The sequence below is a fragment of the Hyaloscypha bicolor genome (assembly GCF_002865645.1).
Source record: "Hyaloscypha bicolor E unplaced genomic scaffold K444scaffold_10, whole genome shotgun sequence".
Classification (NCBI taxonomy): Eukaryota; Fungi; Ascomycota; class Leotiomycetes; order Helotiales; family Hyaloscyphaceae; genus Hyaloscypha; species Hyaloscypha bicolor.
In genome coordinates this window covers 723,800-795,888 of record NW_020194512.1, presented here as the reverse complement: position 1 = coordinate 795,888, position 72,089 = coordinate 723,800, and the positions used below count along the sequence as shown (strand labels likewise).

The following is a 72,089-nucleotide window of genomic DNA, read 5'->3' as shown; positions in this document are numbered from 1 at the left end:
AATAAATATATTAATAATATAAAGTATCCGGGTTTACCTTTGGTAATACCTTACCTAATATCTCCTTTATATTATTTCAATTCAAGCTACTCCTATATATGACTAAGAACTCGAGTTATAACTATAAATCTTGTCGTAGCCTTTGCTCTTCTAATCTCTGTAAATGCCTATCTATACTATAGAGAGGTTAATAAGATACTCGTCCCAGAATTCGGGGTCGTCAGAGGATCTGACCCCAATATCCTCCAAATAGGCAGTTATAGTAGATTTAACAGGCAGTTTGTCCCAATTCCCTGCATCTGTCTACCTGACCGTAACCTGTTCATTAATGCGCTAAATAATGCTCTTGAAGTGGGTAACGTCGAAGGAGAGCCAATTACGTTTAGCAATAACGCTAGTGACCAGTCCGGGGCCACAAATAAACAGCGAGCTACTGCTTGTGTAATTATTCTGCAAAGTTTCAATGGCGAGAAAGGGAATGGATATCCAGTTGCTTCCGCGCCTAACTTCAAGACCCAACAAGACACAGGCATCTGGAGCGATAAGATAATTATAGAGTAATCGTGAAGCTAAATGCATGATATTGATGAAGGAAAGTCAGGTGGATAATCTTTATAAACAATTATAGATAGCTTAACGTGCTTCCCTCTGTGCCGAGACGCACGGTGTCACGAGACGAAAAATAAGAGTTTCTATTTTATGCTCTCCCTTATCAGTTTGCCGTTGCATATATGATGTCCCATGATTCTCCAGCCCTTGGTCCACAGCATACTCACACAGTGAGCGAAACCGGAAGGTCTTGGTCACTGTCGCAGTCGATTTGCTTATCGCACAATCTGATGTCCAAGATTCACCCCCTGCTACATCGTCGATGTCGCCAGCGATTCGAATTTCGGAGGCCTGATGGTGAAGCGCAACACCAGATAAGACCTGCACCAGGCATTCAGGGCGATCAGCCTTGTGTGACTGGAATGAGCGAATTCCGCCGAGCGGGAAAGGGTCGCGTCTCCTCGCGTCTCATGCGCACCTTAGGGCCTCTCCTATAGCGGCATCTACACTATGCCACATCGAGCTAGCGGAGGGCAAGCTATGTACCATCTATACAATAGTAATCACTACCTCTGTCTCACCGTCCAAAAGCTCAGGGAAGTCAACATTTTCGACCAGACTATCCCAAAATTTTGCCCATCCGATCCGTTCGTAGTTTCCACTGCCGTCTGCCACAAGTCGGATGATCATATAGCTTATGAAGCATCGTGACGCTCCGAATATTTCTATTGTCGTCGGTTGGGTATCAGTGTTTCGAAACATTCGAAGCTTGAATAGACGGCCAGTTATACTTTTCAAGTCACAGCCAATGGGAGTATCAGGCAAAAAGGGAAAGTGCCGGCCGGTAGCCGACAAAACGCTGCTGGTGGGAATCTCTACCTGGCATGGTTTATGCCTAGCATGCCCTTTATCTTGTAGAATTACTTGATCATCACTTTTACAGATGCGAGATAACCAATTGCTTCTTCTACTTCTGGACGGCTCGTGCTTATGCTCGAGGAAGTATATCCTGTTATGAGATTAGCAGAGTAATATCGTCCCTTGAAATAAAGCGGTTTAATAGGAGAAAAATTGCTTGGACGGGTGGCCGGCTGTGTTGCCTCCCTGGTAGAATTCACGGAGTAATTGTGAAGCTTCACTGCTCAGGTTTTGTTTACAAGTATTGATGGAAAAGAATAAAACCCTGCTCGTACTGACCTAGCTGGACTAAGCTTCCCTCGTATGGTAAGGAAGCCAGACTGAACTCCACCCGTCCGATCTTCACCAATCTGAACGGTCTCGCAAGCAATAACATCAACATCGGCGGCATAGGTCCCGTCATTAATGAAGATGCCTTGCGGACTGAGGCTCGTTTCATCCCATGTGATATGGCCATTAACTGCTGCCCAGCTCCAGGACGGCGCCCGCCATTCTCGTGGCCGGCCTTCGCAGCTGGAAGCCCGCCAGCACAGATCATCGACCAACGTCTGCGACCACAATCCAGCGAGATAATCGTCCTTCCTCAAGTTTTGTACCCTTTGAGCAAGGCCAGACAAAGCTGGCAACTTGTCTTTCTCCAGGGTCATATTCAGGTCAGAGTAGGTCTCGACGATTTGACGCCAGATTCGTGGATGTGCCATGTACTCATATAATCTAGGTTTTTCCAGCAACATCATACGTGTCCCATAATGATTGCTTATGTTACCACACACGCAGTCATGTTTATTCCTACATTCCCACCAGAGTTCCCTCTTGGTAAAGTGTAGCATTCTCGAAGAAAGCAGCCTTTCCTGGTAGCACCAAGCTCGTCGAAGAAGCGGTTGAGATTCTGGCAGCATGTCCTCAGGGAGTGCTACTCGCTGCACATACAATTCCTGCAATGTGCCTTCTCTTGTTTTGACTTGAAGCTTCAGGTGCGTATCAAACCGGGAGAGGAACCCATCGTCGTCGCTTCCGGCCGATGTAGCTCCGATCGTAAAGAAGGAATTCTCGTAAGTGCTTGCCATCTGCGCTGCTTCGTGCGACCAGTCCTCAATGCTATCTTGCACTATACAAAGGCTATCGATCCAGAGATAGCGAATGCCAAACTTTCGTGTAACTGTTATCGCATCCTGCATAGTTCGAGGTAGTTGATCAAGTGGAATCGACGCCCTGTTGGCTTTCAAGTTTGCCATCGTCGTAAGATGCTTGTTGCGGCTCTTGCCCCAGCAATGGCTCAAGCAAACGTATCGACTGGATATCCCTTTTGTGTCAGCCAGCTTGATGCCATTGTGCGGGAGCCCAGTCTCCAGGTCTAAGACGCGAGTAGGTAGTCTAGCTGCCTTGTTGGTGGCAGAACACGTCGTGTGTTCCTGATTGCAGCGATCAATCCATTCCTTCGCCCAGCATATTGCTTCTTCAGAAAAGTTCCCAACTAGTGTATTACGTATACGTAGATGCTGTTGTCTGGACTTGGGCCCAACAAAAGGCTTCCGGTTAATAGACAGGGAGAGAGACTGGTCGCCTGTGCAAGTCAGCGCTACCGTATTATGTCTAGCTACAAAGACATGTTGTAATCGTAGCTTCATACCAAAATAGAGCTTACTGACCATATTTAGTGAGAAATTCTAGGTGATCATTGGACGCCGGATGCCGGGTGATAACGAGACCGTCATGGACCCTCCAGCTGAAGGAGTCCTTATTGAATTTGCTCGGTTGCCAAAAGAATCTCATCGTCTCAATTATCATGCCACATGCTGGGCAATTCCTTCGCCTCGACGCAGAGGCCTTTTGGTAAGCCATAGTATACGCGCCATCTAACGTGGAATGCCTTGTAACCTTTTTTAGCCACGATTCTAGCTTAGCTACCGGCAGATCAACAGCTAGAAGATTAACGGGACAACTCCGCCGATGTTCGATATGGAAGCTAGTGCGGTAAATTGTCGCAATGGAGTAGCGTCGGTAACTTGCGTCGATGTCTGTGTCGTCCTCATCCAAAAGGGATGGCACAAATTGGCCAATGTCAGCGTGGCCTTCAGCCCAGCTGGCTGCCATGACTCGGTCAAGATTTGTGCAGATGTCTTCAAGGCGGTACAGAACACAATAGGAGCGGAATACGCACTCCTCCTATAATAAATAGACCCGTCTTGTGGAATTACTGGTCAATAGTTGATGGAAGGGACAGGGCAAGTGTGAGGCTTGTTCTAGCGCGAAGGCATTTCGCACTCAGAAGACAGAGGCGGGGGATCTGACACTAGCCTAATAACGTATAGTGCATACGCCGCTTTTGCTGGAGGTACCTACCAGCATGGCAATGTTGCATGTATCAGCGTGCCAAGGCTGCGTCAAGGCTGACAATGACTTCTCAGCATTGCAGTGGGGTTCTAAGGCTCAGATAAGAGTTGCTTATGAGTTTGGACCATTGCACAAGTTTAATGTTAGGGCTATGGTGAAGGAGCTTTGTTGCGCTATGAAAAGGATACTCTCCGCAAATCAGGCGCTCACGCGACGATGCAACGGCAATCTTCGCGGTAGCCAGATTCAGGAGGCTTAGAAATGGCCACAGTAGACGACGAATGCAAAATTAAGGAAGCTTTCGATGTATACAAGGAATTCCAACTGCTTAAGTTCAAAGTACCTATGGTTTGTCTCGTGACAGGGTGCGTCTCTCGACGCAGGGACGGACGTTATTAGATTATATATTTCACATTCAACCCTTTCAAAGTCACGCTCTCAGACGTGTTAAGAAAAACTTCATATAAACATATTGAAATATTCATTCTCTATAAAACACTAGCAATGGATTATTATAATCTTGCGAATACCAGTGCCCACTGACCAATCTTCCCTGCCTTTGGCATAGAATACCCTTCTCCTTCAAACGTGTCTTTGAAAATAGACTTTACCCTGAGCTCGGCAAAACGGTCAATATCGTAGTCATTCAAGCCAAACCTCAAGGGTCCGTTAAGGCTTCCCAGGCAGCGTAATAAGGGAGTACGAAATTCCCAGGCCCGAGATCTAACCCTATAGAATTCTGCTTCTTTGCATTATTCCACTCTCTTATCCTGAACAAAGACTGGTACTGCCATCCTTGCAGCCTGGTGAGCTGGAAGGTACTTGAATGGCTATTCTAGTATCTACTCTAATATCTTGGGGATATAATATAATAAAGATATATGAACTACCCTATACGTACCTGAATGGATATATTAAAGCAAAACGTTCGTAACTAGATCCGCTGGAATCTCATTAAGGATCAGGCTCGGCAAAAATACCAATATCAATAATATTAATACTTGCCCCATATTTTAATTATTATTTAATTATTCTTATTTACTATTATATTATATAACTTAAAAATGAAAGATTTGTAAGCATTAAGAATGCTAATAATTTGGTTTAAATAAATATACAAAATAACTAAGTCTTTAATTAAAATATTAAAATATATTAAAATAGTGACTTTTTGAGTTTTGCGATCCCGATAAGCTTATCGCTAATTGTTTAGCGTGCAGTCCCTAAATTTTAGGCAGTTTATCGCTAAATTTATAGGCTAGAGGCCCCTAAATTTTCGCCCAAATTTAGTAATAAGGTATTAATACTAAAATTTCTGGTATTTTTGCCGAGCCTATTAAGGATATTACTACCATAATCTGGTATATATCAGATGCTTTTTCCTTCTATTAGCTATATTAAGCGGGAATAGAATATAGAGATAGGGCATAACCCCTGCGGGCCATATATCTTATAGGGCTGAGTAATAGCAGGTCCGATACTAGTAGGTTATAAGAGTAGAATTAGCAGGTCGGGAAACCGTACCATTATTAGCTATTTTATTAGCTGTTTTGAGTATATATAGACCCAAGGGAAGCATTACAGATGCTTTATTATACTAGTTTATAAAATCTCCTCGAGCTTTCCCTCCGTATTATCCGAGTTAGGTCTGGGAATAAAAGAATAAGCAGGATTTAAATACGAAATAATAAAAGAAAATAACGAAATATCTTGATTTAAAAATAAAAGAGAAGTTAATTTATATTATATAATTATTCTAATTATTTTTTGAAATTATACTCCTATATACTACTACTTTCTTTATTAATCTATCCTAACTTTATCTTTCCAGGAGTTAGCCTTCTAATATATCTAAGCTAGTCTTTATATAATAGTATTAAACTACTATATTTCTAATTTTTAATAAAAGTTTACTATAATAGTAATTATTACCTATTATAAAAGTAAGTTATAGAATTTCAGGTATCCGGTCTATAAGGGAATATTAATAAGAAGTTATAAGATCTCTATTTTAATTATTAGAGTTACTTATTAATATAGAACTCGTATTATATATAAATAGATCTACTAGTTTAGCTGCTTTCTAGTAAATTATAAGAGTATTTTATCTAGTATAGCCCGATTCTTTCTAATATTAAAAGATTTCAAATCTTTAAACTTATTAGGGTATTAAATATAGAAAGTATTTATTATAGTTATTTTTAAGACCTTATACTTCCTTAATAATATAATTTCTCCTAATTATAGATTAGCTAAAATAAGATTAGATTAAAAGAATTAAATATATTCTTTTTAGTAACAAGAATTAGTATAAATTTCAATTTATTAAATTTCTTCTCTTAAAGAAGTATTATAGCTATTCTAATAGTAGTAATAGTAAAGAAGTTAGAAAGAAACTCAACTTTTAATCTTTCGAAAAATCTAGAAATCTAAAGGCTAGCGGCTATAATAGTCTCTTTCTTTACTATAATACTATAATTGCCTACTTTAACTCTATAATATATTCCTCTATTAGTAACTAGCCTTATAATATCTTTCTTTTCTTTTCTTATACCTAGTATTAATACTTCTTTAGCTACTATTTCTATAGCTAAGTCAAAATTAATATAACTAATATTCTTATTAAACCGTAATTTCTTACTAGCCTTAAGCTTTAGTTTATTCTGGGACCCTATTATCTGTTTTATCTCCTTAACTAATATTATTTTATTATTTGGGTCCTTTATTATATTTAAGTAATTACTTTTACTAATTACTGTGGTACGGCAGGCCGTACTCGTCAAAAATCATGTTGTTTTGGCGGTTTTGAGGTTTAGGTCACATGGCAAAGGCTGCGGCCTTTTGCACGTGACTTGCGGAAATCACATAAGAAAGCTGGTTTTTCTGTAGACTTAGAGAATAATCCTTCATGAGTATGTAATTAATTAAGCTTTTGTATACTATATACTATTTATGCTTTACTATTTACGCTTTTGATTTGTTATTTTGCTATCAAGTCACGTTTTGCGCTCTGGTATACTTTATATGGGTTTTTGTCTTATTATAGTTTCCCTCCCACATTACTTAAATTTATCTTATCTAGTAATAGTACTTTCTATAAAGAAGATCTATTTACTAGATTTATAATACTTTCTTAATAAAGGTAATATAATTATTATTTTTATAAGCTATATAGATAATCTTACTTTTATTTTATAAAGTCATATATATATAAATATCCTTAAACTAAATAATTCATATATCTAGCTATTCTTATATTAAAGTAAGAATAATTAAAATACTAAAGCATTTTCCCCTAATAATTATATAATTAAAGTAGTTCTTATTACAAACTATAGCTACTATAGTATATAATAAATTTTTGAAAGTTTAGTAATAAGAGATTATTTCCTTATATTATTAATTAATAATATAATATGGCTTAATTATATAATTTAGAACTTCCTCTTATAATAAAATCTACCTAATTAAATAAGATATTAGCTAATTATATCTATTATAAAATATCTTTTAATAATATATATTACAGGATATAATACTATCTAATCTTTAATTATTATAAATCTATTTACTAATATCTCAAATAAAGAATTAGAATACTAAGAATTCTTATATAAGGCCAATTTTTATTACTATTAGATAACTTGAAATTTATAGTATATAATTATTAATTATATATATAACTATATTTTTATTTTCTAAGTAAACTATAATAATATTTAGTAGAGTAATTTTACTATATCTTTAGTTATATAATAAAATATTAGAATTATTAGGAAACCAGAAATAGCCCTGCCTAAAAGTCTTCTAATACTTGAGATTAAGGCTTTTAGCTATTTAATAGGTTATAATTTCAGTAAAGAATTTATAATATATAATAAAAAAAATATTCTAATATTTCTTTTTCCTATATTCTTTCTTTTCTTTTAATTAAATTATCTTATTCTTATATAAAAAGTTGGCTAATTTTATTACTATTTATTATATTTCAAGTTTGTAGTATAATAGCTATTAATTATATAAAAGACTATATATTATTTCCTAATTAGTCGAATCTCTAATTTCTGAGATATAATAATATTTATATAAGGAGGTTATATTATTTAGATAAAAGTAATTAGAGCTAATTTTCTTTTATATATTATTAAATATACTAATTATATTATCTTATATTAGGATAATATATACCGAGCTATAATAATAATTTACTACTAATAATTATATAAAACTATTACTACTATTATAAAAATAAAAATCAATTAAAATATATTAATAATATTTAATAGAAATTTCGCCTGTTTAGCTCCTAGAATTCTTTTTAAAGAAGCTAGCTAGTATAATCTATATATAGCTTTAATAAGTCTAGAAAATAAATAATTACTTACTAGTATTACTTAAGAAAGAAATTTGTTTTATATATTAATCTATATACTACTAGCCGGCTTTATATGGCCCCAAACTATACTTAAAAAGTTTTATATATAATATATAATATAGTATTTATACTTACTCATATTTCTATATATTTTTTTTAGATTATAAATTAGATTAGTATTAGCTATATAAGTTTACCTATAATAGAAGTACTTTATATTACTTAATAAGAGCAGAAGTATATTATATATACTAGTTTAGGGCTTAAATTATATGGCTTTATAAGGGCTTAGTAACTAATTTATTATTTTCTATAGGCTCCAAGTCTATTATCTTAAGATTTCATATTAAGATTCTTTATTTTACTAGATCTAAGGCAAACTCTAGTCTAATTTATCTCTTTACTTTTATAATAGATTAATAAGTTAGTAAGGACATATAATTCTAGTTAGAGTATTATACTTTAGAGAAATTACTTACTAATAATAAAGTAACTTTGCCTAGCTTTTTAGGAGAACTTTATAAGCTAATTATATATAGTATATTAAGAAATATTAATAGTATTTCCAAAGGCTATTTGAGAGGCATAATAATAGTACTAAAATTATAGCCTTATAAGAAAATATATTATTTAATAATAAGAATTCAGGATCCGAGCCTAATTTACTATTCCGGAATAAGAATTTATTATTTAAGAATAGAAATTCCCGAATATCTAAACTCGATTTCTTATAATTAATTAAACTCAAAGATATTAGTATTTCTGAGAGTATTATAGAGGTATTTAAATAAAACTATTATAGTTTTTTACGAATTTAGTTTCTAGTAAATTATTATAAATATATATATAATATAGAAATATATTATAAACTTAATAGTATCTTATAGAGATTCCTAATAACTCTATACTATAATCTTATTTTAGAGCTTAAGGCTATAAAGTAGTAATATTCCTGGGCTAAAAGTAGTATTATTACTATTATTATTATTATAATTTGTGAATTAGATATATATAACTCTAATATTATTTGGAAAAAAAGTAATAAACTAAATAAGAATTAGTTAAAGATATTACGGATTTATAGAGGCCTTATATTCTAGATATATAATTCTTTTTTCTAAGAAACCTAGTAATCTTATATAAGTTCTATTATTTATTATTAGGAAAATATCTAAATCTTTAGAAAGCTAGAAATAATATATATTAGTTAAAGGAAACATATTTACTAAAGTAATCCGGTTTCTTTATGACTTTAGTATTATTAATAAATATAAGAAAGAAGGCTAGAATAATTTAAGTAATAAAATTCTATAAATTTTTTATATATATTTTCGAAGTTTTATTTCTTTTTAACCTGGCTAATAATCCTAAATCAGATTAGCTACTAATTTCTTACTTATACTAGTTACTAGTAATACTAATATATATAGACCTGAATAATTAATACTTAGTTATAAGTAAGTAAATAATATATTATTAAGTAAAATTCTTAATCTAAAAATACTATTAAGGCTAGCTATAAATAGTCTAATTAAAATAAAATAGCTAGATATAGTCTAAGTATAATATTTCGGAAACTATATCTAAAATATATTTTTTGACTTCTATAAGTAAATGCTTTTACTTTAGACCAGGGCTAATAAGTTCTAGACCTGAATTCCCTTTATAATAATTAAATAGTTCTTAAATATAATATATATTTTAATAACTTCCTATAGATTTTATATAGTAATAGCTATATAATTAACTTATTTCTTAGTTTTTCTGCTTCTTACTATAAAGAATACTTTCCTGAGGGAAGTATTAAGAGGAAGTAAATAGAATATACTAAATATAAAAGAAGTCTAATATATAATTATAAAAAGAGATATAGGCCTTTTTACTACTATTATTATAGTATTTCTTCTTTATTAAATAATTCTTAATCTGTTATTATATTCTTACTATTAGATAAAATACCTCTATCTAATATAAGACCTAGCTATAATAGATATTAAAGCGAACTTAGCTATAATAAGTATTATTATATTAGTAATAATAGCTCTTTTATTAAATAAGAAATATATTTTCTAATATTTTAATTATAGTTAGATATAATTAGATAAGATAAAGTAATTAACTAAAGTAAATAGTATTTTGGAACTATTACGAATAATACTTTACTTTATTTACTTAATTATAAAAGAAGCAAAGATATATATCCTAAAGCAAGAAACTATTAACTAATATCTTAAGTACCCTAATATACAAAATACTAAATTACTTCTATAATAAATTAAGGAATTCCCGTAATAAGTAAACTAAATAGAAAGTAATATACTAATACTTATTATATTAAATATTATAGAAATATATAGATTAGCTATATAAGTATATTACCTTATTTGGCTTTTTAAATATAATTCCCTTATTATTCTAATTCTTTTTAGAGACTTATTATCTAATAATTTAAAGCTATAATCCAGGGTATCTTATTATTAAATAAGCTTATACTTTACTTATCTCTAAGCTTTATAAATTACTAATAGAAGATTTAGAATATAATAGTATTTACCTAGCCTAGTACTTTTTTATTATTTATATTTATATATAAAAAGTAGAGAATTATACTAAACTTATTAATATCCTGAATTATATTATAGGAAAAAACAAGTCTATAAGTTTTTACTTAAATAATAGTTTAGTTACTACTAATATATTTGAGAATATTAATAATCTATATACTCTTATTAAATAAATACGGGATTAGTAGGCTAAGAAATAGGAGAGTCTAAATATATAGAATTAAGAACTTTAATAATAAGAAAGAATAATAGAATATATTAATCTAAAAATAAAAGTTATAATATGTTTTATTTAATTTTATAGAACTTATACTTAAACTTTCGGTAATATCTTATTATAAATAGATGTTTTTTTTATAGTTTTATTCTAGTTCTATCTTTTTAATACTTTGCTTTATATATCCTAAAAATAAGCTATTATAATATTTCTAAATATAGGCAAAAACTTAAATAAATAATATAAACTACTTATAATAAAATATAGCCTTTAAACTTCTAATATCTAATCTAGAAAAGGATATTATTTAGGAATTAGAAGTTTTCTAATAAATATAAGTATTTTATTATAATTATAATATACTATTACTTATAAATAAAATAAGTAATTTAATAGCCTCTCTTTTATCTCTAGTATTATCTTCTCTAGTATAGTATAATTTATTTTAATTTTCTTAGTAGAAGCCATGAATTTAAGCTTATTAAAGTAAGTAATAGTAAAGGTACCTGTATTAGTAATCCAAAGTATTTTTTACTAAATAGCTAAAGATATTACTTTTCCTATAATATATTAGATATTTAAATTAGATTAATGACTTTAAATATACTCTATTCTATAACTAAAATTGGTATTAACTTAAATCTTTCATATTTATTTTTATTAAAAAAAAGAGTTATAATACTAATAATAGTAATACTAAAGAAACTATCCCAAAAATCATATAAAAATTGAATTCTCGAGCTTTTAAGAAGTACTAAAATCCAAAAACCTATAGCTATAATTATTATTTTCACTATAATATTTATTTTACTAATATATTTAATATTATAATAAATACTATTTATAATAAGAAACTTAGAGATATCTTTTTATTAGTATATTATATCTTAGTTTACTACTTCTATAACTACTACTTCTAAGATAAGAGCCGAGTTAGCTATTCTAATATCTTCTATAAGCTATAATTCCTCTTTAGTATCTAATTAAAATAGATCCTATAAACGAATTATATCTATTAGATTCTTTACCTTAATTAACTACTTTTTGAGATACTTAAAAAAAGGTTTATAATTATTTCTATAAACTATTTAGATTCATTTAGTCTTATAATAAAAATTATAATAAGGGAATTTAGTCTCCTATTTTTCCTTTACCTCTTTAGCTAATAATATGTATTTTTTATTTATATAAGAAATATAAATAATTTTACTAGTATTTTTTAATACTATCTTTATCTTAGAGTTTTTAAAGAGAATAATTTTTGTATTTAACTACTTTTTTTATAATATAAGAATAATTAAGATACTTATATAACCTTTACTAATAATAATATAATTAAACTAATTCTATATATTAAATTTCATTAATATAATAATAGATTATAAAGGTCTTAAATTATATTTAAACTTTACTAGGGATTATAATATACTAGCTTATAGTATAATATAGTAGTCTATAATATAATATAATATATAATAGAACTTTATTTAATAAGCTATTATAGTAAAATAATATAAAGTAATATAATTATAGTTTCTATAATATATAATAAAAGTTTAAAAGATTAATAAAATATAGATTTCCTTATATTTATCTTTAATAAGAATAATAGGAAATAATATAATAAAACTTAGAGATTAATTATATAATTTAATTCCGCTTAGTAATAATACTAAAGTAGTCTAATAAATCCTCTAAAGCCAAAAGTATATTTTATATAATAGTACTATACTTAAGGTTAGAGTATTAATAGGTATAGTAATTATTTAATTTATTATATTATATTGAATTCCCTTTTTACTTACCTATAAAGTATAATAATTAGTTTTTTTATAGATAAGTACTAATTATATTATATATATTATATAGCTATCTAAATACTAACCTATATTATCTTAAATAAGATAATAATATATATTAAATAATAATAAATACGGAATAAATTAATTACTAATAGCCTTCCTAAAGCTATATATTTTTGGCTCTAGGTAATATATATAACTAGTATACTTTTAGCTCTTATTAGGTAATATAAAGGCTTTATCTTATAAGTAATCTTATATAACTAGTACTAACTCAATTTATAATCTAAGAGAAATATAATAGTATTTCCTTCCTAATATAGTATATAATATTTACTTATCTAATATACTTATTAGCTATAAAAATAGTAGTTTTTTATAACCTAAGCTACCTTTTTATATATCTTATTTCGTAAATTACTATTAATAATTAAAAGTATTAAATATTATAGCTATTTTTATACTAATTTAGCTTATTAACTCATAGAATTATTTTTATAAGTATAATGACTTTTCTAGTACTATAACCTATATAGGGCAAGTAAGTAATAAGAAAAGAAAAACTAAGATATATAGGAAATATAAGAATACTACTTAGAAAAGTTATATAAGTTATAAGTACTATATTTATAAATAGAACTATTAACTAATTTCTTATATTACTTTAGAAGTTCTTTATTATTCTATAATTCTATAAGATCTTTAATAGTTTTTATATATTTTAAATAAGAATATACTAGTTATTAGATAATAAACCTTATATAATAAAATATTAGAGCTTATGAAATAGCTTTAGGCTCTATTTATTCTATAAATAATAAATAGTAATATCTTTATTTATTTTATATTTCTTTTATTTATATATGGGCTTCTGAAATATTTATTAAATCTATAAGATAATATTTAATCTAATATATATATCCTTAATATAATATAATTCCAAGTATAGATTCTATTATATTTATATTTCTTGTTTTTAAGAATTAGCTTTTTTATATTTCCATAATCTCAGAGAAATCCTCTTATAATAGTTAAAGCTAAACTCGCTATTTCTAATTCTTATTCTCTATATTATTATCTGGGAAATTTAAATTCATACTCTAATAAATATAAAACTTTATCCTAATTTATTTCTCAGGAATAAATCCGGTTATTTCCTAATTAATAAGTCTAACTTTATAATCTTTTTTCAGATTAATAATAGTATTCTTTAGTTCTATATTATAATAATATAATATAAAAGTATTATATTTCATTTTTAGTTCTTTATAATACTAAAGTAATATTTTATATAAATATTTATTAAATACTTAAAGAGGTTTTATCTAATTCTCTAATAGGCTATCCCTATTAATATTATATATTTTATTATTTCTTCTTTATACTAATTCTTTATAAATTTTTATAACTTATCTAATATATACTTGCTTTATTACCTCGTTTATATTTAGTTAAGCCTTTTCTAAAGTATTTCCTGGTATTTGACTTATAAAGAAATAGTATTAATTATTATATTCTTTATAGTATAGGATATAGAGAATTAGAAATATTAGGGCAGGGCTATTTGCGGAATTATATAAATAGTTTAATATAATATATTTGGGTATTTTACTTAGGGTATTTAAGACTTATACTTTTAGGAATATCTTACTAAATTACTATATTATATAATAGTTACTAGTATTATAAACCAACTATACTAGGCTAGTAGAAAAAAGTAGGCGAGTTTAGTATTTTAAGTAATCTGGCTCGAATAAAATATAGAATATATTTCTATTATTATTTCAAAAATAACTAGATAATAGCCTAATAATTATATAAGAAAGAAAAAGTATATTTCTAATAATTTATAAATTATTATTAATTTCGTAAACCGACTATTAAACTAGTCTCGGTTTAGGTATATTAGTAATAATATAAAAGAAAGATTCCAGACCAAAATAAAAGATTTAAAAGTAAGATTAGCTCTTATTCTTATAGCTTTTTAACTATAAATATAGCTTAGTATTTAGTACGAATTAAGCTATATCTAATAATAGAACCTTTATCTAATAACTTTAGGTAATATTATTCTTAAAATAGTATTTTAGCTTACTAGAATACTTATATCTAATATAGTATACTAATTTATTATTTAAGAATACTAAAACTCTAAATAATATATTTAAGCTAATACTAGAATAAGTATATTAGAATATATTACGGTCGGATTCTAATATAAAGTTTACTATAAGAATAAGCTTAATTAGCTTTATAATTTTATTAAATAAAGTCTTATTTTTAATTAAGTATATATATTTTTATAAGTCGGAATCTAACCTAATAGCGAATTAGTAATAAATTAGTAATATATTTACTAATAATTTAGTAATTAATAAATATTAGATAATACTAGTTAGGGAATATTATAATATTTCTGTTATTTATAAAGAGTTTCGGACTATTATATAATAGTTCCTAACTATATAAATATTAGTAGAATTCTAGTATTTATTTTTTATTTTTTAATTACTAGTTCTATAGCCTTAGATATAATAAGATATACTAGGGAATACTAAAATTCAAGGCTTTCTTTATTAGCGGAATAAGAGCTCTATATTACTTTAGTAGAGCTATTAACTAAAGTATATGGCTTATTAAATAATAAACCATAACTATTTAAAAAGTAACTAATTAATTAAGATAATACTTTATAGTAAACTAATTAAGATTTCTTACCTAATAGGCAAGTAAATTAAATAAGTATTATAAGCTCCGGATATAATTAGTACCAAGTAGTAATTACTACTATATTAACTAGTAAAGATATACTAGTTATAAACTAATCTTTATTTAGTATAGTATTAAATAATATTTTATACTATAGCCTTATATTATAATTCCTAACTTTTCTTCTTATAACCTATATTCCTGATACTAACTTTAATTCTATATTCTTAATAGCTAATCTCAGATAATTTATAGGAAAAAGATACTAGTTTACGAATTTTTAATCTAAAATACTAGTATATTATTACTTACTATACTATATCCTACTTATATCTTCTAACTCTTTTATTTATTTCTATTTATTAATCTGGTAGTAATATAAACCCACTTTTTATTCCCCTCTCTTTCTAGTTAATATAGCCCTATATTAAGTAAACCAAAATATCTAAAAAAAATTAGATAATAAGACTTAGTATAAAAAAACGAAAGTAAGTAAGTTATTTATATTATTATATATTTTAACTAATTATTAATAGGGATATGGCTATAAGGTATTAAGAAAGAATAACTATAACTTTCTTATAGAAGTATATATCTATAATCTGGCTAGGAATAAACTATATCCAAGAATATAAATATTAAACCTAAGCTCCTATTTCCTTTCCTAACTAGTAATATTTCTAGTAAAGAGATATGGCTCTCTCTTTCTGGTTTGCTATAAAACTAACTTAAGTTAATTTTCTATAGGCTAGGGAATAAAAACGAAAATAACTATAAGAACCTAAAGATCTATCTAGTCTTGCTTTATTCGAGTGCCCTTAAAAGTAATAATAGATATTTCCTATAATTAAGAATATATCTAACTAGAAAGTAATAAGTAGTATTAATAATAATAAAACTAATTTAATTAATTATTAAAATATAGAGAAATACTAGCCTAAGGAATATTTTATTTAAGATAATTAGACTAGGAAAAATCTCGAAAAATATAACGGGATATTCTAGGTAATAGAGATAGGATTAAATTACTTATTTATAAAAAGGAAGTTATTATTTATTTTTTATAATAAATAATCGAATACTGGCTTTATTAGATCCAGTTTTATAATAGCTAGTAATAAGAAGTAAAAAGAAGCTAAAAGTACTTCTTATAAGTATATAAGCTATAAGACTATACTTAGTATTAAGAATAGCTTTATAAACGAATTTAATAAGGATATTAAAAAGGCAAGTAGTAATCTTTATTAAACCTTATTCTATTTAAAGTAAATATATCCTTAGAACTTATTATTTTATAATAATCTATTTAAAATAACTTACTAAAAGATTTATAATAGAAATAAGTCTATAGTTATTTGAGATATCTTATAGCTAATTATTTCTTCTATTCAAATTCTAGTAATATATAGTATTACTAATCTTAATTATTTAATTAAAAGTATTAATAAGGACTAAAATAGTACTAAATCTTTCTATAGTTCTTGCCTATAGCCTAATTATTCTATAGGGTTCAAATAATCTATATTTACGGAAAATTAGCTAGAAAAGCTTAAGCCTTTTATTAATAAGGTTTCAGATACTTTTATATCCTATTTCATAGCTATCTAGTAAATATATTTCCTGTTCCTAACCTATAAAATTAAATATAATACTATAGTACTTAATATTATAGACTAATAAAATATCTATAATATAACTCTAATAGTAAAGGATATTATTAGGCTTTTTAAACTTATAAAGTATAAAAAAGAACTTTACTAAAAGATCCTTATCTTTTCTATCTTATATAATTATTAAATAGTAAGAATCTATAGCTACTATCCTATAATTAATAGAGACAAAACTACCTTCTATTACTATCCTATTAAGACATTTGATTTTATAAATAAAGGTAATAAGAATAAGTAGGCCTCTTATAGATTTACTAAAAATATCTATAATAAATAAATACCGATTTACTTAAAAAGAATCTATTTAGTTATTAATAAGTTATAGCCTGATCTGAATATTATATCCTTATAGTAATCCGAGCTAGAGAAATCCGGACTTTTATAGAAATTAGAAAGCTATAATCTTATAAAGCTTTCAAATCAGGATGCCTTACCTCTATTAGAAGAAGCTAATAATTAATTAAGTTATATTAAAGATATTACCTTAAAGACTTCTATTTCTAAAAGAATTAAAGAAAAAATATTTAAAAAACCAAAAAAAAGAAGCCAGACTATTAAATTATATTAGTAAATAGTCTTACTAACTATAAGTTAGTATTCGAGGTATATTATTTACTATAATATATTTTAGAAAGCTATATAATATAATAAAACTATTAAAATAAATAATTATATGAGTTTTTAAATAATCTACTAGTTAATATTATATTTATAATAAAAGAAAAGCCTATTAACCTTAGTAATTACTAGTCTCATATCTGCTTCTAAGTTTCTTTTATAGTATTCCGCCTAATAAATCTTTCCCTAATCTCCTGCTATTCTCTTTTTAAAGCCGCTTCTCGTCTGTATCTATTACTATATTTGAGTTTTAAATCTATTTATTAATTTCTTTATACTAGCTAGTTCAGATTAAGCCTCTATATATAACTTATAGATCTTTTCCCCGAGCTAATAAACTAGTTAGTAGCTTTAAGTAATATATAAAAAACTACTACTCTTAAAAATACTTAAAATATATCTAATTATTATTAGCTTTAATAGAGAAATAAGTTCTTAAAAATATAAGATACTAGAATATAAGTTAAACTCTTATAATATAATATGAGCTAAAAGTATTATAACCCGTAATAGGTACTAATAAACCTCTCCTAGTATATAATATAATCTAAAGAAGCCATAATCTAAGGAAACCCTAAGCTAAGTTCTTATATACTTACTTTTTTATTTACTACTTTTTTATAAGTATTACTATAGCCCTTTCTCCGAGATATCTTCTTATTTAGATAGATTATTATTATACTTAAAGAAATCTAGCTAAATACTGGTATAATTAAGTACCTTAATTTACCTTAAGCCTGTCTCTTATAGACTAACTAACTAATTTAGAGGAATTAACTAGGCTAGTAGGATACTCAGATATATATTAGTAACTAGTATTTATTACTAGTATAGCCGGGTAATTAAGAGAATCCGTTTTTACTAGAAGCTAAAAGTTTTATATAAATAAAATAAAGCAAAACCACTTTAGTAATAAAGTTATATTAATTAAATAGACTTAGAATAGCTAGTATATTTACTAATTATAATTAAGTTTATATAATAGTAATATTATATTAAGAAAGAGATTATACTAAGGCTTAGCTTATTCCTTACTTAATATAAGAAAAGGGAAATTAAGTATAGGCAGAGCCCTACTATCTGAGATATCCTAAACCTTTATATAAATAAGATTAGTTATAGAAATTATACTAGAAACCTTATATTTCCTTTATTAGTAAATTATATTATTATAGTAATTCTGCCTTACTTTCCTAGTACTACTAGCCCTTAGTATAATTCCTTCTAGATATAGTATTATTATTATATAAATCTCTATCTTTATTTAACTTATATCTAGCTAATCCTATATTCTTTTATTATTAAACTATACTACTAGTATAATTCTATCTTATTAGGATTTATATAAATCTTTTAATACTACTAGCCCTTAATATAACTTCTAGAATATAGTATTAATATTATATAAATCTTTACCTCTACTTAATATCTAATAGCTAACTCTTTCTTTTCTCTCTTTTATTAGTAAAGCTCTAGTACTAATATAATTCTAGACTATTAGGATTTATATAAATCTCCTAGTATTACTAGATACTAGTATAACTATTCCCTAATATAATATTACTACTACTAGTATATAATATTATTATTAGTAGGCCTGGCTACTAGTAATTTTTCCTTTCTTAGTTCTACTAATATAATTATCCCTTATATAATATATATAATCTCTCTCCTAAGCTTTAGTATAACCTTTTAGTAAGACAATCTTATAGCTATATAAATCTTATAATAATTAACTAGTAAACTAGTTATCTCAATTATTTACCGAAATAGAACTAGATAAGCCTCTTTCTGAAATAATATTATATATATATAAATAGTACAGGAATTAAACTCGCTATTAGATATCTTGGCTCTTTATTCTCTATAAGCAAAATAAAAACTAAGAGAAAAAGAAAGAGAAAAGAGATATATAAGGAAAATATAGTATTAAAATATAGTATTAAAATATATAAAAGTAAAGAGAAATAAATTAAATACTACCGAAATTCGTATTATATAAAATTACTATAGATATAGTTAGTCCGATCCAAAAGTAACAAAAAAAAACTACTATAATACTAATTAATATAAATCGTATTAATTAAAACTATACTATATATTCTAGGAATTAATTCTATATTCTCAAAATTATAATATCTTTATTATTAAGGAAGTTATAATATATGTAATTAAGCGAGGAAATATATTTATATTTTATATAGTTGTTTTTTTACTTTAATTATTACGTAACTGCTTCCCTAAGTTAACCGCTTTTCTATAATTATATTAATATCTTAATAACTATAAACCCAATTAAGTGCCCTTTTTGAATACTTCTAATAGCTACCTCTATAAGCCTTCAGAAGCGCAAGCAAGCTAATTTAACTCTTGATTCAATTATAGTTCTTACCCTAGCTAAAGAAGCTATAATCCAAGTAACTATTAATAAAAGGTATAGGAAACCCTCTAATATAGAGAATAATTCTAATGATTTAGATATTAAACCAAGTAATAAAGTAGAGCTTAAAGATTCGATACTCTTTTGGGTTTAGTAGAAGCTTTTTATTAGTAGTAATAAGACGATTATTTTAGAGAAGCTTATAGTTATATAGTAAGATTAGAGACTTATAAAATAAACTAGTAAGTTTCTTATCTTATTTTCTTATTTTTATATTATAATATAAGTATACTAAGACTATTTCTAGCTTCCAGAGGCTCGTATAACTCCAAATTAATAAAGGAATTAGTAAAGCTATTAAGAACTTAATAATAATATATATATAATTAGAGAGTAAAAGATATTCAAGTTATAGAATAATCTAGTAGGCTTAAGATCCCTATAATTATACTATCTTTTAAATAAAAGAGGCTATAATTCGATATTATTAGGGGGCTAATTAATATTTCTAGGGATATATAATTAAGGGAAAAGTAAAGGCTTAAAGATAAAAACAATAGAACTAATAAGCTACTTTTGGATACCTTTATTAGAAACGCTTATAGAGATAACGAAGCTCTAGATATACGAATAACTTATTAAGAAGTCCTTAATAATATGAATATTAAGCTAGCTTAAACCAAAGAACTATATACTTTATATATAATTACTAATTTATATTTATTCCAGTAATATACCTAATAGCTTCTAAAGCTAGGGTAATATTGACTTGGAAGAGTTAATATATTACTCTTAGTAGCTTCTAGTAATTATTATTTTAATAATGGAAAGATACTAGCTCAGTAAATTAGGGGGCTATTTAATTATTATTAATAGTAGTATAGCATTCCGCAGGAAACTAGAGATAGTAAAAGAGATAGTACCTCTTATCTAGATAATAAGAATATTTTTCTAGCCTGCCGGACTTGGTTAATTAATTAAGAGCTTGGAATAATATTACTAAACGATTTCCTAAATACTATTAATTAGGAGATTTTACCTCAATTATTATTAATAATAGAAAAGCCTATTACTCGTAGTATAGCCTATTTATAGCTCCCTAGGCTCGGCTTTTATTACTATAAGACTAAGAAAGGGCTTTATATAGATAGATACGAATAACCTAATATGATTTAGTATTATTAAGAGGTATTTTTACTATTAATAAAGGAGCTTTTATTATATATAGTTCAATATAAGAAGGATAAAGCTAGTATATAGTATATGATTTAACTTCTACTTCTAATTAGAATTCAGGTATATATAATATATTTCTATAATAAGAGCTATTTCTATGGATTTGACTATAAAAAGAGCCTCTAACTAGTAGATAATTAGTAAAAAATGCCGGGAAAGAGTAAAGGGAGGCTAATTCACGATTCTGAATTTATAGGGCCTAAAGGGCATATTAGGGTACTAAATAATAAAGGCATTTTTATCCCGGACGACCCTAATTTGGATACCTATTAAATTATATATCCAGGCTCAAATAGGGACCCCTGGTGAGATATAAAACAGCTACTAGTATAGATTACTAGAATACTCGATATATTTGAATAGAAGCATCCAAACTATATAGCCATTCTAATATTTAATTAGTCTTCTATATATGCTTTATATAGTAAAGGTATACTAAATGCCTTTGGTATAAATAAATTACTAGGGGGGGTTAAAAAGGGTAATATTAAGGCCTATAGAAGGAATATGTACTTTTTACTAGAGTATATAATTCCGGGGTTATAAGGTACTATTCAAGTCCTTTAGTAACTTAATCCGAATAGAGAAAGAGAGCCTAAGGGTATAGAATAGATTCTTATTAAGCGAGGTTATAATATACCTGGCTTAAGATTTAAGTATTCAAAGGATACTAAGTATACTATATCCCTTAAATACCCTCCTGCTATTAAACAAATATACTATTTAGCTCGTATACTATCAAATTACTAAGATTTCTTTAAAGAGAAGTCCCAAGTTAAAGAGTTTATTACAGATCGGGAATATAAGGCTATATTTTTACCAAAGTTCCACTGCGAAATCAACCCAATTAAGATATACTGGGGATATAGCAAAACTCGATATCATTAAGTAAAGAAGGCTAGCTTCCCAGATACCAAGATTAAGGTAGTAGAGGTACTTAAAGCTTATTTAATTAAGACTATACGGAGGTTTTATAACCGTATATTCCGCTAGATAGATATATATCGGAAGGGATTAAGTATTAAATAAGCTACTTAGTATATACGGAAGCAAAAATGCTATAGAACGATATCTAAAAAGGTAATAGACAAATGGGATAATATGTAAAAGTAAGGGAAAGAAAGTAGCTAAGTAATAAGTAAGGTTTATGGATTTAGTTCGGCCAAAAGTTAGCTTGAAACCTATATAATTAGGGCCCTACTATATATATAATATATATAGTACCAGAAAAAGCCATATTTAGTATTTAGGAAGGTTTACTTAAGCTTATAGGGCTTAGTTATTATTATTATATTAATAATAAGGCTGGTGAGATACTGCGATCTCTCCCTAAAGTTCGGGATCACGTGACCTTAGCGAGCAAATATATTCGCATTTTATATAGGGGAAAATCAAAAAAGTAAAAAGGGTCCGTATACTTTAAGCCTCGATTATTAATGAATTACAAATTATATTAAAAATCTAATTAATAGGTATTTTTCGCCTGCTTCTATTCTATAATCGCATTACTTAGTATAAATTAATTAGGGTTATAGTTAAAAAGTTATTATAGGCGTAAAAGAGCGACCGTTTTGTCGCTTTTGGATCGGACCGACTGTATTAATAAGATATTATAGAATAATAAGGCTAACCTAATTATTATATATATATAAGCAAATATAGATCTAAAAATAGCTCTGGGGGAACCTCGGTTATAAGAGAGCCAAAATAGGATCTGTACTTGGAGACAAAATAAGGAAAGTATAACCGAGTATCAAGGGAGCCGGAACGGGTCCCTTGGGGAGCTAAAATGGCCTCTTAGCGCATGCTCAGGCTGACTCTGCCGTGGTGCTCAGGGTGCTCAGGTTACTCAGGCCGAGCTCAGGATGTGCTCAGGACGTGCTCAGGCATGCTCAGGAATGCTCACCCTCGGCTCAGGTTAGGGCGGCAGCTGCTCACGTCCAAATACTAAAACAGAACCAGCGAAAAAAAAAGTTGAGTCTGACTTAAGTGGTAGTAGAACACATGAAATCGAAGCGTACGAGGAGTGAAGGCCGAGCTCGTGTTCGCGCATGAGCCAATGCCACATTCGAAATTGCCATGGTCGTCATCGCAATAGGAAAGTAACTCCGCTTCGGTCAAAAATGGTGCAAAATTCGGTGCTGATCTACCACAATGGCGATATTCGCACTTCAGGGCCCCGTGGCCCTTCGTCCGCAGATGCTCATTCAACTTATCCTTGCGGGAAAAGCCCTTAATATAGAAGATGTAATTCCTACGAGGGCATTTCCAACTTCGTTCCTTCTTGTGAATAGAAGCGATATGACGGTCTAAGTCTCCCTTTCTCCCGAAAGGCGCAGTATGTCTGCAACCGCCGAAGGCACATCGAAGAGGTTCAATGTGAATGTTGACAACATGAGTTTCAAGCTTCTTGCTTGTGTCAAGTTTGGATTTTATGCAGCCTGGCCATGTGCAAGAACCCGACGTGTTTTGGAGGACATCTAGAATATGGGTGGCAGATACGTGCTGTGATCGAGCAATTTGGTTTGAGAACAGCTTGGTTGAAGTGCAGCCCGGCCAATCGCAAGAGAAAAGAGGTCCACCTGTTGGTTGAGTGGACCAGAAGGTATGAGGCGGGTGATCCGGGTACATTTCTGAAGTGCTGAATTGTGCGGGGTATGAGATGGAGGCGGAATTGAATATACCCTGTGGTTTTTCGAAGATATGTCTGGACGAAATACGACGGGCAAATTAGCGTTATGGCCGAAAAAAAAAATCTTACCCTAATTCGCTGAGTTGGAATGATACATCGATGTCCAAGCTCGTGAAACCATTCTGATTAGCCGTTGTGTTCGGGGCGAACATATTAAAGACAGAACCCTGCGGAAGCGTCGTCTGGGCGAACGAATAGGGGCTGCCAAAAGCGATACCGTTGTCGTTGATGGGTCTGAGATTGTTGGCAGTGGTTCTGGCTTGATCGAATGACTGATAATCGTCGAGGCCGGCAAAGGGGCCATTCATGGTATCCAGATAAGGATCGAGCGAATCAGGGTTGCCGGCACTCTGACCCGTGCCAACTAGGGCGAAAAAGTTGCCAGGAGGTTGCTGCAGGGTGTTGTTCTCATCAGGCACGAAGAAGTCGGTGAGAGCGTGTTTCTGGAGGGCGTTTTGGTCGAACGAGTAGAAACCGTTGGAATCCACGAGATCTGGGCCGCTTCGCTAAAATTAAAGCCTGGCGGCCCTACGCAAGCTCCGGGGCCAGTCTTTAATTTTGCCCTGATCTCGATTCGAGATTAATTAGATGCCTCAGGCACTTATTTAAGGGATATCAGCTTTACTGACTTTAAATTCACTTTGAAAATTCACTTTTTGAAGGCTAAAAATTTTCCAGGTAAGCTAAATAAGGTAGGTTTTAATTTCGAATTCCAAAGCTTCTTTCCTTTAATAAACATATATACACACACGTAAGTCAACCCCATACCCGCTACGGGCCTGCCCCTGGCCTATAATGCTCCTTACGGTCCGTAGAATGTCTTCTCTCCTATCTGCTCCCGCTATAGTAGTAGCACCAGCCCTAGCCCCAGCTGCAGCAGCAGCACTACCACCACCACCACCACCACCACCACCAGCAGTAGCAGCAATAGCAGCAATAGCAGCACCAGTACCAGCAGTAGTAGCACTAGCAGCAGTAGCAGCACTAGCACCAGTACCAGCACCTGCCCTGCCTGCCCTGCCTGCCCTGCCCGCCCGCCCAACCCGTACCATGACGGCGCTCTCTTTGCTGGCTCCGCTGCAAGTACCTGTTTTGCAGCCCGGCCGCACCACTAACCCCGCCCGGCCTGCCAACCTGGAGGCTGAGCTTGGCCAATTCGTTAGTCAAGTTCATACCGCCGGGTATATATATTATACTAGCGGGTCGGGTATATGAACGGTATATATGGTCGTAACTGGTTGGTTTGGAGGAAGCTATACCAACTGCTATTATGGTAGTAAGGGTACCCGTTATTCTTTCCGTAAGTACTTTTTATACCTGTTTACTAATCTTTTACGGACCGTAACTAACCTAACAGGTACTTACAGGTACCGCCGCTACTCTCCCTCTCCCTCTAGCTCTAGCTCCTGCCCCTACTACTACTAACCTATATCCGCTTTACCGGATCGCTCCCGGTAGTCGTATAGGTAACCGGGTCGCTCCCGGCAAATTATCTTTATATATATATATCCGCTACAGATTATTACGGATTATAACTAATATATAAATAGTCCGCCACCCTGCCGCCCCTCGCCGCCGCCACTCACTTACTCCCTCTCAGAGGATATACCGTTTCGCTAAGCTCTATAGGGAGCTAGCGGCTCTTTATAAAGAGAAGGCGGAGGTACTAGAGGAGGAGAAGGGGACAAATTACTTGGTACCGGAGACAGAAAAGGGGGGAAAGGAGGAGGAGAAGGAGGAGGAAAGAGAGAGGGAGGAGAAGGAAGAGAGTAAATAGAATAAGGAGTTATAAATCCTATAAAGGATTACCTGGGAAAGGTATATACTTTTAATACCTAATAGTATAGTATTCTCGGTCTATTTAAGCCCTAAAACATTCAAAGTAATAATTACAAGTTACTTACAGATAGATATAGATACTTATAGGTAGTTACGAATAATTACAGACCTCTAAACCCCTCAAACTGACCCATAAGGCCACCCGGTATCCGTAAGATATCCGCAAGAAATAAAGTACTAAAATAAATTGGCTAAGACCTCAGGATAAGTTATATTAAGTATTCTAGACAGGTTCTCATATAGTAGAAGAATACTTAAGCCTTTTACGGATAATATACGGGAAACCCCTATATAAAACTGCCTGTAAGTAAATACAGGCATCTATAGGTCCAAACTAATAGTATAAAAGGACTAACCTTATAACTTATTAATAGTTATTATAAAATATAAACGGACCGGGAACTACTTCCGGAAGAGGGCAATTCCCAGGCTAGTATCTATAGCAGATAGCTTAATCCGTAAAATCACCTGTAACTGGCTATTAAAATCCCCTTCAAGTAAGCGGGCCTCAATATAATATACTCGTAAGCTTATAACTACTATCCGGGTCCTATTATATAAATCCTCTTATAGATATAGGTTCCGTAAGAATAGTACCGGAGCCCCGATCTTAAGAGTAAGCTGAGATAGTAATAAGGAAGAGAGATTAATACTTTATAGCTACTTTATAGGTAGCTTATATAAGTTATTACCCGAAGACTTATCTATATCCAGGGAATCTACTAATTAGTATATCTGTAATTAGCCTAGTAAACGTCCAAGAATATAGATATTAAGCTCCGAGACTATAATATTTAATATAGTTAAAAGATATCGCCTATAGAAGGTTAACGGATCCGTAGCAGCCCAGGAGAGAAGATCTGGGGGATAAATATAGCTAATCAGATCTGTAATTAATACTAGCTAGTTTATATAATCCGGAATTATTACTATTCTATTTGGGTCTAGGTTATTAGATAATTCGCTAATCTAGTAGATAAACTCCTGGCCATTCTTGCCCTTATAAACCCGTATATTAGTCTATAAGCGGAGCTATTTAAGCCGTAGCCAAACAAATAATTATTAAAAGCATATAGTAATAATATCTACCTATAAACCATATAGTATAACTAGAAGAATCTGGGCAAAGTCCTTACCGAGAATTACGGATATTTCTCTAAAGAGAATATTATCTACTATAGACCATAAATTCACCAAGAGCTAATAAATAACCTCAAAGTAGTACTTATACTATATTAGTACCTCGTTCCAGATAATAAGATCCGTAAACCGGAAGATCTATCTAAAAATATTCTATTTTATAATAGAACTTATAGACAATTCGTAAAGCTCAATTAGAATCTTGAACTAGGAATAAGATATATATCCGTTTAGTAGTAAAAGAGCCATAATACCTATAGATACTATATAAAGAACTATTCGCCCTTACCTATAAAAGTAATAGCAAAGTACCTTATATAAGAATATCTTACCTATATCTCCTGGCCTTTATAAGTAAAAGTAGGCTATTTGCGGATCTGATTTAATAGCCGTAATAATCTCCGTAAAGTATAATTACTAATTAGGATTAAGCTAGGCTTATATTATAATCATAAGTAATACCTGGTCTTCGAGAATATATAATACAGATAAGGAACGGTACCTACTAGTCTAATCCCAGATAAAAGACGGGAGCCTATAGTCCGCAAGTAATTACTACTAGTCTATAAGCCTATATATAAGTAAGAAGAGGCTATAATTATAGTACGGATTAAAAAGCAGAAATAGGAAACTACTATTATAGGTAAGCTAGTATTAGAGATTATTATAGAAGTAGTACTTATACTGGTTCCAGATTACTAATAGGTCCGTAATTAGCCACTAATAGAGGCCAGTTAAGAATAATATCTATAAACCACCTATAGGTATAAATAGGACAGCCTTATTAAAATACTAGTACTACTCCTGGTTATTCTCTACCAAGCTATAGGTAATACAGGTAGCCTGATATATTAGGTAACAGATGCCCTTAACTAAATATAGATCCGCAAAGGACTACAGGCTATAAATAACCGTAAATAAGAGCTATAAGTAGTACTGCTTGCCCGAAACAGGGCTATAGTAATATATATAGCCAATCCGGTTATTATTACCCCGCTAGTAGTACTTCTATATATAAGTCTTTGGAACCTATATAAAGTAGGCCGGAAACTCCGAATATAAATACTACTAGCCGTCCTTATATATAGTATTATATTTAAAGAAAGCTATTAAAGTCGAACGGGTATTTGCAATCTTTATAACTAGGGCTATAGGAGAGATATTATCCGGAAAATAGACTATTTGCTTCCCCTTAAGATAAACTACAAGATACTAAATAAAAGAGAATTCCTAGTATATAGGAAATTCGAATAGCCGCCAAATAGCCTTATATAGACTTATATAATAGATATATATATACCGGGTAATCTCGTTATCTATAGCCATAATTATAACTATTATATAGTCTGCTCCTTTATATATATACTTATAAATATACTTAATTACTTAAACCAAAATATATACTTCTATATTAATATATAAGCAGAACTTCTAGAGAAGATACAGGTTATATAGAACAACCCAGTAATTATTACAGATAACTTACTAGTCCCAAGTACCGGATTTATAGACTATAAATATCTATCTATTATTCCGGTAGTAGTACTTAGGATAGTTATTCTTATAAATTATAGTATGGTCCATAAAAGCCTTTAGGAACCTCTTAGAATATACTAATAGACTATAAGCTCCTCTATAGACTATATATAGGGCCCGTATATAATCCTTTCTATACGGACCATAAGATATATTACCCGTAACCAAGGCTAGAAGCTCGCCTATAGAATCCTATAATAGATCCGGTAGCTTAGTATATATAACCTTATTTATATACTCAGGTATATTAAACTTTATAAATACTTATAAGAATAAGAGTAAATATAAATATAGAAGCCTTTACTTCTAATACTCAATTATATAAATATAACCTGTATATAGTCCAAAAAGGCTATTCTTGAGATCTATAAGAAGCTCTTAAATCTTGAATTAAAATATATAAGTAATTAGATCTGGCCGGTCTATAAGTTACAAGCCGTATAGCTCCTGGATAATCTCTAGCTATTACGGATTAGCTATAAAGGTAATAAAAAAGGTAGGCTTTCTAAAATAATAAATAATAGCTATTAAATCTTAAAAAAGCTATTATATAAACTAATCTCTGCCTATAAAAAAGAATAGAAGAACGAACTACTAACCTAGATTAGCTACTAAGATATCCTTATAAATAAGAATATCTATTAAATTATTATATATATCTATACGGATCTTGTCTTAATATAAACGGAGCTAATTAAGGGATATAGTCTTATAGGTAATAAAAGTATCTATAATATATTACTAAAAGAACTAGTAAATATAAAAGAGAGATAATACCTTATAATTACGGGTATATAAACGGAACCGGTAAAAGGGCCATTACTCTAAACGGATCCGTTAACAGATATAACGGGTATCCCGTAAGGTTATTCTATAGTACTACCCGTATTCGCTATATAGAAAGAGAAATATATAGTAAAGTAATATATATACTATATAAGTAATAGCTATCTAGTAAAGTTATAGACCTTAATAGCCAGGCTTATAGACCATAAGGAGGATATTATATTAACTCTCGTCCGTAAACTTATCTGAAAGGATTCCTGCTAGCTCTATAGCTATAGGAAGGTTCTTATAATAATAGTCTACCCTAGACTAGAGAATTAGATATATTTACAGGCTAAAAAGGATCCGAAAGTAACCCGTTTGGCTAGCTAATTACTCCCGGGCTATCTTATAAATCCGTATAAAAAAATTACTATAATTTGCAAGTATCTTATAAAGGCTATAGAGAATAGCTCAATTGAGTTACAGGCAGTACCATAACCGGAGATTAGTTATATAGTCTAGATTATAAAAAAATAACTAGATAAAGGCCGGAACCTGCTATAAACCTGGCTCTAAGGGTCCCTGGTAATAAAATAGCTTCCTATAGATCTAAAAGCAGTAAAGACCGCAAGAGAGGTCAGTATATATATCTTTGGTATAGCTTATAAATATAAAAGCAAGTATAAAGTTATATACCCTTATATTTTAACAAAAGCTATAGGTTTATAGATTATTTCCTTCGAGAAGCACCTATAAAAAGAACAGAGGCACCCGTAACTTATTTACTACCATATCTCCTTTCTTATAATAGAATTCAAATTTCTAATTTATACCCGTAATTGCCTCCGATATCTAGTATCTTATACTATAATCCTTATATTTAATATTTATCAGGCCAAGATTATAAGCAGGCCGATCCCGGAACTATAAACAAAAGCTAATAGGTAAGACAGGAAAAGAAGGAGAAGAAAAAAGAAATAGTAGTAGTAGAATAGCCTCTACTAGCTGGCTACAGGCCATATCTAGCTCATTATAGGTTTAACGGATCCGTTTTCGAGGCCAAGAGTTATCCTCATTTACAGGAGGCCGTATAGATCCGGTACGGGTCTATTAAGGGATATTCGGATTAATATTTATAAAAAGAAGGCACCTTATAGCCCGTTTGGCCTAAAGAAGGTCAGTAACCAAGTATATAAATCCGGATATACGAGAATAAAGAGACCTTATATTATAAATATATCTTATATAGATCTCCCTTAAGATTTAGGGAAAATCCGCTATATAAAAAGTATTATCTATAACCGGTATAAAAGTATAATAGAGAAGAATTCATATTTATATAATTATAGGCTAAATAAAAGGCCAAGGGATATATAGGAAGCAGTAGAAAGCTTTGGTATTCCTGGAACAAGTAATATATAGGGGGCTTGGGCTCAAGTTTTAGTATTTCTTATATAACCAGTTTTTTAACTAGGTAGTCCGATTATCCAATAGTATTATATAGATGAGTTTAGGGCCGCTTCACTAAAATTATTACTAGCGGCCCTATATAAGCTCCGGGGCTAGTAATAATTTTGCCCTAAACTTATCCCGAATAAGTTTGGAATATAATAAAGGCTTTTAGCTAAGTATATAAATCAGGTATGAATTCTTTACGGACTCTTTATAAATAATATAAGAAGAAAAATAGCCTATAAATATATAAAATCAGCTATAAGTAAGTCAAAAGCTAAATAAAACCTTGTAATATTTCTGGATATACTATATTACTCGTATAGTTTATATTAGGGAATAAAAGAATATAAAGCCCTATCTATAAGGTTACCCGTAAAGCTACTATATAGAACTGGCTATAAGAAAAGACTAGGGACTATAAATCTATTCCTATTACCTTAAATAACTGGTCCTATAACTTATTAATAGTTATTATAAAGAATAAAGCAAGTAGAAACTACTTACGGGAAAGTATAAAAGATAGTTACTAATCCGTTAACTAGAGCTTAATCTGTAGAATTATCCGTAACTAGCCGTTAAAATCGCTACCTAGTAGCTATATACAAATCGAGAACCTTCCAAAGCTATAAATCAATATCCATAATCCGTTATAAAGCCCTTCCTATAGATAGAGATTCTATAAGAGTATTATGAGTATACTAATCTTGAGTTATAGCTTAAAAAAGAGCAGATCCGGTAAATAGATACTCTATAAGACCTCTAGAGGTAATTCTATAATCTCAGGATCCGCCTTATTTATATTAACTAAATCTATTATAAAATATATCTATTCCTGGCCAGGGAATATATCCAGGATTATTTAGTTAAGCTTACGGACCGTATTATTTAGGATTAATAGGATTACCTATTTACTAAAGGCTTAGTAATTATATAGGGCTTATAAGAATCGCTCTTATAGGTAGATATAATTAATCAGGTCTATAACTAACTAAATATACGGAATAAAAGGCAGGAGTATAATCTGCCTATTTAAAGACGGATTATATAGTAGACTACTAATCTAGTCTATAAAATCCTGCTCTAATAGGTTATTATAGACCCGTATATTAATCCGTAATAATAGCTAACGGAGCCATAGCTAGATCTATATCCGCTATAGGCAGGCCTATATTATATTGGCCTGCAAATCATATAGGACTACTAGTAAGATCTGGGCAAAGTTCTTCCTGAGGATTACAGGTACCCTTCTAAAAAGAATATTATCCGCAACTAACTATAAATCGACTATTAGCCGGTATACTACCTTAAAGTAGTACTTATACTATATAGGTATCTCGTCCCAGATAATTAGGTCCGTAGATTACAAAAGAGCCCCGAGCCGGCTCGTCTTAGTAATTATACTTATAGATAACTTATTAAGCTCGAATAGGATCCGGAACTAGGAGTAAGACATATATCCGTCCGGGAAAAGGAGAGCCGTAATACCTATTAATGCCATATATAGAACTACCTTACCTTGGCTATAGTAATAATAATAGAGGGTCTTATAAAGGAACATCTTACCGGTCCTGCCCGGGCCTTATAAGTAGAAATAGGCAGTCTGCAAATTATCTATAATTACTACTATAATTGTCTAGAAGCAAGAGTACTAGTCTATATTTAGCTAGGCTTGTATTACAGTTACTAGTAATATCTTATAGGTATAATCGACCTGCAAATTAGCCATATAATAGCTTATAGTCTAGTTAAAGGTATTCTCAGGCAAGGTAATATCCGTAAGTATCTACTAGAGATTTATAAGACTGAGACCAAGCAAAAAGAGGCCGTAATTATAATAAGGATTAACTAAGGGTAGTAGGAAGTTAATTAACGGGTTATAGGCGAGCTTACGGGCCAAGTTATTATAGAAATACTTCTTATACTAGTCCCAGATTACTTATATATCCGTAATTAGCTACTAGCGGATACCTATAAGAAAGAGTATCTATAAACCATAGCCAGTCATTAATAAAATAGCCTTATTAAAGTACTAGAACTACTTCTAATTATTCTTTACCAAGCCGCAGGTAATACAGGTAGTATAGTATATAGGATAACAGATACCCTTAACTAAATATAGCTCGTTAAAGGACTATAGACTATATATAACTATTAGTAAGAGCTATAAGTAAAACCGCTTGTCCAAAACTAGGCTATAGTAATAAATACGGCCGATATTATACTTTTACTTATAGGGCTTCTATATCCGGGTCTTAGTAACCTATATAAAGTACTATAGGAACTCGTAATAGAGATACTAGTAGCCGTCCTCATATATTATATTATACTTAAAGAAGGCTATTAAGATTAAACGAGTATTTGCAGTCTGGTCCGTAATCTGCTTAGGTAAGAGGTCGGCTATAAAATAGACTATATACTATCCCGGAAGGTGAATTATAAGGTATTAAACCAGAGAGAACTCCTAATATATTAGGTATTCGAATAGATACCAGAAAGCCTCTATAGGGCCTATATACCGAGCTTAGAAATACTAGGTAATCTTATTATTTATTCCCGAAATAGTAATAGTTATATAGTCTGTTTTTTTATAAATATATTTATAAATATATTTAATTACTTATACGAATATATAAACCTTAATATTAATATATAAACGGAACTTCTAAAAGAGGTACAGGTTATATAGAATAATCCAGTAGTTATTACAGATAACTTCCTGGCCTAGAAAACCGGATTTATAGACTATAAATATATAACCATTATCCCGGTACTAGTATTCGGGATACCTATTCTTACAGATAATTATTATAGCCATAAATACCTTAGGGAACCTCTTCTGGTATATAAGCAGGGCTATAGGCATATTACGGGCCATATATAGGGCTTTTGGATTATTATTAAGGCTATACGGCCCGTAAGATATCTGGCTAGTAACTATAGCCATAAATTCGCCTATAGGATCCTATAACGGGTCTAGAAGCTCGATATAAATAACCTTATTAACTAAATCAAGAGTTAAGAAAATAGTATCTCTCCTAAGAAATAAGAGCAGGTATATATATAGGAGGCCATACTTCTGGTACTCAATTATATATATATAGTCTATATATTATCCGAAAAGGTAGTTCTTAAGGTCTATAAGAAGCTCTCTTACTTTTAGGATAAAGACCTAGTAGAAGAGATCCGGACAATTAATTACTTACTACCTGTTTAAGAGATAATCTGTAATTTCAGGCTAGTACGGGTTAGCTATAAATATAATAAAGAAGCTTGGCTTACTAAAGTATTATATAATAGCTATTAAGTCTTAAAAGAGCTATTATATAAAGCAATTACTACCTATAAAGCTTAACGGGAGGATAAAGTAATAGCTAATATTACCCGTATAGATATCCTTATAGATTAGAGTATCTATAAGTCTCATATAGATATCTATACGGATATTCTACTAGTATAAGTAGAGCTAGTCAAGTAAGGTCATTTTATAGGCAATATATATATTAATAATATATTACTAGAAGAGGCGGCTAGTATAAAAGAGCAGGAAGAAGGCTAGACGGATATAGAGGTAGTACTAGTAAAAGGCCCGCTATTCGAGCCATATTTACTAGCGGGTCCCGGTATAGTCCTATAACTATAACTCGTAATACTAGTCTGGGTTACTATATAGAAAGAATAAAATATAATAGAGTAATATATATACTATATATATAATATTAATCATATATAGCTATAGATACTTATAGTCTATCTTATAGACTATTAGTACCAGATTATAGCGGCTCGTATCCATATACTTATCCGGAATCAGGATAGTAACTTCGTTATTTATAGGGAGGTTCTTATAATAATAATCTATACCTGACTCGAGAATCAAGTATATCTATAGGTTAAGTAAGACCCGGAAATCGGTTTACTAGCTTATAAGATACTTGCGGGCCGTTTTATAGACTATAATAAACAGGTTATAGTCTATAAGTATATCTATAAGCTATAAAAGAACTATATAATCTAAGTAAGAGAAGTTAGTAGCCCGGATATTAGTTATAAAAAGCGGGTTATAGAAGAAGAGCTATATAAAGGAGGGTTTAGTATATATAGCAGGCTATAGCAGGCCTTGGAAATAGAAGAGCTTATTATAGATCTGAAAATACTAGATCCTATAGGAGAAGTCAATCCGGGTATTCTTCTTATAGCTAATTAATATAAAGGCAAAAGTATAATTATATATCTGGATATTTGTCTAGAAGGCCCAGTAGAGTAGGTTATTGCCTATAAAGAGGTAAGAGAGATATAGAGGAGGCTTATAAATTAGAGGAAATATTATATTACCCTTCTTATAATAGGCCTTAAAGTAATTATTTATATAGTTAAAATAGAGGGTTCCGCAAGCTATATAGTAATCCATAAGCAGACCGGTTATATATATAGGAGCTGGCCGGAAGCAGGAAAGAAAGGCAGGAGACCATATAGGAGATAGGTCGGCTAGAGGGTCCTCTATAATATAAACGGGGGCTATAACGGACGGTTAACGGATCCGTTACTAGTACTATAGGGCTGGCTCGTCTATAGAGACGTCCGTAACCGACCGTTATTATTACCGGAAGATAGGAAGGGTATTCGGATCGAGTTCTTATAAGGCAGAGTACCGCTAGATATAATTAGTAATATTTCGGGCCTATTAACTGGTTAATTAAGTCAGAAAAGAAGGAGGATATAAACTCGATAGTAAGAGCAAGTCTTATATGGCTTAGCCCGCTCTATAATAAAGTCAGAAGCAGGCCGGTTCTACTTATAGGAAGTACAAAAGCGGGAAGGGTCTATAGTAATAGAGAGAAGAAGAAGAAGAGAGTAATATAAGGTCAGGATTTTTTTTTAGTGCTTTTTACAGGGCCCCTAGCTTAAGATTTTCCCCCGAGCTTTAAAAAATCGCAAGAAAAGCCCCTCGTATTCCAGAACCACTAAAATAGAGAGAAAGGTACTTGAGCTTCTTCTCTCTAATCCCTAGCTGAGCCCTAAGGATTTGGACGGAATCGTATTCCGATGTACGATTCCCTAGAAGAGGGCGATTCTGGTGTTCCTTACGTAACCCGTTTTTTTTTACGGAGCCCCGTAAGCCAACCGCTTAGGGTGGCCTGAACGTAGGACAATATAGAGAAGAAGATGACCCGTTTTTTCTACGGAGCCCCGTGAGCCAACCGCTTAGGGTGGCCTGAACGTAGGACAATATAGAGAAGAAGATGTCGTTGCAGGAAGGGCAAAATAGTGCGGGGCAAAGGCTTGAAAATGAGGCGTGCTAGCGAGTTTGGCACGGTCGTTGAGGCCAAAAAGGAGCGGCGAGCGATATATCAGGTAGGAAAACAAGTTGGGGAGGGAGGGTGCTAATATACTTAGTGCGTGGATGGAGGAAGGGAAGCAGAGCAAGGTGTAAAGAGACCAGGAACAGACTTCTGGGCTAAGTAAACTAAGCCGGGGCGAAAAGGGGGCCAAAATAGGCTCCAGGACAGCGCACAGGCTGACTCAGGCATGCCCACTCGCAGCTCAGGTAAAAGCGGCCCTTGTTCATGTCTAGAGACTAAAACGCAACTGGCGAATATGAGACTAGGGTATGATTTTCCTGGGCAGTTGTGCCATTTGATACTGTTATGGTCCGAAATTCGCTTCCTCGATCGTTTATGTGGTAGTGTACAATCCGGCCACCTAGATCGCCTAAAACCGCCACCTTTATAGCGACGGAAGGGTTCGGAGGACAGGTTTGGTAATCTAGTTGCGCTGAACATGCGTTGGTTTCTGTGGTTACATTCCCGGTTTGTGTACTCGACGCTCCTGTTTCGAATGTTTCGAAAGCATACTCCGAGGCCATCCAAGAAGGCGGGGGGCAAGATAGATGCGGTTCACTGTGGAAAGGTCGGGTGCTGGTTGCAAGCTACCACGTGGTGTCAGAGCACGCTTATTGAAGCTAGTAATAAGGTGAATGGGTACGGCTGGGGCTGATTGGGATGGAGCCGTGATAAATAAGTGTGCTTCTTCAACTTGGTCCTTAAGCTGAACTTTGTTGCCGGCGTTAGATTGCAGGGATTGAACCGCATACATCTCTAGAGTACTGCTAGTAGTTTGATCGTCTGCCACGGGGATTATGGTTCTTGATACATGTAATGGGGGGTGTACTTGTATAAGTTGAACATCAGGCGTAACATGACAAATTCCGCACTTGAGACTTTTCAAACCTCCAACTTTCCCTCCATAACAGTAACAGCAGCACCACTCAAGGCCACCTTCTCAACCCCCTCTCCCCCTTCACCCCGTGTAACCTCAACACTTATCACATTCCGCCTCCCCATCTCCACCCCCTGCTCAAACACAAACTTAATAGGCCCCTTCCCAGTCTCCTTCCCCTCCAGCCCAGCCAAGTAACACCCCAAACCCGAGCTCGCGCTTCCTGTTCCGGGATCCTCTCTCGATCCAAACATACGAGTGCGGTATTTCTTTCTTCCAAGCTCATCCGTTCCCTGGGCAACGAAATACATAGTCCCCACTAATCCGACTTTCCATCCTTCGTCAAGAGAGGATGGGTCGTAAGTATCTCCATGCAAGTTTTTGAGCTCGTCCGCTTTTACAAGGTCCTCAAGGCTCTCCAGTCTGACGAAAATAAAGCTCATGCCCTTGGCGATGCTTATGGTCGAGTTTTCCTTTGCATTCAAGTCACACTTGTAGGTAACCTCATGAATATGAAAATCTTGCGGAATCTCAGCTTTCACATTCCCCGTCTGCTCGTCAACTGAGATAGGAATTGGTCCAGCTTTTGTGATGATGGTGTCGACCCTCTCCCCAACCGTTTTTAAGAGGTAGTGAGAAGTGCCGATGGTTGGATGGCCAGCGAATGGGACTTCGGCTTGGTGGGTGAAGATGTCGATATTCCTCTCCGTGGGAGCAGTTCCTTCTTCTGGGAGGTGCAGGAAGACAATCTCTGAGAGGTTGAATTCTGAGGCTATCGACTGCTTTTGTGCTTGTGTGAGACTAGGGGCGATGGAAGCAGGGACCTGGACGATGGCAACCGGGTTCCCAGTATAGCGGGTACTCGTGAAGGCATCGAGAGTCACGAATGAGAGCTGCATTTTGGTGGATGATGAAGATGGTCTGGATAGTATGAGTGAGGGAGGAGGTGAAGGAGAGAGGGGTGGTGCGTGGCGTGGCGTGGCGGTGGAGACATTGCTTACTTCAAGTGAAAACTCGGGGTTGAATTCGCGTGGACGAGATATTTTAGATGTGGTTGAGATTCAATTCTGTTTTTCGAAGATTGAGAGTTTGATCTTATAGACATGGAGATGTCCGTATTAGGTTGTTCACGCTCTGAGTCACACCTGCAGACTCCTCCACCACATTGCACTTTGACGTTATCTCCGCTTTCGTGTTCGTGTTCGGATCACTTATTTGTGTCGACAAGAGAGTGGCCAACAGAGTGTTGACTGATGTTTGTGACACTTCAAATAAAGAGAGAAGCTCGGGGATCCTATAGGAGTGGGATGAGATCATATCACGTGCCCTGACTATAATTCCTCCGATTCTTAAAATACTACTTCTTCCCAAGGCGGCTTCTATCTCGGCCAGGTCGAGATATTTGCTACAGTCATAACTTCTTGTGATGCATGCTTATATGCATTGTCTTTTGGGTGTGCCGCTACCCGTGGTTTGCCATATATGTCCTGAATTCGTGGTTTGCTATTTATAGCGTTCGCTTAAGAATAGGGGATTGCCTAAGCTCGGCGTGCTCGAAGATCAGGCCCTTGAACGTGCATTTTGCGTGTCCGTGCTTGACTGGCTTTGTGGTTCTGATCTCGAGCATTTTCCAAAGCTTCAATTTGAGGGTGGCGTAACCGCCCTTGCGGAGAGCGTTTGCTTGCTTGGGGAAGGTGAGGGTTGCACGCAGGCTGATGGCGGTTGGTTAATGTTTGGGGAGCTTGGGTTGGGAATTCGGAGGTGAATTACTCAACGACGAGTTGTTCGTCCTTAGTGAAGGTGGTAGATATGGTTAATATTGGTACGGAGTGTATGGTGCTGTGTGATTGGCTGGGTAGTTGTATCCTAAGTTGTGTGTTGCTGTAATTGTTCTGCTCCTGGGATCGGAAAGCAAAGTATCTGATTCTGTTTTGTCTTGTGGCTTTGGCGGATATCTGGTTTTTGCGATCCGAGTGGGTTGTGAAAAGAAAGAGGAAGGAGAAGGAGCGAAGGACTTTATAGATGGCAGTGATGGGGGAGGGGTTCCATTTGAACTGGCAGGTGGGACCTACCAATTTCGCTAAACCTATAACTACTCGCCGGAAGGAACCAACAGAGACCACACCAAGTAGATGACGCAAATGAGAAACGAGAACCAATTTTCAAGTGATATCTGTTCCTACCTATTCCATTGCCCAAACAGGGGATCATGAAACGGCTCACCTCATTGACCATATCAAACTCAAAGGCTCCAGGAGTACATGTTGGTGGGTGTGGAACGAGTGCATGCGTCACGAAGGTCACCGAATAAGATATCCAACGCCGCTCAATTGTGTCTTAGAGTGGCAGCTGAAAACTGAAAAAATCTATTAATCTTACATGGAATATCCCCGAGACGCCTAAGATGAGATACCATGTTAGGGAGGTACCAGGAACAAGGAACAGATTCACTGCGGCAACAAAACCTTATCAGTCACGTCAAATTTGCAATCTGCTCTTCGCTATCTTCGCACTGAGGACACCGAGCAAGTCGTCTGAGCGGATGCTATTTGTAAGGTTGACAGCGCGCTGCAGGAGCCGTACTATATTAATGCAGTACAGCCATTAACCAGGATAATATCGATGAACGTTGTGAATAGATTTCGTTGATAAGACGGATTTACTCATCATTTTTCCGGACACTGGTCTGGCTCGGCGAGGAGACTGAAGAGGTGGAAATTCCTTTCGAGCGATCAAAATCATACGAGACCATTTCCCCGCTACGACTGTGGTAGATGATTGTTTTAAATTTGACACTGCCTTGACAGGATGATCTAGTTAAAACCAGAAGTGGTTCACCGAATTGGGAATATGGACCGTTAAAATCGTCGCTACAACGGCCGTGGTTCCACAGAAAATATGTAATTTCAGTTTCTTAAAGAGCTTATAAAAGTTAATATGAGACCAGGCCATCCAAGAAGTCGCCTTATCACAGAATTTTATTGTTCATTGTGGTTATTCGGCACTTCCTTGGTGTGTTTTGAAGCACGTCGTGCATGGCAATATTTTGTTCAAACACTCCAGCACTGAGATCCCAACCGACAAGGGCGCAGGTAGAGCGATGCAGAATACTTCAATCGTGAGCCTCCTTCGGCTCGGGAAATTCGCACTTTCCATGCTTTTGTTTATGACTTGGAACCTCCTCTGTACTGACCCGAGAGACTACGTATATGCGCTGTTTGGGTTGGCATCTGACTGCAAAACTGCTCAGGGCATGCGATCCCTGCTATGACAATGCTACATAGATTTTGCGTGTGGATTGTTAAGTAAATAGGCTCTTTAGATTTTCTGAACATTGGGTTTCATGGAAACAATGAAGATACCTCTCTCCCATGGTGGGTTCCAGATGTCCTTTGTCCAACCGAGACCGAGGTCATCCGGTTTTGTTAGGCTTCACAGCAACTGGAGACTCGGCACTACACGCAACCCTTTCTCAGAATAAAAAAATTCTTACGATCGTGGGAAAGATAATTGATGAGGTCAAGGTCCTAAGTCAGCCACTGGACGTCCTTCAGAAGGATGTTACGCAGCAACAGAATGCCAAGGGACATACGAGTTTGGAAAGAGAACCAAAACATATCGAAAATACCGGAAAGATGAATGACGAACGCGCCGTCAACACTGAACTAAATCACGTGCCCGAAAGCAATTACCTATACTGCTACAATGGGATGGTTCCGGTATTGCAAATACATCGCGTGTCTCTCAGATGACATAGACTTTCCAGTATCAGAAGTATGGCTTGAACAATCCCATCGTACTCTACTATAGGATACTTGGCCTGATATGATACATAGGCTTAGGACTCTTTCTCTAGAAGAGTGTTCTTTAGTAGCTGAGTACCTCGATATCTGTAACGTCGTTTCTTCCGGGGTCGCCCAAGAGGGGGATTGGTTACATAGGATGAGATTCATTTTTCAAGAGATTGAAGCTTCTTTATGTCAAAGATTTTGGGGTCGGCGCTTCTGCTCTACCGCCAATGGATACCTGGGCCCCATGCCGTATAACGCAAAAGTCGGGGTCATAATATGCGTCTTTTATGGCGGACATATATACCCTACGTTCTGCTGCCCTGTGGAGGTGGGCAGTATAAATTCGTCGGGGCTGCTACTTACATGGTTTTAGGATAAAGGGAAGCAAAGAATTTAGATGTAGAAACGCAGGAATTTGTTTTGAACTAATTTATATTTCCTTCTCTGAGGATTTTTGCACACTAACAGGAGAATAAATGAGGCTTCGGGTAAGTAATCCCAGAGTATTTCCAAGCAAGAGTAGTCTAATTGCATTCAGACAACGTGTGAGTTAGCATTGTGCTTTTGGGGATGGCTGTACAAACTACTCTACAGGACCCCCTTGAGATTCTTCCCTTTGACACTCTTCCATTCCGTCAGTACTGCCCCAAGAATCGACATAGCTGCGACAATGGCAGCAACCATAAACACCTCATCAAGTGCATGATTGTAGACTCGCAAAACCTCTCCGAGGTGTTCAAGTCCGACATAATCTCTCAGCTCGGTTGCGCCCAAATTGACAATGACCCGCGGGTCCAGGTTCGGAAGACCAGCCAGGCCAGATACGAGTTTCGTGCTGAGAACATTCTGTGCAACAGACACAGAGATTCCACCTCCCAGCGACTGACCAAAGAACTTGAGCGACACACCAACGGGAACATCAACGGTGGGGAGCACTGTCTGAGCAGCCAACCCCGCTTGTTGCTGACCGAGTCCAATGCCGAAGCCGAAAATGACTTGGTACCCGATCCATATCGCTTTGCCAGTGTCGACTTTGAACGTTGTCATCATCCCCGCTCCTGCAGATATGATGATGGAGCAACCTATCAACATGGGTGTATAGTAACCCAAGGCACTGACGGTCCCCCCAGCAATGATGCTTGCAACCAGGAGAGCAATGATCAGGGGGAGGATTCTGATGCCTGATTCAATGGCACTGACTCTTTCGATGGCCTGGAACCAAACAGGTAAGAAGTATATTATGACCGTCATTGACCCACTGATGCAGAATGCAAACCATGTGCTGGCGGTCACGCTTCGGTATCGCAGGATTCGAGGAGGCAGGGGCAAATTATAAAAAGGACCCCCCCCTTCTACTAAAAAGGACCCCCCTAAAATTTTAAAAAGGACCCCCCCCCTAGAATTATATATAGAGCTTTGAGAAGTAATTATTAGACTTAGATTTAATAGTTTCATAAGACGAGTATACAAAAATATTAGAAGGAAGTAGTATTTTTCATGATCTTTGAGAGAGATAGCACGTGATAAGCCCCCCTTTTTGCCTAAGAGCTATTATAAGCTCTAAGCTTAATGAAGTTAATACTAGTTAGCTAATATCGTAATCCGAATCGAGAATCTGGGGTAGGTTAATAAGGCGGAATAGGGAGTTTTTTGTAAAGTCCCTTGAAGTCACGGGATCTGGCTTGGTTATGAGCCCCCTAGAGCCCAGGATTATTCCTACGCTAAAAGTAAGGACCCTAGCTAAGAGGTTAAGGGACCTAGTAGAAACCAAAGCAGATACTACTAAATATAAGGCTCTTATTATAGTACTATTACCGTGTGATCTCTGGATTTAGTCTAGTACGATCATTTCGCTTAGTCAGTTCTCACGCTTCACTTGAGTTCTTTTCTAGCTAGCTTTAATTAACTCTATTTATGAGAAATGCAACTCCCTACTTTGCGATCTTTGCGTGCATTAACTCTTTTTTTGGTGGTTTTGGCTATCTAGGGGGGGGGTCCTTTTTAAAATTTTAGGGGGGTCCTTTTTAGTAGAAGGGGGGGGTCCTTTTTATAATTTGCCGGAGGCAGGGTAGCATTTTCCTGCTTCCACGCCTGCACCCCCGCAAAAGCGATCATTAGCAACCCAAAGACGACCCAAAGCACGATGATGGGAACGTCATTCCAAGCATACGTCGAACCGCCCAGTTGAAGTGCAAGCAAGAGACACACGATTCCCGGCAGAAAAAATAACGTTCCAATCGGATCAAGTCGCTCAAGTTTTTTTCTCATCGATAACTTCGCTGCTTCGATCTCCTCCTTAGTCCTATTGTTATCCGAAGGCAGAAGCCAAAACGACAGAAGCAAAATCACGCCTCCAATTGGCAAGTTGATGTAGAAGCACCATCTCCAAGACAAATGAGTGGTAAAAGCACCCCCAATAACCGGTCCCACGATACTCGAAGCCAAGAACACAACGCCCATGAGACTCTGATATACGGGCCTCTTGCGCAAAGGTATGATATGCACAGTCAAAACAATACTGCCCGAGAAAATCCCTGCCGAACTGAGGCCAGCGATGGCACGACCGACGATGAATGTGAGGGAGTTCTTCGAGATGCCGCAGATGAGAGACCCGAGTTCGAAGATCGAGACGCTAGTGAGGAATACCCATTTCGGGGAGTAGAAGGTGTAAATTCGGCCGTAGAGGAGCTGGAAAGCGCATCCTGTGATCATGTAGGCACTTGCATACCAGCCGATGTCGTCGATCGAGTGGAAGACGTTAGTTATTTGAGGAACGGCTGTGGCAATGATTGTGCGGTCCTAACAAGCGAATTAGTGAGCTACTGAGGAGAAGTGAATGTCGGACATAGAGCGAGAACTCACTAAAGATACAAGGAATAAGGAGAGGTACAAAGCAACCATAACTACAATAACCTTTCGTGCTGGAGGATAGAGTTTTCCTTCGTCATCTTCTGCTGCTGCTGATAGTGGTACTTGCCCTGCTTTCTCATTTGTGATTGCACGCTCCACATCTTGAGTTGGCTGCTGAATCAAATCCCCATTTTCAGCCGTATCGTCTGAAGTACTTTGTTGAACCATGGTGGAGTCTATCAGATGGGAAGTTGGTAGAGGTTGAAAAAAGCTGTTTTCTCACCATGGTTTCCATCGCGGTCGGAAGTCTTTTTACTGTTAAATTGGCCTCGCAGCTGATGTTTCAGTCGGCTGCTCGGCTGGTTTGTCTTTGCGTTAATCTTGCCATCGGATAGCGAAATAGGGGGCTTCGGAACCGAAATCCAGGGGGCCCTGGCTGAAACGCGTATTCCCGAGAACCCCTTCCCGGACGCCCGGAACACTTCGAAATATTCGGGCAACTGCGAGTTCAATCATTACAAAGACTAAACTAATACGATTAATAGATATTGAACTGAATACAGAAGTGAGAAAAAAGAGAAGACCGACTCTTTTGGAAGGATGAATTCGTGAAGTGTTCCCAACGAAATCGTGTTCGTAATCAAGCGAAATCGGCCCCCCTTCGATGGGCTCCCAGAAAAGGTTTGCCTCTACCTAGTCATTTAACCCCAAATGATTGGCCATGGCAGCGAAGTCAAAAGGACAAAGAGTCTTGAGCTTACGGACAGCATGCCAATAGAACCGAGTGAAACGGCACACTCCTCCCACCAGCGCCCGGGCTACACTTAGTCGAAGGTACAGACCATTTTCGTCACATGCATCATTTAACTGCTACTTGGTATAGACCAGGAAACGGCCCCAATGAGGCTTAGAGTCAGTTGTAAAATAATACGTCTATCTTCCGGGTATTCAAGCACGTTATATTCGCAAAATTACACCGGTGCAGTACATCCCCAACTGGTCGCAACGCTAGTACCATCAAAACTCGAAATAAGCCCTTCAATAGCAGCATAGCTTCCGAGTCCAACAGTTACCAGACTCGCCAGCAAGTATAGTGCGTCGAAGGCATTGAAGTACCAATGCTTCAAGAAACCCCTGGTCCATCTCTGCATACCATCGTCATGGCGAGTATACTTCAGTGTCGTCTCGTCAAACGACTCATCTGGGAGCATGGCGTCCTTCTTGATCCTGAAACCCATAGCCAGAAGAGCAGGAAATGTGTATGTAAACGACACAAAGCACATTGCGCTCAACAATCCTGTAAGGTATGAGAATTGTGGGATAGACGCGGCGATGATGAAAGCAATTGCCCAGTATATCGGCACCATGAACACCCAAATGATCTTGCCCTTCACGACCGTGAGTGGTGGCGCGCTGAGAAGCTCTTGGAAAACATTGTTATAGATGACTTTGATGCCAATATTTCCATACATCGCTGCCGCAATGAATCCAGTCATGATGTAGCAAATATTCGCGGCCGTCTGGTAGTTATACAGACTCAGACCTTGCTGAACCGGATTGAACGCAAACTGGCCCTGCAAAGAGTAGACATATATGCCGAACATGATGTAAAAGAGGAAGAGGAAGACTTGTGCGCATACAAGGCCTTTCCAAAAGTCCCAGGGGTTGCGCATTTCTGCGAGGAAGTTGAAGAAGAGGATTGCTCCTGCAAAGGCGTACACACACTGATTTATGCCATTCATAGCGGCAATGAGACCTTTCCCTCCGCTGGCATACTCTTCGGGTGGGAAACCAGCGAATGTGCGGATTGGGCCTTCGACGAAATTGTCTCCAAATGAAGCTTGAGTGGCTTCAAAGTTTGGCGGCGAGTGTGCAATGACACCCATGCTATTCCCAGGTTAGAAGCGATTTCTCTCTGCACAAGTGTGGACTGAGGTCATCGCTCATACCAGATTATTACAGCTAGAACATTCATCCACACTGCAAAATTCGAGAGCCAGCCCAGTCTTTGCAGAGTCCGAACTTGGCCAAGTCCAATGCCAAGTAGCACGAAGATTAGCAGACAGATAACAAAGCAGAGGGGTTTGCTGGTTCCTTGAGAGATCTGAGCAATCGATTGGCCCATCCCGAGAATGAGAGAACCCAGCGTCAAGATCATTTGGAGCGATTGTAGGACGTTGATGATATGACGAGACTTTGGGCCAAATACGCGAAAAAAGGCAGCTCCGTAGTCACGAAGGGGGTAGCGGTCGGAATCCATCTCGATGAAAATCCACCAAAGGTAGAACCCAGCTCTATCGACAATGTCAGCAGTGTACTTGCCAAAGTGATGGCTATCGGGGTGTCTTACAGCGCAGCAGCTGATCCAAAAAGCGTGAAAAATGCAACTCCGGGACCGTATCCGAGCTGTGAGAAGGCCCATCTAAACACAAGTCAGCTTTGACTCGAGTCAAGCTTGAAGAAGACGCACGGGATTCCGAAGGGTCCAATGATATCGCTGGTAATGAGATAGAAACATGTGCTCCATTCAACAGTTCTCACACCCCGACTCAATGCCTTCCACTCGGCGTCGGAGACGTGACTCGGATGCGAGTATGTCAGATTATTGAAAGCATCGAACGGGTCCCCCCTTTCTACTGTTGTTTCTTCATTTTTCTCTCCGTCCAGTTCAGATAGCTGCCGAACTGCTACCTCGATGACAGTACCCGTCTGCCCCTTGCTGAATCTATTTTTAATCATTCGCTTGAAGGACCATTTCTTCTCGATCGCCTTCTCCGCCTCTCGCTCTTCCCGGCGCGTGATTTTTGCGTAATGGAGGTATTCTTCGAATAGAATAGTTGGGTCCACGGACTGATGGAGCTGGTATGCTGTGCGCATGGGCCCATTTCCTATGGGCTTCTGAGGTTCAGGTGCGACACCATGGTCGATGCCGAGTGTGTGAATTGCGGACATGATTGCGATTGTGCGTAGAGAGTTTGTGAGGTCTCGGAATGATCACAGAAATGGAAGGAAAGATGGGGACGACATGGAAAACTTGAGCGTGCGAGCTGTGCCTCTCATAAATTTTGACAGTCTCCCCCCGGCCACGCATCTGGAAGCTGGACAAGGGGAGCTTCACGGCTCTAACGTTGCAATCTGTGATAGCCCCCCCCGGCTTGCGGCGCAGTCCTGATTAGAAAGAGCTTAATCTCGATCCTAAAAATATCCACATCGAGAAAGAAGTTGAGATAAGGCTGCGGAGTGTCGTCGCCGAAGATCTCCAGACGCTGAGTGGGCGAAGGAATTGATGTCTCATGTCCCATGCTAGCATCACTAATTGCGATGCTGCATATGTACTGAGGCCATTAGCGGGCTAGCGGACAAATCCGAGAAGCGAAAAGTGATTTTCTGATTTTCGCGCCCACACCCCCCCCCCCACCACACCTCACTAAAAAAAAAAAGTATAGTATATACGCCTTATTCTCGACTACTCCTAACCCCCCTTAGCTTGCGTGGTCCGTAAGGCAAATCCCATGGATTACGAGGCACATCTTCATCTCCCTCACTCTCTATATCCTCTGTACTACCTATATTACTCGAATTATTTATATCTCTTTTATTCCCTTCTCCTCTAGTATTCTTACTCTCCTCTGCTATAATCTCCTTCCCTATTGCCTTCTAACCTTGTATCTGTCTTTATACTCGCTTTCTATATCTTATAGGTAGTTAAGGCTTTAGTATAAAGGGTTTTACAGATACGGAGTAAGGCTTTCCAGACTTAATAGGATTAGTATTAAGTTAATAGAAAGTATAGACTTTACTATTATTATTATATTTATAATTTATATAAGTACTATTAAATTTGCTTTCTATAACTATATAGTATTTAAAAGAATCCCTCGGTCTCTTCTTATTACTATAAGTAATATAAGCTTAAAAGAATTCGGTTCTATAAATATATACTAAGCTTGCCTCTAGATTTGCCTTGCCTTTCTCTAATTCCTTTAGCTTCCTGCCCTAGTATAGCTCTATCTCTCTAACTTTAGTCTTATTATTAATTTGCTTTACTATTTTAGTAGTATTATTAGATAGTATAAGGAGATTAAAGTATTATTATAAAGGAGAAAAAAGAGGTTATATATAAAAAAGAGGTTGAGAAATAAAGAAATTTATTAATTAAATATATTAATAAGAAAAGATATTATAGACTAAGTCTAGATTATTTAAGAATATATTATAAATATTATCTTTCTACTTATTTATAGCTTTATTATCTTTTCTACTACTTTTGCCTTTACTAGAGCTATTACCTAAAGTTATATTTAATATATTTTTAATAAAGAAAAGCTTTAATAATAATATTATATATTAGAATTAAAGTTATTTTTGGAAAAAGATTAAGATTAAAGTTAAGGCTAAGATTAAAGCTAGTATAGCTATATCTTTATTATTTATTTTTAGAATATAAAGATATATATTTAATATAATTATTTAAATCCGAATAAATTTATAATAAATAATACCTAAAAATAGAAATATTAGTATTTAATAGCCCTAAATTAAATATATTTAAATATTAAAAAAATTATAATTTTAGGTATTATAGTTATAAAAATAAAAATAAATTTTTTTTTTTTTTTTACTAACTTATAAAAGCTAAGATATACTAATAATAATTAAATTATATTTAACTTATATAATTAGCTAATTTACTTTACTAATTATAAATAATTCGAGGTAATTTAAATTTCCTTAAATCTTTATATATAGCTTATTATATAAACTTCTATATTTCTATATTTAGTAATACTATAATTATAATTTTTAGATAAGAAGAATTCCCTTATTCTAATATATATAATTATATTTATTTCTTATTTTTTAAATATATAATTATTAAATTAAAGAGACTTAAGAATTTTAAATAATACTTTCTTCTAAGAAATATATATTCTTAATAAATAATAAAAATAAATATAGAATTATATAATAATATAATTATTTTATATTAGTAATTTTATTTTCTATAAAACTATAACTTTATTTTATCTTTATTCCAAAACCTTTATTTTTCTTTTATATTTTTTCGACTTTACTATTATTACTAAAAGCTTTTACTTTTTACTAATACTTTCTTTATTAATACTTTTATTAATATTAAAAGCTAATATCTAATTACCTTATAACTTTTCTCTTTTCTTCCTTACTTCTCCTTACTTTTCCTCTAAATCCCTTTTCCGAACTCCTCTTTTAAATCCTTCTTTCTTTAATACTTTTTCTATTAATACTAAGAGCTAGTATCTAATTACCTTATAATCTTCCTTTCCTTTTCCAAATTTCTCTAAATCCCTCTTTAAAATCCCTTCTCTAAATTCCTTTTCCGAATTCCTCTTTTTTTAATACTTCTACTAATAATACTAAAAGCTAGTACCTAATTACTACTTCCGGATTACTTTTATTTAGAACTCCTATATTATAAGTTTTTAACCTACTTACTTCTTAAAAAGCTAAATTTTAGATTTCTTTTCTTCTTTTCTAATATTTCCTTTTTTCCTTTTCTAATATCTCTTATATCTTTAGGTTCTTTAGGAGTATTTTCTTTCGAACTTCTAAAAAAGAGGCTAACTTTTATTTAGATCTCTTTAAACTTTAATATCTCCTTTCTTTCTTTAATACTTATAAAAGCCTTTAGACTATTATTAAATACTCCTATTTTTTATCTTAGAATATATATTAATTTATTCTTATAGGAAATAGCTCTTTCCTTTCTAATCTTAATTTCTTTAATATATATTTCTTGCCTTTAGGCTATTTAGATATTTCTTTATTTACTTTTATAAAATATATACTAACTTACTTTTTAGTTTCTCTTACCTTATCTCTCTTTTAATATTACTATATATTTACCTAATTAGTACTAGTTCTTATAACCTATAATTAGGCTTTTTATTTATTAAATATCCGGGTATTTTATTTTATTTTTACTTTATATATTTTATTTTATATACTTTACTTTTCTTTTATTATAGGTTAGAACTCAAATAGTATTTACCTTAAGTACTTATACTTTTAGGTATATAAGACTTCTATAAATCTTTCGGGATTATAAACTAGCCTACTTTAGTTCGGGAAAGCTTTTTTAAAAGTATTTCAGGAATTATAATATTTATTATAACTTCTTCTAAAAATTAATATAATATAAATATTTCTAGTTTATTTTCTTTTTATAAAGCAAATTACTATCCTAAGTTTATATAAAAGTCCTAATTATTTCTCGAGTTAAAATATAAATATTTCTTATTTCTATTAAATTAGATATAAAGAATAGCAGGCGCTTTTAGGCTAGATTATAGTACTAGTTAAGTATTAAGATTTTTTATATTTATCTTATAAACTTATAATTTAAGATATATTATATTTAATAAGGCTTTTATATCTAATTACTTTATATTATAATAAAATATCTTAATATTATAATTAGGAAAGTTCTGCTTTATAATCTTATTTATTACTTATAAATTTTCTAGCTAATAAGTCTTAGCTAATAACTAAGAAACTTATTAGCTACTTTATCTAAAGTTTCTAGAAATAAGAAATTACTTTAATAAAAACTTAGTATTAAAAATAGATTTAACTAATTAATTTAAATAAGAAGTTTATAATAAGAGTCTCTATATCTAGATAATTTCATATAATAAACTCAAATTCCTATCTCTAATTATATAAGTTATAATATATAATAAACTTAAAATTTTCTAATTTATTAAAGCTTGAGTTATTTTTAAAAGAATTAGTAAGCTTTTCTAAATAGACTTATTAAGGCCTTGGTTTTTAAAGATATTAGTCTAGCCTTCTTACTTCCTTTTTAGGTAATAGTTTAGCTTTTAGGAATTATATATAAATATTAATAAAACAAATATAGGAATATACTATATATACTTTCTAGATAAATTAGGATAAAATCTATAAGATTCCTGTAATATTTATATTAAATCTATAATACTAGCTAGTAAAGACTTTAATAACCTTAATAAGACTTGAATTATAAGCCCGGCCCTTAGATTTCCCGCTTAACTTAAAGATTAAGTAGTCTATAATAAGTTACCTATTATAAAACATATTATACTTTTTTTCTAAAGAATACTAAGTACTAGTAATAGTTTAAAAGCCCTAAAGCCCTTAAGACTTTTTATAAGTTTCGGGCTTTAGGGCTTTTCTATAGCTAGCTAATTATATAGAGTTATATAACTATATAAGTCCGGTATTAATATAAAATAATTAGTAACTTTATATATAAATATAATATAGTTTTTAGTATAACTAGTCTAATATATTATATATTTATATATAAATACCTATAATTTTATTATTATAATATAATATATTCTTAATATATCCTTAATATAAAAATTCCTTTATAACCCTAGACTTTTAGAAGCCTCCTTTATACTAAAGGCAAAGTATATAATATAGTTTAGGTATTAAACTCAAAAGGCAAAGAATTATAAAGGCCTTAATAATTATAAGACTTTATAAACTTGAATAAATTTAAGTATTATAAAAGTATTAAATTTAGTAGCCTGACTTTTAAATTATATAAGAACTAATTAAAGAATATTACTTTAAAGTATTAATTATAAATTCCAAATATATATATATTTATAAAAAAATAAGATCTAAAATAGTACTAAGCTAATTATAAGATATAAGAAAAAGTATATTAGATATTAGGCCTATTTTTTCTTAATTATCTTAACCTTAGTAAATATTTATATATAATTTATTAGATCTTATATAATAGGTTTATTTAGAAGAAATAAGATTAATTAGGCTAAAAAGTTTAATAATAATAGTTAGACTTTTATTTAGTATAATAAGTAAAGTACTAGTAATAGTTCGAATATTTTGGGTTTTATTTATAAAGCTAAAAATATTATATTTATTAATTCTTTATATCTAATAAGGAAAAGAAATAGTATATTTATATCTTTAATATACCTATTATTATAGAGTAATACTAATATAATCTATAAGATTAATTATAGTTCTTTTTACTAGAAGAAAAAATAATAAAATTAAAGAAAAATCTAATAGTCTATTACTATTATTATTATTAATAGCTTTAATATTATTATTATTATTATTAGAATTAGCTTTAGTAATACTTTTTATAGTACTTTTTATATTATCTTATAGCTTCTAGAGATTAGTAAATAAAAAAGAATTCTAGTATATATAAATTAATTAAACCTAAAAATAAAAAAAGATTTATAAAAGAAATAAAGAATAAAAGCCAGAATTAAAAAAAAGAATTATATATATACCTTTATTTATTTACTAGTTTATTAGATTCCTTTTTACTCTCAAAATCTTATACCTATACTAGTAAGTAATACTTTTCTAGGCTTTCTGGGCCTCTTTAGTCTATTATTTAATTTCCTTAAATTATTATATTTTCTAAGTATTTTCTAGCTTTTTATAAGTAATTTTAAGATAAAAATCTTTATATAAAGTCTCTTTCTAAGTATTTTCTAGCTCTTTATAAATAATTTCAAGATAAATATCTTTATATAAAGTCTTATCCTAATATAAAATAAGGAAAATTATCTAGATATTCTTAAGGCCCAGATATATATTATAATAGAAAAGATTAAAAATAATTTAAATAAAACCTAGTAAAACTATAAGTTCCTAGGCTCTTTTATTATTAAAATTAGTATAAAATACTAGTTTATTTATATTATTAATAAATTAATAATAGTAAATAGGTTTACTAATATAGAAAGAAAAATAAGGAAATAGCTACTAAAAAACTATATTAGAAAAAGTAAAAAAGACTCGATTATTTATTTTAAATTAAAAGCCACTTATTAAAAAATATTTATTAAAATTTATATAAAGAATCTAGTAAAAGAAATAGAAGAAAACTTACTATTAACTTCTTTAGAAAGTTAGATAATTCTTTATTTAGCTTTCTAATTCTTTATATTATTAAATACCTACTTATAAAGAACTAGCTATAAAACTATGGTTCATAATTCTATAAGACTAGATCCGGCTATATTTTAATTCATAAGACCTTAAAAAGCTCTAGGTAGCCTATTACTAGTATAAGAAGCTATAGCCTAGGTAATAGCCTGAGTAACTCTCGCATTTATAGCCTATTAAGCTTATATAATAGTATAAATATTACTAGAAAAGTAATTAGGTTAAATAATATAGCTTATAATAAAAGGAAATATAGAAAAGAATAATTATAGGGCTATTAGAGTAAGAGAAGCCTAAAATAGAATAGAACTAGTACCTGGTAGCTATATAGTAATAATAACTAGAGAAATAAATATAGTAAATATTTCTAGAAAAAAAATATAAGATAAGAATACTAAAAAAAGCTAGGAATTTAAAGTATCCCAGATATAAAAAAAGAAGCAAATATAAACGGAATTCCAGAGCTATAAGATTTAAGTCTATTAGTATTACTATTCTAGATAAGTAAAGTAGTAATCTCTATATTATATTTATTATTAGTAAATTAATAGAACTCATAATATTAAATATTATTATACTAGTATTTAGCTATAGAATATATAGTATTAGAATAGGTTTTAAGAAATAGTAATACTATTTTAAAAAATAAGAATTTAAGAATATAAAATATTTATATAATAAATAAACTTAATAATTTTATTAGTATTATTTTTAAAAATAAGAAGAAAGTTTCAAAAATAATATATTTAATAATAAATAATACTTATCTTAATATATCTAGTTACTTTATAACTAGCTTATTTAATTATCCTATATTATTAAAAGTATTACTAATAAAAAGCTATTTCTAAATAAAGTTCTAAATTATTAGGAATTATATAAGTATTCTTCTAGCCTATATATTATTTATATATTTTATATTTATTAGAATAATTTATTTAAGAATTTTATTTCATATAATAATAATATTATATTTACTAGTTAGTTTCTCGAATTCTTCTAATATTAGTAATTACCCTAAAGCTATATATACCCGGACTATATATTAGAGCTAGTAATAAGCTTAAATATATAATTAGTTACTATTTCTATTAGTATCTTCTATATAAATATTAGCTATATTTATATTATAAAATATAAGCTTCTAATAATACTATTCTAGTATTTCTTTTAGTAAAAACTTATTAATATCTATATTAGTATATAAGTAAATTATTTATATAAAGTTATATAAGATTATATTACTTATCCTAAACTAAATAATTATTAAGAATTATATTATAAAGCTCTATATTTATAAGATAACCCTAGTATTATATCTTGCCTAAAGGCCTTATATATAGTTTAAATAGCTTACTAGCTACTATATTAGGCCTAGATCTGTTTTTTCTAATCTTATAAATATTTTATAAATCTATAAACTTATATATCTTATTTTAGATTTACTATATATAAAGTACTAGTAAAGTAATCTAGTTCTATAAATATTAGTAATTATAATTCCCGGTATAGGCTAGTTCCTAAAAGTAGTTCTATATATACTAATTAGAATTAATTATATAATCCAGTATTATAATACTAGACCTAATAGCCTTAATAAAAAGTAATATAATTATTAGTACCTAATACTTTTTTCTAATAATAGAAAAAATAAAGAGCAAATATAGAAAAACGGAATTACTTATATATTACTAGTATAGCTAGCTCTTTTAAAGCTTCTATTACTAGAATTTAATCTATTAATTCTCGGTACTTTTCTCAGAAATAAAATAGTTCTCTATATATATAATTAATAGATTAGCTATCTATAAGAATATAAAGTATATTTTAGTAATAAAAAGAAGTTTAAAGCCTTAATTAGCCCTAAAGAAATAAGGGCAGTAGCCTATTTAAATATAAATCTAAAAATACTATTATATAACTAAATAAGTAATCTAATTAGAAATTCTAATATATATCTAGATAATATTATATAAATAAGTATTAATATAAATATATATCTTAATTCTAAATAATAATAGCTTATTATATCTATTAATTAATTAAATCTAGTCTAGCCTAGTATAAGGCACGTAATAGTAGGGTAATATATAAGTAATTAAAGTAAGTAAGCTATAAAGTAATACTTATAAGTATAACTAATTCCAAGAATTAATTCTAATAAGAGATTAATTAATACCTCTTCTAAAGCTAGGAGTATCTCCCTATATATTCCCTAGTATTTAGCCAAATATATAAAGCCCTTTATTTAATTAGGAAATCCCATATAATCTATATAATTCCAATTATAAGCTATATCCAAAATAGGAAACTAGATCTATAATATCTAATACCTATCTATATACTATTACGTATATCTATTATATTAATTCTTCCTCTAGGCCCTTATTCCCAAAAGGCCTAGGAAAACTACAAATAGCTTTATAAATATTTCCCTAAAACTTTCCTAGCTACTAGCTTTTCCCAAAAACTTCCTATAATTACCTATTATTATACTAGGTAATAGAATTAAAGATATAGTTTATTAACCCTTCCTAGCTAGTTTATAAATTACCTCTAGTAATTTCCTTTTATAAAGATAATATAAATATAATATATATTATTAGATATAAAGCTTATCTAATTTCCTAATTAGTTTATAAATTCTAACTTAGCCTCTATTTACAAATAAATTATTATTCTATAGGCCCAAGAGCTTGAAAAAATTAATCTAATCTTCTAGTTTATTTATAAATTTCTTTTTTAGAATTTTCTAGATATTTCTAGTATAGAGCCGGTTCCGAATTCATAATTACTATTTAGAGAGGAAATATTATAAAAAGGCCTCTCTTTTCCTACTAACTAATCTTTCTTTTCTTTAGCTATAATACTATATCTAGCTTTTCTTTATTTCTTGCCTTTCTTCTTTAAGCCTTTTTTAAGCTCTTTTAAGCTCCTTTAAGCCTTATTTAAGCTTTATTTAAATTTCTTTCTAATTTCCTTTTCTACTTCTTTATTTATTAAAATAAATACTTCTCTTAGTACTTATTAGCCTATTATTACCTATTTAGCTAATATTTCTATATTCTTAATTTGCCCTTACTATCTTTAATATTCTAAGAATATTATTAAGTTTCCTAACCTTACTTATATTAAAAGTAATAATTACTTAGTATATAATTACTACTATTTCAAAAATAAGAAATATAATCCTATAAGTTATAAATTCCTTCTTTTATTTCTTATTCTAATACTATCTAAGGTTCCTTAAATATATATAATATAATTAAACTATCTTCTTTAAGCTATTAATATATATAAGCATTTTCTCTATTCTTTACCTAAAAGAAAGAAGGCTATTACTACCTTTCTTCTATATTAAACTATATATATTTCTTATATTAAAGCTATTATTTAAGGCTAATAAATTCCCCTAATAATCCAAGAAATAGATCAAGTAATTCTTACTAGCTTAGTATAAGTATAAAGTACTCTTAATAGTATAATTAATATTTTTTAGTATTAAGTAAGCTTACTTCTTTCTTATTTCTTACTAATAGCTAATAGCTTTATAGGCTAATTTATTACCTATTTCTCGAGAGAATCCTAATAAGAATAATAATAAGAATAATAGAGAATAATTACGAGAATAAGGTATTTATAGAATATAAAAATTAAAGTTTTTAATAATTTTTATATAGTTTTTCCAAGAATAAATATATGGTTTTTTAATAGTTTCCTAATAAAAGCATTTATCTTTTATATCTCTATTTAGCTAATAGTATTATAATATTACTCTTTTCCAAGTATTCTTATAATTTTTAAGCTATATTCTCTAGATTACTTAGTAATTCCTATATATTATTTACTAGTAAGTAGTTTTTCTAATAAACGAGATATTTCTTTTCTTTTCTATTTTCTTTATAGGCCATAATAGATTTTACCTCGAATTTCTCTTTGCCCTTAATCTTAACTAGCTCTAGTTTTACTATAATACTAGCTTATAGATACTATAGTTCTAAGAGGAAAATATGAAAAATATTATAGATCTAATATAATAATAATAATTTCAAGTAATATACCTATTTATATATTTTTATAATTTCTAGAACTTTAAAGAGGCCAAGATATTTGTCTGCTAGCTTTATACTAGGTTATAGCTATTAAATATTCTTTATATAAAATATGACTTTATTATATATCTTAAATTTCTTATTAATATATTTCTTATTATAGTACTTTTTCTATATATTTATTACTTCTTACTATTATTTCTCTAGTACCTCCCGTTCTACTTAAATTCTTTATACTTTTTCTTATATTACTAGTATTTCTTTTTTTAAAATATTATCCTTAATATATAATTTAATACTAGAATAAAATCCATATAAGATATAAAATAGGAATATTTCTATTATTAAATATATAAAATTATTATATATAAATTCTATAAAAATAAGCTTTATTACCTAGTTATTCTACTAGTAGCTAGTATAGTACTTCAAGTATTATTCTAGAGTTTGGTTTAGATTCTTTATTTATCTATTAGTTTATAAGTAAAATATTATATTTAGCTATTATTAAATCTTTAAGTAAAAGTATAGACTTAACTAGAACTTGCTTATAAAAACAGATTTTCTATTAGAGGTTATACCTGCAGGCATACTAAAGTCTTTAATAATATGGTATATAAATAGTTTTACTAGCTTAGGAGCCGAGATTTCCTTAGTAATTAAAATATATTATACTATTTTCATATACTTATTAATAATAATAAATATAAAATCATATACTTTACTATAAAATCTAGAAGAAAGTAGCCCTATTATAAAGTTTATAGTAATTTCTTATTATAGCTTAGAGGAAAAGAGAAATAAACTAAATATATTATATAGTAAATATCTCTTTACCTTAGTTTATTAATATATAAGATAAGTTCTAATATAGTCTTTTATATTTTTTCTTATACTTTACTAGAAGTACTTTCTCTAGAGAATCTCTAGTATCTTACTAGTACTAAAATACCTACCTATAGGATTATTATAATTAGCTTATAATAATTCTTTTTTAAGAGCTGGCTTATTTAGTATATAAATAGTATCCCGATATCTTAATAATTCAGATATATTAAGTTCTCAAGTCTTAATAGCTCTAGTAAAAATTCTCTTTAAGAACTATTTATATTATTAGTATTATACTAATAGATTAAGCCTTTAGTACTATAATAATAATTCAAGTAATATCTCTTTGCTTTCCTTATATACTATTTCGGATCCAGCTACTTATATAGCTAGAATTTATAATATATATTATTTATAACTAGCTATATTAGTAATAGGCTTAAGTAATAATATTTCTAGTATTATTTTATTACTAAATAAATAGATTTCTTTTTTGGAATTCCTTAGTATCTTACTAATTAAGAAGTGCCTATTTCTTTTTTCCTAGGCCTTATATTATAGTATTATAAAAATAGTATAGTATTCTATTACTATTATTTATAGAATTCTCTATTTTATATTCTATAGCTTATTATAAAATATAAGTAATAAAGTATTTTTATTTATATTTACTATAAAGTCTAGCTTCTTTAATAGCCTATTAGCGAAATTACTATATCCCGGCTAGTACTCTAAGATAAAGTTAAAGGTAATTAGCTTCTTTACCTATCTTATCTATTAACTATTTAGTTTTCTCTTAGTTATAAAGTATTTCAAGTTATTATAATTTATCTTAATAATAATAATATACCGGATATATATTAGGTAATATTACTAAGTACGAAATACTAAAATAATAGCTAAGAGTTTAGAGTTATATATTTTATACTTACTTTTAATTATAGTTATCTTTTTTAAATAGAAAATAATAGGGTATTATCTGGCTTCTGCTTCTTTACTAAAAAGCTAGGAAATTATATTTATAATTATAAATCCTGAAATATTTGTTTTTATATAAATTTTTAAGGCTAGATTAAAATAATAAAGAATTAGTACTATTATAAATATAATTTATAGCTCCCTAAAAGCCTTATTTGCCTTATTTATCTAGCTAAACTAATATAATAGTTTTCTGCTAGTTTTTAATAAATTAGTTAATTCTTTTACTATTCTAAAGTATTTATAAATAAACCTCTAGTAAAAGTTAGTAAAATCCAGAAATACTTAGATTTCTCAGATATTATTTTTTAGGGCCGGCTATTTCCTAATAACTATAACCTGGCTAGCCTCTATTTCTATATTATTTAGGCTAATTATAAATTCCAGGAACTCTATTTTTTTTATATTAAACTCGTATTTTACTAAGTTTATAAAGAGTTAGTATTACTATAATTACTTAAATATATATTAGACTACTATTATATACTATTCTAGGTTCTCTAAATAAATTAAAATATTATTTAGATAAACTATATAAATAATATCTATAAGGCCTACTAGTATATAATTAATATATGCCTGAAATATTACTAGAGTATTAGATAGTCTAAAGAATATAATATAATATTTAAAATATTTATAGTATATTCGGAATACTATTTTTTATTTATTACTTTCTTATATTTATAACTAATAATAAGTATTCTTTAAGTCTAGTTTTATATATATTTTTGCTTTATAAAGCCTATTTATTATCTTACTAATAAATAGTAATAGTATTTAGTTCTTAATAATAATTCTATTTAGATTCCGGTAATTAATATATAAATATAGGCCACTTTCTTTCTTTAGAATAAATATAATTAGGATACTAGCTAGGCTAGTAAAATAACGGATTTATTTCTTTTCTAAGCTAGTATTAAGATATTCCTAAAGAACTTTAAGCTTTCTTTCTAATAAAATATATATAGAACTATATAATAATTAGAATTCTAATTTCAGGTCTATATAATACTTTATTATATAATAGTTAGGTAATATACCTATAGCCTTTATAAAAAATACTCGGAGAAAGTTCTAATATTTCCTAAAAAATATAGCTATTTTATTTATAGTAATAGTAGTAATTCTTTAGCTATTTATTATAAGATAGGTAGTTAATAGAAAAATATATATTTTATACTTTACTATTTTAGTAAATTTCCTAGTATTTAGAACTTTAATCTTTTATAATTAAATCTAGTATCTCTATATTATTTTCCTAAAAGAAATTAGAGAATTAATCTAGTAAAGCTATAGGAATCCAAGTATTATATTAATATAGTTCAGATTAAAATTATATAATATAAAGTATATATTAGTCTCTTTTTAGTTCTCTAGTATATTCTTAGTAATAATTTCAAGAATATAATCTCTATATAAATGAATTCTTTTTTCTTCTAGTAAGAATAAGAGAATTTCCCTTAATATTAACGGAATACTTATATCTAAGGCTAACCTCCTCTTTATATAATTAGCTTTTATACCCGAGTTAACTAATACTCTAACTCTTTACTTATCTTTCCTTATCTTAATAGTAATCTTAATTACTATTCTTGTTTTAGGGGCCTTGCCCTCTATAGTATAAATAAATATAACTATTACGGGGCATATCTGTTTCCCGGCTTTTTTAGTTCTAGGCACTTATATACCTTATAGCCAGACTTATTATAGTTATAGCAAGTCGGTTTTCCCTGATTTAGGCAGGTAATAGTATAGTAATCCTTTTTCTGGCAAGTAAAGCAAGTTATACCTGGTCTTATAAATCCTAATATAGATACTATATTAGACCCTATTACTATACTTTTACTATTCCGGTTATATAAACCTTATAATAGGAGTATATTTCTCTTCCGTTTCCCTTTATTATTTCCTTTCTTCTTTCTCTAATTTCTTTTCTTTTATTAATCTATTAGCTTATTATTACATTCCTATTAAATAGACTAGTTTAAGTTATTCTTGACTCTTATAGCTATAGAAATAAGCTTTTTCCTTTTTTATAGAATATTCCCTTAATAATTAATCTTATCCCAAATCTCTTACCTTAAATTACTAAATAAGTTATCCTGCTCTTATAGTAAACTTATATATCCCAAGTTATCTAATAGGCTATCTAAGTAGGATATAAAGCTTTAGATACTTTAACCTGGCTACTATTTTATATCCTTAAACTTGGCAAGGGCATTATTACTATAGTTCTCCGGATCCAAGATAGAATTCTTTATAAATTTAATAAAGATCTCCTAATTCGTAATATTAATACCTACTAATTACTTCCTATACTTCTAGATATCCCTGGCTATACTCTTAAAGCAGGAAGTATAATATATAACCTTTACTATATCTATAGCCCAGGTAATTTCACTATCTTTATACTATTTTAGCTCTGCCTAGTAGAAGAAGTCCTGGGCTTCCTTAATACTCTTCCCCTTATAAGTTAGTAATTCTCGGGTTTTTAGAGCCCTATAAACCAAACATATTACCGGTAGTATAATAGGTTCTATAATAGGTATTCGAATATTCTTAAAATAGTAAATCTAAGCTTCCAGATCCTCTAGATTCTCTCTCTATTATATCTCTGCTTCTAACTTAGTAATATAATAACAAGCCATCGCTAGCTTCTCTATTATTATTATTCTACTAGCTAGTTCTAAAAATATCTGAGTTTTACTTCCTTTTCCTAATTAGGCGGTAGCTAGAGTGGCTAACTAGGCACTCCCCTGGGTACCTGACTAGGTTACTCTAGTAATAGCAGAGACGCTTTTTCTAGTTAATATTCTAGCTATTAGTAGTTTTATCTATTAATGGCTTAATTACCTTATAATAAACTACTCCCTAAAAATTAGATTAATTAGAATATAAGATACGTAATAGTAGGGTAATATATAAGTAGTTAAGATAAGTAAGCTATAAAGTAATACTTATAAGTATAACTAATTCCAAGAATTAATTCTAATAAGAGACTAATTAATGCCCCTTCTAAAGCTAGAAGCATCTCCCTATATATTCCCTAGTATTTAGCCAGGTATATAAAGCCCTTTACTTAATTAGGAAATCCTATATAATCTATATAATTCTAATTACAAGCTATACCCAAAATAGGAAACTAGATCTATAATATCTAATACCTGTCTATATATTATTATATATACCTATTATATCTAGATATAATATATTTTCTTTTCTTAAACTATATCTATTATATTTATAATATAATTATCTCGAAATCTAGAAATTATAATATTATATATAAGCTTTTCCTATAAATAATAAAATATATTAGTAAATAAGGCCCTAACTTTCTAAGCTAGAGCAAAATAATAAAATATAAAAAGACTAATTAGGTTATTAATAAACTTTATTAATAGAAGTATATATATAAATACTATTATTTATAACTTATAACTTGTTTATTATTTAGCTTATTTTATAGTATTATAAATAGTTACTTATTTACTACTTACCTATTTATTATAATTATATAATAAATAAGACTAAGCTTCTTATATATATAAATAACTTTAGTAATTAAAGCTATATAGTTATAATTCTTAAGATTCTTAAGTATTTCCTTATTTATATTTTCTAGATAATATAGGATTATAATTTATATATAAAAAAAAGATATATTTATTATTTAAATATATATTTAGATATTTTATTCTTATAATTACTATTAGATTATATATAAATCTTTTAATCTATTTATAATTTCTTCTTAATTAATATTTATATAAGTTTATTTAGTAATAGCTTTATAATATAGTAATAGATTTATTAAAAATTAAGTTCAGAATATACTTTATTATTATAATATACTTTTTAGTAATATAAGTATTAAAAAACTCGAATAATATTATTCCTATATAATTTTATTAATTAATTACTAAAAAAAAAATAATTAGCTAGCTTTTTAGTTATTTTAATAATTTAATTTTCTTATTTCTAATCTCGGGAATATTAAGGAAATTATTAGATCCTATTAATAGTATTATTCTAGAAGGGCTTATAGCCTATAGTTACCTGACTATAGTAATTTATAATAAATACTTAATTTTATATTATACTATCCGGCCTAATTTTGGTACGATTTTATATAGTAGTATAAGCTCTTACTTTATTAATTAGACAAGCAAGTAGCCTTACTATTATTATATTATCCAAGCCAAAAGTTATATATGGGTACTATATCCCTAATTAGGAATTCTGCCTTGGGGGGGGGTGTGCGGGGCGCCAGTGCGAAAATCAGAAAATCAGAAAATCACTTTTCGCTTCTCGGATTTGTCCGCTAGCTAGCTGTGGGCCTCAGTAATATGTCCCACCTTGGTTGGAACTTGGCACACTACAATATACAACGTTACTGCCGAGCACGCGGGGTTCGTGCATTAACATTCGATTTTACCCCTCAAATAGTACGGGGTGATTTAGCGACGCTACTGCATCTATTATTTTTTTTCGCAAAATCGCAAAATGATGAATCGCGATTTTTTTAATGGCCACATTTTATATGGAAAACACACCTAATAATGGCCAAATACGCAATTCCCATGCATTATAGTCACATGTACCCAGTACTATTACTCTGTTCTCGCTTTTTTGAACTGCCCCCGATTACCCTTATGTTTTAATGGCCTCCCCGGCCTATAATCACTATCCCCTGATAGATCCTCCTTCTCTCTATCATTAAGATCTAATTTATTGTCGTTATCGCTTGATATAACCACTTCCCGCTTCCTCTTTAATATAGACTTCAGAGGAGGTTGAGGAGGTTTAGTGGGTGGAGCGGGAGCGAAGGCTAGTAAAAACGTTAGATCTACTAGTATATTTAAATCTATTAACTTACTAGGTATAGAAGCAGGAGCAGGAGCAGGAGTAGGATTAGGAGTAGGATCAGGAGCAGGAGAAACCGTAATTCTAGCTTCTAGTATAGGCATATTATCGTCTGAATTAAAATCGTCAGAATTCAGGTCGTTACCTGACTAATTCTTTGAAGGAGTAACCTTCTCCCATATAGCTTTAATCTGTTAATTAGGAGTCGAAGCAGGTAAAGAAGATACTATAGATATAACTATAGATATAGATACTATATTAGGGGTGGTATCGGGAGAGTCTCCTAATAGGGGGCTAAAATCTAGAAGGTAAGGTATCTCTCTATCCCTTCTTTTATGCTTATCCTGAATCTTGTTATCTCTTGCCTGAATTTCATTAATATCTTAATTAAATACAAGATAAATATGCTTTGGCGTTCTCTTATTTAATTAGCTAAAGTGGGATAATAAGCCGTTAATAGCATTTTCAGCTTTATATAGCAGATTAGTTATATGGTTAATTTTCTTGTTTTTGTCCTTTGGCCATACCTAATTATATTAGTACTAATTATATTAGGATACTAATAAATAATAGCTTACTTTAGTAGTAAAAGATATCCTATTTATATATTCTAAGATCGTAATCCATTAATTAAGCTCCCAGTCTTCAAGTAACGGAATTAATAATAAAAAAGCCTTGGCTAAATATATAGCAAACTTCTTGTATAATAGTTCTTAACTATAATAAAGTACTATATTAGTATAGAGATATGTATTTCTATAAATAAGCTTTATATACGTATTAAACTATTCTACTATCCATAGCTCAATTTAAATATTTTGAGCCTCCCGATACTTTTCTAAGCTAAGGAACTTCTTTATAATTAAAACAGGTATACTTTTCCTAGTAAAGCTATTCTCTAGTTCTTCTATTTTATATATATATAGTATAATAGAAATAAGGACCTTATATCATTTTTCAATAATAGGAGCAGGAGGAATCGGTGATTTACCCTTACTAAAAGCCCTTACACGTATCCTCTGGCCGAGAATAAGGGAACCAAGGGCTTTACTCCTTTTCTGGGCTAAACCTAATAAAATTAGTAAATAATATATTAATATTAGGAGTTAAATAGATAGATATATACTTTTGCCCTGAGCTTCCTAATGGAAATTACTACGTAATTGCTCTAAATATTCGAGCTTAGCCTGCTGCCTCCTCTTACGTACTTCTGCCTTAAGGACCTCCTCTAAGAGATCTATACCCGGGGGGTAGTAAAAAGGATAGGAATTAGCTAAGATATTAATTCCTTAATCTCTTAATAATTGGGCGGCAGTATTTTAAAGTTGGGTTTAACTAGAAAATGGTATACTATCTAATATAATAATCGGTATAGGAGTAATAGGAGTCGGAAGAGGAGCAGCGGGGTTAATTGCACCGTATAGTGAATACTTTACTATAGAGGGGGAGTATAGTACCTCCCGTATAAAACAAGAGTTCTATAGATTAATATTATCTATTATAAACGTTTGGGGATAAAAGAATAAGGATTTGATTTATAATCGAATATTAGAAGGAAAGTATAGCTAATAAATCTAGTAGTTTAGTAAATAGTAATATAAAGATAATTAGCAGGATAGAACTATAATATATTAATATTATTTTAATTCTTTAGCCTATACCCCTATAACTTTTTCCCTTAATAATTTATATACTAGGGACCTATTTCGAAGATTATTAATAGTGGCATATTACTAATATATAAAAAGAAATAAATGCAAGAACTATAAGGGATACCCCTTAGTATAAGTTAAATTCGGATATATTTTATTTATCCCTAGTATTATTCCTATATAAACTACGGTTTCCTATACTAGGGGCTATAGATAATTAAGTAGGGGGCTATAGAAATTAAGGGAAGAAAACTAAATTCCATATAAAAAGAGACATTTTTACTAAATATGTTTTTGTAATTATTTCAAAAATTCTCAAGAACTATTAATTTAATAGAGCTAGTAGTAAGAGAGAACTTGATCCATACTATAAAGTCCTTACTACTAAAATAATAAGTTAATAGAATAATTATAAGGGATATAAAAATTAAAAAAATAAGGACTAATTTTCTAACGAGGTGAATTATATAATCTTTTAATATTAAACTACCTGTAGCCATATAAATTTAACTAATTAAGTAGACTACTATTAATTTCTATAATTAATTACTTTAGTAAATATTAATGTTTTTAGCTAGTTCTTTTTTTAGGATATATATTAATATATTCCTATTTAGCCTCTCTGAGGCCGGGTAAACCGACTAATATTTATAGGAGATATTTCTAGATTATCCTCCTTTTCCGCTTTAGGCTTAGATATATATCCATTTTCCATAAACTATTTATATTCTTAATTATTTATAACCTAATTACTATTCGCCCTATTAAAAGTAATACTATCTATAGTAAATCTAGTATTCTCCGTATTATCTTTAACCTCTGCTTTATTATTAGAGCTAATATAAGTAAGATCTTTATCTCTATAGCTAGTATCTCTCTCTTTATTAACGAACTAAATATTATCTTAATTATTATAATCCTTTAGCCTTGCCTCTTCTAGTCCTATAGCTACTTCTGGTAATAAATTCCAATTATATATACTCTTGGGTATTAATAAAAGCCCTAGCTTTAAACGAGTATTCTTTATATTAATTAGGTAGTTATTAATTAATTCCCTTAGATATATATATATACTCGAGTGGTTTAGATTCCTATTTAAGTCACGTATAGTCTCTGTAATTAGGAGAATAAAGCCGGTATCCTTAAGCTCTTACTTATATTACTTAAGTATAATCTCTAGTAAATATATATCTTTATTATAGCTAGTATATCCTTTATATAGCTCGTTTAGTTTATTAATATTAATAGAAATACCGTAGTTCCTGACCCCTATCTGCTCTAAAAACATATAGTTCTAGAAGGGTTACCCAGAAATAATATGTAATTAATTAGGTTATTTCCTAATTAAATATATATTTCATACCCTTATAAACTCCTTAGTTTGCTCTCGTATAATAGGTAAATAGACGAAAAGCATAGTAATATAGTCGGGTAAAAGCTTGCGAGAGTAAAGCCTTTAAAAATATAGATTCTTGAAAAATATCTTTTATTTATTTAGTATATCCTATATAGAATATTAGTTAATTAAATAGGTTTCTATAGGATTAGTATAAATAAATTACCTTCGTAACTTGGCCCTACTATACCTTAATACATTAATTAGCTATACTAGTCCCGAACTAATAGAGATCTGAGAACTAATATAGATTAATACCCCTTATCTAGTATATTACTTTATAGAAGATATAATAGGCATTAGTAATTATGGGTATTTTGTATCCTCTATCCGATTAAATATAGAGTGGAATAATCTCTATTTCGTCTATTAAGTCAAGGTATTAAACTAGGATAGTAACCTGGAAAGTAGTATAAGTAAGTATATATTAGTATAATATTAATTAGCCTAAAGGAGAATATAGTATGGAGATTCAGGGATTTTATTAGCTAAATTAAGTATAATTTATATAATTAGTTCTCTATAATACTATAGAATTATATAGCCGGAATCGTAACTAAGTGAATTTTGGTATTTTTAAGGGAATATATCTATACCGAATTAGGAAATACTACTACTTATAGTATAACTATTTGAGATTCTAATATAAATCCAAGATATAAACTATAAATAGGTATTAATACCGGTATATATCTCAATCCCACAAAATTATAGCTAAGTAAACGGATTAGTAATTATTAAGATAATAATTTTTGAAGTTAAGTATATACTATATTTACCTTATAATAGCTATTAATTAACTAAATAAAGTTCGGCCTATAAATATTATATTTCCCCCTAGCTACCTTTATCTTTTCCGAATAATACTATATGCTTTCTGGATCAAGTTCCTATATTATAGAAGCTATTCTATTCCTAGAAAACTTCTTGCTATTACCTAGGGAATTGAGATAAGTATATAGAAGCCGGTATCTATAACTTCTAGTATTGCCCTATGGGCCTTTATCTACTATATATTGCTTGAGTATATAGCGAAGTTGCTCCTTTCTAGCTTAACTTGCGATTTAAGCATTTGACGTCAAAGCCCCATAGCTCGGCGAACCTACTATAATAATTATAGATTAGGAATATTATATCCTAAGCTCCGGAGATTAGTAAGTATATTGGTATTAGTTATATGGATATTATAAAAGAACCATATAATAAGAGCCTTTACCTAAGGAGAAGGCTCGAATATCGAGCGTTGGAAAGGTGCTTTCTATTCGGAAAGCCTATTATGTAGAGTTCTAAGGGAAATATTAATGTCAAAGTCATACTATAACCTCTTAATAATCTCCTTATATAATAACTATTACTTAATTAAACAAAGAATATAGGCTTAATAGTAATTAATATTAAGCTTTAAACGAGCCATTACGAAGAGGTTAATAATAGTAAATCAAGGAATTAATAATAAAAAAGGGAACAGAAGTATGAAAGGAGCATGCTGGTAGTGGGCCAGTAGCTACCAGGGGGCATGTCACGTGTATTTTATTAAATTTCCTACCCTATTGTATTCCCACCATGGAATATAATAAATTACCATATAGATCGACTATTTTAATTATATTCTACCGCATGAATCAGCTAGATTATTAATAATGGTACATTTTTAAAAATATCATAATTTTGATTTTCGCGATTTGCGAAAAAAATAATAGATGCAGTAGCGTCCTTAAAGGAGCCCGTAAATAGGCAGTATCCCTCACTCGGCTCGGTAACTCATCAATCAGTAACCCAGCCAGGAATGCTAGTTCTCAGCCCCCGAGCTATCAGAATCCAGCACCCTGGCACCAACACCGAGGGATTCCTGCAATAACCTCGGGATGTTCTTGATTGATGGGAACCGTTGTGGCGGTTCTCGAGTTCAAACTAACATCAAGCCACCTTAGCCACGTGTCAGTGAGAAGGAAGTGACAGTTAAGATGAAGTTAATCTCAGCCACATCTTGCAGGCTCTGAGGTCTGACAGCATTATCAGCAAAGCGCTTGGATTTTAACGAGTCTAGTGATGTCCCAAGCTTGGTGCTCTGCAGCCGTAGATTTCTAGAAAGAACAAAGAATCCCGCCCACTAGGAGAAGTACAGGCTTGTCAGATATTTCATTGGATTGTTGACCCTCTACAGTACCTAAACACTTGAAGTTTTCCAGAATCACGAGGCATTTTTTGAGTAAAATAAAATAAACGAATAGAATTAAAGAGGTTAAGATTTGTTATTACACCCGCAACTTCGCAAGAAAGAGGTGTTTTTTCCTCCTAGGAAGGGGTGCAATCTATAAGTGTGCCAAGCCAATTTCAGCAGACCCGCCTAATGTCCCTTGGCGGTGGACTAAATAGTGGCTCTTGATGCAAATAGCAGGAGGAAGAGATAAATTTGAAATTGAAGGAGATTGTACATGATAGTTCTGAGCTTTAAAGGGTATCTAGTGTCCAGATTTTGTACCTCGAGATCAATTAATTGAATCTATAGTGAGCCTTTTACAGTTCAAATTTGAGTTCTGCATCTAGCAGACGGCGCGAAGCATTGCGGCCATATGTGGCCCAATTGCTACTCACTCAGAGTCAGCCAGTCCGGCTACTAAGATGGGTGTTTGTGAACCCATTAGGTTGTGTCTTCATACGAGAGCTCACGGAAGTTATTGTGCTTTTTGAAAACGACCAAGGACTGTGCAAAAGAGGCCAACTGAGACGCTGATACCACTTCCCCCCAGAAAAGCCTGCTTTCGATTGGGAGACGAGGGTGCGAAGGAAACGCTGTTAATGTTAGTTTACTGCCCTCCCGGTTCTCTCGGATATCAAGCGAAGTGCGCCGGCAACAGACGAGGCGGTTTGAATTTTACACAAACCTCATATTTTCTCACTTACTCTTGAAAACTCGTTATGAGAAACTCCGAAGGCTGTTCTGTTCCTGAGAATGACACAGTTGACAGTCAATACCTGGGCTAATCTCCTATTCCAGGCGCTCTGTATTTGGCATGCGCAGCGTGGGAAAAAAACTACTCAAGCTACTCAAGCTACTCTCGAGTAGGCTTGAGTAGAGTAGAGTACTACTCTAGAGTTACTCAAGAGTAGTCACGTGCAAGTCACGTAAATCTAGTAAATTAATATTTATTTAATTATTAATAAATAAATAAGGTACTTATTAAGTAGCACTATATAAGCCAAGCTAGAATTTATATAAGGCTACTTAAATACTACTTTTCTTTTATAAAAAACCAATATTTCTCTTTAGAATTATTCTTTACTTTTATTTTTCTGCTTTTTTTCTTCTTTTAATTTGTCTTTAAATAACCCCTGGCTTTTTAAGTAAAGTATTAAGTAAAGTATAAGTACTAGTCAGAAATGTATTTTAATAAAATATTAATTAGATTTATTACTTTATTTTATTCTCTTCTTATATTATATATTAAATAATAATTAAAGTAATTAATTAATTCAAATATTAGTTAATTAATAATAATTTAATTATTATTTTAAAATACAAAAATTAATTAAATTATTAGATAAAAAATATTCTTTATTTATTTAAAAGCTATTTATGAATCTTATTTTAACTTATTATTATTTTTTCTTTATATTTCCTTTACTTTTATATATTTCTCTCTTTTAATATACTTTTTTCTTACTTTCTTATAACTTGTATTTTATTTTTATATATATATTTAAACTAAAATTAAATAAAACCTTATAAAGCTTGCGGTTATAAGACTAAATAATATAGTACTTAAGTACTATAATTTGCTATAAACTTTATTAAAAGTATTAAAAGCTCTTATAATTATAAATTTTAAGCTTATAAATACCTTAAAAGCAATTTTACTAATTTTATATAAATATTATTATAATATAATACTTATTATAATATAATACTTATTATAATATAATACTTATTATAATATAATACTTATTATAATATAATACTTATTATAATATATACTATTATTATAATATAATAACTTATTATAATATAATACTTATTATAATATAATACTTATTATAATATAATACTTATTATAATATAATACTTATTATAATATAATACTTATTATAATACTATTAGCTAAATAAAAATATAAAAAATAAATACTTTTATTAGAAAACTATTAAAAAACTATATATTTATTCTTAGAAAAACTATATAAAAATTATTAAAAACTCTAATTTCTATATCCTATAAATACCCTATTTTTATAATTACTTTTTATTATTCTTATTATTATTCTTATTAGAATTCTTTCGAGAAATAAATAATAAATTAGCCTATAAAGCTATTAGCTATTAGTAAGAAATAAGAAAGAAATAAGCTTATTTAATATTAAAAAATATTAATTATATTATTAAAAGTATTTTATATTTATATTAAACTAGTAAGAATTATTTAATTTATTTCTTAAATTATTAGAGAAATCTATTAGCCTTAAATAATAGTTTTAATATAAGAAGTATATATAATTTAGTATAGAAGAAAAATAGTAATAGCCTTTTCTCTTTTAAATAAAGAATAAAAAAGATACTTATATATATTAATAATTTAAAAAAAATAGTTTAATTATATTATATATATTTAAGAAACCTTAAATAATATTAGAATAAGAAATAAAAGAAGGAATTTATAACTTATAGAATTATATTTCTTATTCTTAAAATAATAATAATTATATATTAAGTAATTATTACTCTTAATATAAATAAGATTAGGAAATTTAGTAATATTCTTAGAATATTAAAAATAATAAAGATAAATTAAGAATATAGAAATATTAGCTAAATAAATAATAATAGGCTAATAAATACTAAGAAAAGTATTTATTTTAATAAATAAAGAAATAAAAAAGGAAATTAGAAAAAGACTTAAATAAAGCTTAAATAAGGCTTAAAAAAGGCTTAAAGAAAAAAGATAAGAAATAAGAAGAAACTAGATATAGTATTATAATTAAGGAAAAGAAAAGTTAGTTAGTAGAAAAAGAGAGGCCTTTTTATAATATTCTTTTCCCAAATAGTAATTATAAATTCGGAACTAGCTTTATACTAGAAATATCTAGAAAATTCTAAAGAAGAAATTTATAAATAAATTAGAAGATTAGATTAACTTTTCTAAGCTCTTAGGCCTATAAAGTAATAATTTATTTATAAATAAAGGCTAAGTTAGGATTTATAAACTAATTAGGAAATCGGATAAGCTTTATATCTAATAGTATATACTATATTTATATTACCTTTATAAGAGGAAATTACTAGAGGTAATTTGCAAACTAGCTAGAAAGAGTTAGTAAACTATATCCTTAACTTTATTACCTAGTATAATAATAGAGTAATTATAAAGAGTCTTTAGAGAAAGCTAGTAGCCAGGAAAGTTTCAGGGAAACTTTTATAAAGCTATTTGTAGTTTTCCTAGGCCTCTTGGGAATAAGGGCCTAGAGAAAGAATTAATATAATAGGTATATATAATAGTATATAGACAGGTATTAGATATTATAGATCTAGTTTCCTATTTTGGATATAGCTTGTAATCGGAATTATATGAATCGCATGGGATTTCCTAATTAAGTAAAGGGCTTCGCATATCTGGCTAAGTACTAGGGAATATATAGGGAGACGCTCCTAGCTTTGGAAAGGGGCATTAATTAGTCTCTTATTAGAATCAATTCT

At 30.8% G+C, this 72,089-nt stretch overlaps 4 protein-coding genes across 4 annotated transcripts; all 4 read right to left on the bottom strand.

Moving 5' to 3' along the window:
• Positions 1-1,098: 1,098 nt before the first annotated feature.
• Positions 1,099-3,687, bottom strand: K444DRAFT_658144 (HET-domain-containing protein; the record flags this gene model as incomplete). The annotated part of the gene is made up of 3 exons (XM_024886226.1): positions 3,117-3,687; positions 1,747-3,031; positions 1,099-1,558 (listed from the first exon to the last, which is right to left on the bottom strand). The coding sequence occupies exons 1-3, from the start codon at positions 3,559-3,561 to the stop codon at positions 1,099-1,101; spliced, it is 2,190 nt and encodes a 729-aa protein (XP_024743862.1). The 5' UTR covers positions 3,562-3,687.
• A 33,172-nt stretch (positions 3,688-36,859) lies between these two features.
• On the bottom strand, positions 36,860-38,262 carry K444DRAFT_550054 (Diaminopimelate epimerase-like protein). The gene is made up of 2 exons (XM_024876491.1): positions 38,020-38,262; positions 36,860-37,939 (listed from the first exon to the last, which is right to left on the bottom strand). Exons 1-2 carry the CDS (start codon positions 38,121-38,123, stop codon positions 37,024-37,026), a joined length of 1,020 nt encoding a protein of 339 aa, XP_024743861.1. The 5' UTR covers positions 38,124-38,262; the 3' UTR covers positions 36,860-37,023.
• Positions 38,263-41,397: 3,135 nt separating this feature from the next.
• Positions 41,398-43,887, bottom strand: K444DRAFT_516283 (major facilitator superfamily protein; the record flags this gene model as incomplete). The annotated part of the gene is made up of 4 exons (XM_024873672.1): positions 41,398-42,158; positions 42,590-42,591; positions 42,899-43,608; positions 43,672-43,887. 4 exons carry the CDS (start codon positions 43,885-43,887, stop codon positions 41,398-41,400), a joined length of 1,689 nt encoding a protein of 562 aa, XP_024743860.1.
• A 743-nt stretch (positions 43,888-44,630) lies between these two features.
• Positions 44,631-46,536, bottom strand: K444DRAFT_515629 (transmembrane amino acid transporter; the record flags this gene model as incomplete). The annotated part of the gene is made up of 4 exons (XM_024873614.1): positions 44,631-45,546; positions 45,609-45,953; positions 46,010-46,081; positions 46,130-46,536. 4 exons carry the CDS (start codon positions 46,534-46,536, stop codon positions 44,631-44,633), a joined length of 1,740 nt encoding a protein of 579 aa, XP_024743859.1.
• Between the last annotated feature and the right edge of the window lie 25,553 nt (positions 46,537-72,089).

Coding starts and splice junctions, on each gene's coding strand:
- K444DRAFT_550054 (XM_024876491.1), bottom strand. CDS start 38,123: ATGTCTATAAGATCAAACTCTCAATCTTCGAAAAACAGAATTGAATCT. Junction 37,940..38,019: donor ACCCCGAGTTTTCACTTGAA/GTAAGCAATGTC, acceptor CATACTATCCAG/ACCATCTTCATCATCCACCA.